Source organism: Eurypyga helias, unplaced genomic scaffold, assembly GCF_000690775.1.
Source record: "Eurypyga helias isolate BGI_N326 unplaced genomic scaffold, ASM69077v1 scaffold8052, whole genome shotgun sequence".
Lineage (NCBI taxonomy): Eukaryota > Metazoa > Chordata > Aves > Eurypygiformes > Eurypygidae > Eurypyga > Eurypyga helias.
In genome coordinates, this window is record NW_010237772.1 from 742 (window position 1) to 72,830 (window position 72,089).

At 36.8% G+C, this 72,089-nt stretch overlaps 1 protein-coding gene across 1 annotated transcript; it reads left to right on the forward strand.

The window, feature by feature from the left end:
- Positions 1-1,704: 1,704 nt before the first annotated feature.
- On the forward strand, positions 1,705-23,980 carry LOC104506586 (neurexin-1-like). Its single transcript, XM_010147575.1, has 5 exons — positions 1,705-2,081; positions 2,599-2,789; positions 17,040-17,213; positions 22,916-23,035; positions 23,952-23,980. Exons 1-5 carry the CDS (start codon positions 1,705-1,707, stop codon positions 23,978-23,980), a joined length of 891 nt encoding a protein of 296 aa, XP_010145877.1.
- The last annotated feature ends 48,109 nt before the right edge of the window (positions 23,981-72,089 follow it).

The following is a 72,089-nucleotide window of genomic DNA, read 5'->3' on the forward strand; positions in this document are numbered from 1 at the left end:
GCAATTTGCGTGTGCGTGGTCTGAATGGTGTTAAAGCTTGCAGGCCTATTTTCACTGTAACTTCACTGATACCTGTATTTGTTATGTCGGTGCTGTGACTTAACCTGTTTGTGAATCCATCTCCCTGGGCAAAGCCCAAATACCTACGTTCATCTTGCCCCTGTCTTTTCCCTGTTCATACATGTGTACACAGACACTTGCTTATAGAACCTGAGAAGGTACAGATGTTCAAGCCTGCTTCAGGGCTTTCTGCACCACTGCCAAACATGTCCAGCCTGGGTCAGGGTTCATCCCCTCCACTAGGCATAGTACATTCAGGGAAGGACAGAGGGAACTTGGACTGTCAACAGCTTTGCACTGCAACTGCAGGAACTTGCATTACTGAGCAGTTTTATGCCAGTACTACTTCCAGCTTGGCTAAGTCTCCTGTTCACCCTCTTTGTACTCCATGAGAGACAGGAAGCAGCTAAGGAACTGGGAAATCTAGGACATGGTTTGCAAAAGGTACAGTAAGTGGTAAAATTGATTACTAATAAAAAGCTGTTTTGTCATCATACCCTCACAATGTGACCATGCCTTGTGATAGTACTGCCCTACTTCTTTAAAATAAGCATGGAAGAAAAGAAATCTAAGCTCTGTTGGAAAAGGGAACTCTTTAGTAGACACAACTTTGATGTGCTGGGTAAGGTATTTAATAATTATCTTAAAAACCTACCTGACCGGTACGCAGTGTACCCTGGCAGTGTTCTAAGCTCTTTTGGAAAAGGGAACTCTTTAGTGGACACAACTTTGTGCTGCATAAGGTATTTAATAATTATCTTAAAAACCTACCTGACCGGTACGCAGTGTACCCTGGCAGTGTTGATCCTTTCCTTCAGATTAGCTATACAGTCAGCAAATTTCAGGCTTTCTGCTGTGCAGGAGTTCTTGCATGACAAAGAAAGATTCAAGGGTACCTGTGAGCCTTGATTTTGGCCGCCTTTCTGATCTAGGCAAGTCCCTTGCTATTTTCAGGATTACAAGACGCTGTCATACACCCTTGCTGCAGGCTTTCTGCTTCATCCTTCTCTTAAGCTCTGAAACCTTCTCCCATGGTTTATCCCCATCATATAAAGATAGACTCTTTAAGGGTGGATAGACCCTTCCTTAACAGCACAGGGTTTTGCAGCAGAACCAGCATTAATGTACCTAAATAATCTTAAATGAGGCTTCTTGCCTTCACTTGCCATATCATACACTTTTAAGCTAAACACAAGGAGTAATATCCCCCAAACTGTTATGCCTCTCTTCCATGGAACTCTAACATTGTAGTTCAGAAAAAAATTAGCTCTGAGATTTGCCTCTGTATTCTTCACGTGCTAATTATTTGCACTTGCTTGTAGTAAAACTACATGTGTCGTTATGCGTAACCAAAGTGAGGGATTTTGTTGGCAGTTTGATATACTGTGGTATTGTGCTTCAGTTTAGAAATCTTACTGTTGGCCTTACACAAACCTACTGAGCTCAGTGGAAAGACTCACAGATGTTTACCAGAAGTTTGGATGAATTTAGAAGAATCCTCTTTGGAGCCAAGAATTGGCCTTGCACATTCTGAAAAGTGTGAAATTGATGCACATTCTGAAAAGTGTGAAATTGTTGCAGCTACGTTTTGACCTCCGATTTCAGATGTTAACATGTGTTTTCTTGTTACCATTTGAAGGTCAAATGGCCGGTGATCACACGCGACTGGAATTCCACAACATAGAAACGGGAATAATAACAGAACGGCGCTACCTGTCTTCTGTGCCTTCTAATTTCATTGGGCATCTACAGAGTCTTACATTTAACGGCATGGCGTACATTGACTTATGTAAAAATGGAGACATCGATTATTGCGAACTAAATGCAAGATTTGGATTCAGGACCATCATAGCAGACCCTGTAACCTTTAAAACAAAAGCAAGTTACGTCGCTTTGGCCACGCTGCAAGCATATACATCTATGCACCTTTTTTTCCAGTTCAAAACAACCTCTCTGGATGGATTGATACTTTATAACAGTGGAGATGGAAATGATTTCATTGTGGTTGAATTAGTAAAAGGGTACGTATGGATTAATGCAATGACAAGATAGTCTATTCAAAATGTATGTACAGGAGAAATGAAAGGGAAAGTTTAGGATACAAATCTTTGGACATACATGATAGAATGTTTCATGTTAAACTTCACGTGCTTTGTTGTGACTTTTTCTTTCAGATGAGGCTAGAAGCCTGAAAAATATGAAAGTAAATAATAGGTATAACTCCTATAGTGTTTACCACGAAGAAGCACTAGTTTATAGCCTTCCTCTTGTTCTCTCTCTACGTATGTATGTGTGTGTTGGTACATGGAGTGCTTGTTACTTTCCAGGAACTTGGGACTGCATCTCGCTCATCTAAAGGAATGGTGATCACTCTGAATTAAGGTTGCTTCCCCATTTGGCATTCATTGTTGTCTTCCAGTTTTACCAGCACTACTGGTAAAGGAGTATAAGGAAATGGGAAATATTAGCCAAATTATTTATTGCCCACTTGCTATGTAAAGAAAAAGGAAACTTTTCCAATTTTTTCTCTTTTCTCAGGTATTTACATTATGTGTTTGACTTGGGAAATGGTGCGAATCTCATCAAAGGAAGTTCTAATAAACCTCTGAATGACAACCAGTGGCATAATGTGATGATATCAAGGGATATCAACAATCTCCACACTGTAAAGATTGACACTAAAATCACAACACAGAGCACAGCAGGAGCCAGAAATTTAGATCTCAAAAGTAAGTAAATTCCTGGATAACCTACAATGAGGGTCTTTACAGAACGATAAGCTGAATAAATCACGTATGTGAAGTACAGTATCATTTTGTAATACTATATGAAATGTTTTATTTGATAATAATTAGTATGATCACAAGAAGTGACATCATGTTTGTTAACCTGACAATTATCAGTTTAGTAGTAGTTCTGCACAGGTAGGTACTACTTTAAATATGTGAAAATACCACAGGAAACAAAATAGCAAATGGTAAGAACACAGTGTGGTCCATATACACCAGAAGATATTTTGGGGAATAAAGGAGTTCTAAAGTGTCTATGAAAAAGGCTTGATTTTTACATGAACATAAGTTATATAAGTGACATGCAGGAACCACAGCCCAATTTTCACAGGATGACTGTACACAAAGCCACTGTGGCAGTCCTCCAATGAATCAGCTATAAACACAAGTTGCCAGAGGTACTGAACCATAAACTATACTCACCTAAATATGTAACATGTTGTATTTTCAGTTGCAGGGTGGGATAGTCTTTGTTTTATAGGTCTAAACATACATTTTATAGGTCTGGCCAGATTCTTAAGATATGTTTTTATCCAACATGCTGATAGATATGTAAATTTTAAAATAAGTAATATTATTAGTTATAAGGATAGGCTTCTGAAAAGCTAATTTGCATCAGAGGATCTTTTTGAAGGAATGTAGAGGTATACCTTTTAAATACTGTCTAGCTAGTCAGACAAAAGAAATTATGTTCTGGTCATGTGGAAAACTATCATGTGTTTTAACATTCTTTATATAAGCTCTTGTTAGGAAAACCAAAATTTCGTAACAGTCAAAGAAAATTTAATATTTCAAAAGTCAGGATGTTCAAAGTAGATATTAATATTCCATCAAGAGCTTATTCCTTGCTGGATTTCCTTTTAACTACCTTTGAGTCACAGATAATGAGCTGACCTTAGTAATTATTCTGGATTTTGTGATATTTTATATCTTTGCTTCACTTGAAAGTGCTATTAAGATTGTAAGAAAGACGAGAAAACTATATCTTGATATGTCATAATCTTCAATAAGAGCCTCTTTATCAGAAATGCTTGGTTTATAAATTAAAGCTTTTTGAATTACTCACGCTCCATTCCCCAAACTGTATTTGAGATTTGCGTGGTGTTCTTTCTCGTTTTTGCATCCTTGTAAATATGGTCAGTGTTTATTGAGGCAATACAATGTTTCAACGTTATTTTTGATGCTGTAGAGAAAGCATCCACCTTATTCTTTCACCTTTTTTTGCAACAATAAGTAATACATATGCATATGTGAATATATGCATAGGTATCTAATCTGAGCCTTTTTCCCCAATATACTAGACACGAGTAGGAAAAACAATCCTGTTAAAAATGCTAACTAAGTTAACACCATCTTATTATTGTACATCCTCTTCAAACTGAATTTAGTGTTTTGGTATGTTGCTTTATTTTAAGGCAAAAAGGTTTCCGCAACATGCTTAATAAAGACACTAGAGGGCACTGTTATCTCACTAAATGCACTCGTTCACAGAGAAAACTCATCAGCGAGGATAACCTATAAAATCCAACATTCCTTTGTTTTCTTCACTTTGAAAATTCTACTTTTGCTTTGCCCTTTTGAAGTAAAACTGTATCCATAGCTGGCTCATTTTCTAACCTTGAATTCCAGTGGAAAAAAACTGAAGAGCATGAAAAAACATACTGAGATTTGAAGCGAGGAAGGTGAATAGTATTAAAAGCTGATTTTCTGTCATTCACTGCACAGGAAATGTGTCTAGTAAAAGAATAACAAGCTTGACATATTCAGTACAGTAATACATAGTAACTGGTATAGTGTATGCAGGTTCTTAAATTGTCTTATCATGTATTCTATTATATTTTGCTCAGTCAACTTCCTTAAATATGCATAATCATGAAAATTTTTGTTGGATTTTTGGGGGAGTTCAAGCTGACACATTTTAGCCATCAGGCTCCAAAGGAGAAAAAAGTGCCTTTCATTATCATCTTTTCTTCCTTTGCATTCAGTTGAAATGCTTTCCTGTACTTCTTAAATTGTCTTATCATGTATTCTATTATATTTTGCTCAGTCAACTTCCTTAAATATGCATAATCATGAAAATTTTTGTTGGATTTTTGGGGGAGTTCAAGCTGACACATTTTAGCCATCAGGCTCCAAAGGAGAAAAAAGTGCCTTTCATTATCATCTTTTCTTCCTTTGCATTCAGTTGAAATGCTTTCCTGTACCTTGTTCTTCTCTGGTTTATGTCAGTGTTTCTTGTGGTGACACATTGCTGTTATGCTATAAATACACCGTACACTTTACTGATACAAGCAGCTATGGTTAATTCATTTTCCTATATTATTTTAGCCGTAGGAACAAAGCAAATTCAAAATTATGCTTCCTGCTAGTGATATCAATAATTCTGTTTAACCTGAATAAGCATTAGGTGAATTATAAATGTGTACAGATAATATGGAATCTGCAGTCTTCCTGAGTATTTGGAGAGTTACCAGATTTCAGATGCTGAAATTCAAGCTAATCCTGGAAAGACAAATCAATACATGCATTTTTTTGCAAATGCACAGTGAATTCAGTATGAAGATATGACACAGATTGTGTTGTAGAGCCTGCACAGGATGCCAGTTGTCTGGGAAAGCAGACAGTTGTCATGAAAGTACGAGAGAGAATTTCCACTAAGTTTCCTTTTGAGTGTAGGATTTGGCTATATAACCTAGAAAGTCCATTGTTACTGGCACTGGTTCGCTGTGTAACCTCTGGTGCAATTTCAGTGGATTGGAATGGGTACCTATGAAAACACTTGTATTAAATTCTCCAGTTTAATTTTTGCTCTAATTAGATGGGTAAATTATAAATTGGAGACAAATAAATGCATGAAAATAGTTCTGTGTTTGGATTCCAAGAACTGTGTTATTTTTCCTAGCAGGGAAAATTAGCAAAGTGTACCCGGGTGCAGTTCTAACAGATAACCCGTGAAGATAAATGAGTCTGAACAGCAAAGGCAGTGCAGCACTAGCCTGCCAACACTCACACAGCAAATTTGCTTTCATGTGTTCCATTGAGCAGATTGCCTGTCCCGCTTTCAGGATAGCTCAGATGGTTAGCATGGCTACAATTCAAGGCCTTCACGGACCGCAAGACTTGGGCGTAAGAGAATTCTTGCTTGCTGTACTTGATGCTGTGCTCTGATGGCTTTGAGGGGTCTGAGTAGCCTCGAAGGGACACAAAAATGCAAACGGAAGTGGAATTTGACTTGTGCTGTAGTTCCTCACCATTGAAAAAGAAAAGATGTCTCCTTGGGTCAGACTGTAGGTGTTTGTTTGTAATGCCTCTTCCCTCTCCACATCTTCCTGAAGTGTGGGAAATTGGAGGTTTTTTACAATGTGTTTTCTTTAATAAATATTTGAAGACACATGACCTGCTTTCAAGGAGGAGGAACATCCTCAAACATGACTTTGTATTCACCTACCTATTAGGGTTTAATTGTCCTTTTTTCTTCTTTCCTACACATATAGGCTGTTTTTTAATCCCCAAAGTTTTCACCTACTTTCTTTAAACAGCAACCATAGAAAAACCTACAAGAATGCACTCAAAATGAGTGTCAGAAAATGAAAACATTTTACCACTTTGTTTATAAATTGAGATGAAAAGTTGAATTAGTACACTCTCACAAAACAAAAAGCTAAGGAATGCTGCTGTTCTTTTAGATTTAGCAATAGATAGTTGCAGACTTCTCTAGGAGTTGGTAGCTTCAGTACTTCAGTATCCCATCCTGTTCTGAACTTTCTAGCTGTGATATTCTCCAGCATGAACTGCAGTCATCCTAATTTTGTTATTGGGCTAACTTTATTTTCTTCTTAAAAGTAAATCACAATCACAAAAAAGTCCTACCCAACTCAACATTTATGATTTGATTTGGGTTTTGTTTTTCTTTTTTTGGCTGTGCAGCATTTCATACATCTTTAAGACTTGGTTTTTTTGAACTGACATCCATACTTTCAACTTGTCTCACTCTGTTATTCTCTTTCCACATGACCTTCCCAAATGTCAATTTTAGAGTCCACTGTAAGTCATATGTTGTTCCTGTGCTGTTATATCACTGCATCTTCAAAACATGCAGTTCATATTTGTGCATACACCAGAATCAACTTCCTTTGATTTAAAAAATCCTGTCTGTATCTCTTGTCTGTTTCCTTTCTGTTGCTCTTCACTGGCCTCTGGCTTCCTCTATCCCTTTGTCAGATATGGGTACTGTTGCGATATACATTTGCCTTTTCATTTGATGTTTTCTCCAATAACGTGAAAACAGCCTAGTCTGGAGCATCTGAAAGAAAACTCATCATTAATTTCTGGTATCACCTCAGCGGTTTTGCAAACGTACTTTAAATGTACTTCTTCCATGTACATAAAGACTCACTTGGCAATTAATTCATCCTTGTAAACTTTTAAGGAAATTAACCAAATTATCAGTAGATCTACTGGCCTGGCATATTCATTGATGATTTGTAATACTCACTTCATCTATTGATATTTCATTGGCCTGTCAAAGTAGGATATTCATGCTATGCAAAACTGAGCTAAATTAGTCTTGATCATAAAGAAGATTTCTTGTTCCAGCAGTGGAAATTGAAATCATTTCAATTTCATATATTGTCCCCTGTTGTTTTATATTGAGCCCATTATTATTGTTGCTGCATTATAAGTTCTTCCCTATATTACATGGTCTCTATCAATGGCAGTAGTCCGTCATCTTTCTATTGCTAAGAAACAAAGCTTTAAGAAGCACAGAAAAATATTTTATATAAACCCATAGATTTCCACAAATTAAAAAGTATTAATTCTTAAATTTCTCAAACAAACATGCACGAGGTAATTGTAATGACCTTGCAGTGGGCTTTGAATTCATACAGAAATAATGTTCTGTTTCAAATGCAGAGTTCCAAATACTATCAACAGTAAATAGGTCTTCCTAATGTCACCTGTTGGAGTAGGCAACGGCAAACACAGCTGTTGGATTCATGACGGTGTTGGAAAAGCAGCTTCTGTATCAGCAGAAAAATAAGGATCTTAAAAATGAGAGTTCTTCCTTGAGATGTTCTGTGTAGCCGAGATGTTTGGGCAGATTAACAAGAGGAGATTAGACAACCTGGTCCAATGCAAATTCCTCTGTACTACTTTCTTTGCAACTTCTCACATAATGTTTTTAAACAGCAATGCTAAACCTTCCGAACTCGTATCCATCTTTCCAAAATTATGAGACGGGGAATAAAATTAAAATCTTCTCCAGTACTTCTGGATTAACTAAAAATTAAAGAAAATAGTGCTTGTGCTGAGCTCTGTGAAGTAAACAATGTTGCAGGTGTCTTTCAGATCAGTCCATGGTGAGAGAAAACTTTTGCTTTCTGCTGCTTCTCCCCTGCACTTTTCAGTCTCTTACACACAAACAAATGTATGGATTTGCCTACATTTTTACAGCCGTTTGGCATGCGGGTTATTAACGTTGCTGATTGTGGGATTTCTTTTAAGCCCTTTTGGAATACTATGCAAATGTTATGCTAAGGATAATATAGGAAATATGTATGCTCTTAAAACTTACCCGAAAAATCTGTATATTTAGCACAAATACATCCCACTTAATACTCGCATTTCTAAACCTGTTTTCAAAATATACTGCCACATGTATGAGGGTGCCCTCTTGGTATTCTGACTGAATAGCTGGGGGTTTTTGTGAAAGAGCTGCTTTGTGCAATATCCTCAGAGTCTAGAGGTGATTGTCTTGATCAATAAGTTGGTAACATTAAACAAAAAGTCTATCTCTGCAAACCTGTATTCAGACTGAAAACGCTAAACCTCTCAGCTTTTTGGTAGCTTTATATGGAGTCTTTTTCCAACCTGCGAAGACGAGCTTGCTAAGAGCATGTGTTGGCTATTGAAGCGGAGAATGAGAAACTTCCTGCAGAAGAGTATCAGTAGAAAGGGAAATCTGAGTATACTAGGCCAGAAGGATGCCTGCTTCATTAGATTTTTTTTCTGTTTTTCAAGTGTATATAATGTACAAAAGTGATCAGAACAGGAAAGAAATGAAGGACATTTGACATGCTTGAATGCCTCACCTCTCCACCACAGCCATCCCCCTCACACTGAGTAATTGGCATAGCATCAATTCTGTGGGAGATGGATTACCACGCACATTTATGTGGCAATTAGATTTTTATTATTTACCATTTAACATGCATCACTAACTTTCCTCACAGTTCATTGGACAAGCAGACTGCTTTGATTTTAAATCTCTTGCATCTTTTTCAATACCAGTGCTTTCCATCTTTGGGGGAGGGGGAAAGGAAGAAAAGAGAAATCACAAAATTATGGTATCATTTAGGTTGGAAAAGATGGCCTCAGCCCATTAATTCAGCCTGTCCAGATCCCTCCAAAGACCCTTCCTGCCCGCAGTGTGGGTTAGGGTTCTTTGCTACAATGGAACTCTATAAAAGAGCAGTATGAGCGAGGGGTGGAAATATTTTCAAACTTAAATTATCTTCACAAATTACTACAATATGTCCTATATGCCTATAAGGATAACTAAAGATAACCCACAGTGCAAGCATTTCAGAGCTGGTGACAGCTTTTTTGAGTATATTTAAAGGGGTATTAAGAGAAGGTATTGAAGGTAGTGTAGAATTGGGCTGAAAAGATCATTGTCTATATTCCTGCCCAAATGAACAACACTTTCCAACCTATAAGCTCCTTTTTTTTTTTTCTTTTTTTTTTTTTTTCCCCCCCTGTAATCCTTTTGCCTTGCTTGGTTACCAGTACAGGGTATCTGGAAGACAGAGACAGAAGGCATCACCTATCACATCATACAATTGCCTTTTGCCCAAAGTATTTGAAAGGATAGATAACTCAGCAGACCCTGGACAAATAAACTGGCTGCCCTTTCTCTTCTTATAGAAGTGTTGGAATTCATCACTCCAACAGGAAAAATATTTGGGGAAAAAAAAATCACATCAAAACCAAAATACTTCAACCACAAATCAATATTGAAGCTACAGAATGGACTCTCTGAAGTGAGCAAGTGGGCATAAAACACTAAGTCTGCACATTCATGTCTTCCCTCAAGTGCCCTTGCAAGTGGTAGACAAAATTCAGTCATGCTTGGCTCTGGCACCAAACAGGCCTGTGAATGTGCAGCAAGTGCATATTCTCTGCTGTAAAGAGAGATTTGAAAAGCCATATGCTGGAACGTATGTGCTGCAGAAGCTGTGTGGATACATCATTTAAGTCTTTGTCAACTGTCCTTCAATTTATTATCGGGTTATGATCACAGCAGGCTTTTTTTTTTATTCAGAAAATAATAATCATTTCATCAACTTCTTTAAAGTATCAAGTAATTTTTTTTTTACATGGAACAAAAACATTTAGTCATGAATAATGAAAGTGGGGAGACTCTCCAGAATCACCACTCAGCTGATGTTCAGGCCCAATTCCTTTTCGAAAGCATGTGTTGAAACTCCACATCTGAAAGAAAAGACATCACTCTGCTGTGCCTATTGCTCAGAGTGAATGGTAGGTAGGTGCTTTTGTATTCTGGAGAGAGGAGAAAGTAATTTAGGATAAGGAAGCTCATATATTTCATTGAATGTCAAAGTTATCTAGATGCCTACCTGAAATTTTCATTTGAGACAATATTCCGTAATCCAGATCAGGATCTTGTCTGTTGTGTTTAAGTCAGTGCATATTCAGCTTGTGTGAGAGTAATTTATTTTCCCATTTCACTTGCCTCAAAAATACCATGAGTTAGGATTTTGTGGGTCTTCTTATGTTGAGTTCCAGCTGCTACTTCATTGTGCAACTATTAAGATACTACAAAGCGATTTCTATCGACCTTGTAACAGCAAATCATCTGGTTTATGTAGGAGTTGAAGAAAGTGAGAACTTTTTTTGTTCAAGATTAGACTTTCCCTATGGTATTTCTCAGTCTTCACAGTCTTCTTTCCTTTTTGCCTGCCTGAGGGAAGAAGCTGTTATATGCTTGATCATTTTGAAATAGCGTATTTGGAGAAAAGTGTGCCTGACACCTCAGCTTCACCACAGACAGATGTTTCCTCTGTATTTTCATGTCTCACACAAAGGAACTCTGGAAATGCCCTTTGTGCTTTCAGAATCCACCATATTAAGCCAGGGGTCTCTACCTCTTTGTTGGTGGTGTAATACCACTCTAGTACACTGCAGAAGGATTCTTGTTCCTAGTTGTAGTAGTGAGTTAGTACAACGTGACATTAGAAAGAAGGCAGATGAACTTCTAAAATGAAAGAGAAATTAAGAGAATAGCTGAAAGTACAGTGGAAACCAGCAACGCAACAAGACATGAGTGGAAAGAATTTCTGATTGTGAGGAGAGTGATGGCTTTGAAGGTGCCTTTGTGCAGCCGTATAAAAACTTTCCAGGGATGTTGTCTTTATGGATTATGAAAAAGACAAGCTCCTATTCCTTCTAATATTTTATTTCCTCTTTGTTTTGTTTCCATTCATACATGGTACCATATTTGAATGGTGTTCATTTTTTGTCAAGAATGGTGTTCAAGAAATGAACACCACATGTGTAAAGCAAAACGTACAGATTTCAGAGAGTAAAGAAGCCTAGCTATATCCTGGTTAAACTACTTGTTCCCTGAGCAGTATTTACGTGTTGCTGTTACCATTACAAACACATGGATAACAATTTCCTCTCTACTAATGCCTGAAGACAACAGTAGTCATTAAATGAAATGCATGTTTTTTACCACCAGCACATATCATGTAAGAATTCTTGGGAGTGGACATGAATCAGGAAAGGAGGAAAGTCTATGGGGCAACCTGCCAGTAATATTAATAGTGCCAAATAATAAGATACTTCTGCTATTTATTCAGAAAAGTCATAAATAGAACAGCATCCTAAATTTCCATTTTACATTTCTCTGGTTTAGCATTTGAAGAAATGCAGAGACTTGGGGGAAAAAAAAAAAAGATGAGTTTTTACAGAAGGATTTGGCAGCATTTGTTTCACCAACAGTTGCCTGTGACTCACTGTTGTGTGGTGTTCTGCGTTTGTTCGTAAGTGTGATTCCAATAATGGATATGTTGAGAACTTGGGTTCCTTTATTAGCTAGCAATTTGTTTCTGTGTTAAATTCACTTGTTCCTCACAGCACAAATCAGCTCTAAGTCAGAAAAGAGATACATAGGTGTAAATAAGAAAGTTCCTGTTGGAACAAATGGAGGTCTTCATTATCTGTAAAGGATATAGATTAAACTCACTAAACTGTTTTCTTTCTCAGTGCTTATGATAGAACTGACCAGTGCTATTATTGCCATGATTTATAGGTACACTCCAAAAGCGCTGCCTTTAAGCTCATTCTTCTGACCTAGAATGAACATGCCAGGGAGAAACACTGTGACATACCGTGCAGGTTTGGGTTGAGACAGAGTTGTCTTTCCTTACAGCGGCCAGTGTGGGGCTGTGCTTTGGATTTGTGCTGAGAAGAATGTTGATACACACTAATATTTTAGTTCTTACTGTTTATATTGAGTGAAAGCCTCTCTTAGTTTCTGATACTGCCCCTGTGTTCCTAGCTTCTGCTCTACAAGCAGCTGGGGAGACACAGCTAGGACAGCTGACCCAAACTGGCCAAAGGGGTATTTCATTCCTTAAAATGTCATCCTCAGTATATAAGTTGGAGGGAGTGGGCCAGGGGTCTGGCTCTCCAAGGGCTCTCAGACTCTGGAATGGGATCTCTCTGTGGTCTGGCTCTCACTGTTCAGGGACTGGCTGGGCATTGGTCAGCAGGTGGTGAGTGGTTCTATCATTCATTTTATTTTCCATTATTTTTCACTACTTAGTAGTGGTAGTATTTTCATTACATAGCAGTAGTAATATTAGTGTTATTAGTATTGTTAGTGTTATTAGTGTCATTATGTTATTTCATTTATTTTCAATTATAAAACTTCTTATCTCAACTGACAAGTTCCCTTGTCTTTTCCTCTGATTCTTTTCCTGATCCCACTGGGAAAGGGGGGAGGTGAGCGAGCAGCTGGGTGGTGCTTAGTTGCTGGCTGCAGTTAAACCATGACATACTTATTTTCTGGCCTCAGAAAACTGGAGAAAGAAGGAATCCTCCCTCTATAAATAAAAGGGGATAACTCTGTGTACTGCCTCCTGATATAAGTAAGAAGAGAGTTGTGAGATTAAGGAGTGCCTGCTCTCAATTCCCTTTATTTGAAGCATCTCCAGAGAACAGAAGGAAATCCTTGGAGCACTCTATTCCCTCAGCCATTTCTTTACTACCTGTTACTTTGTTTATGCCAATTGATATATTTTATATAAATTGGTTATTTTCCTTTATGAATTAAAGAAAGCCAGAATGGTTATGAAAAAACTGGACAATTTTTCAGGAATACATTTAAAAATCAAAATACACTTCAGAAGAAAATACATGGACAAAAGATAGCAGCTAAACGTTAGTTCCAGAAAATACAGTTAGCACTGTAATGCAAATAGATCCCTTCCTATGTGTACTTAAACAAAATGATCATGTGTTGAAAGAAAGAATTGCACCTTCCATCGTTCACAACGCCTGACATGTTTATGGCTTTTCAGTGGTAGCAGTGTTGCAATAGTACTGCACTTTAGGCTGCAGCTAGTTTAGATATTGTCATGCTCTCCTGCTAGTGGTCTGATGAACTGTGATACCATACTTAGTGAAACAACTTACATGTAATTCATAAGGCTAAGTAGACAGATACACAACAAAGAATTAATCAAGTTTTGGAATGTGTAACATTTCTACTAAGTAAAGTTGTACTTATGTAAGAAGTGGAAAAAGAGGTGAAAACTTGAGAATTTGTATCATACTATGTTGATTTCTCTGATCTCTTTTAGTGGATGCAGGGGAAACTTTTATCTTCTCTGAACCTCTGCTAATGCATGTTCAATATACAAGTATTTTCATTAACAAAATTTTCTGCAATTCTGTCTTGTCTGAATTTCAAATGGATTGAGACTTGTAAGAAACCACTCCTTAATTGAGATGAACTTGAAAATTAAGCATGTGATTAATTGAAATAAAAGTAGCTATGCAAAACATTAGTGATGGCAGATGTGAAAAAAATTAAATAGCTTTTTAAAGAAAAAATACCAAAATCTGAGGTTTAATTTTAAATCTTATCCCTGAATAAAATTTTGCCACTAAGAGAAAGTGTGGTTTTTATGCCATCAGCAGCAAGCTCGAACCACACTTAATATTAAATCTGGGAAAGGTTGAGTCCATAGTCATAAAAAATACTTTATAAAAGGTGAAGTCTAATACGCTGTGTGGCTTCTCAATACATACAGTGTGTGTTAGCAGAGTGTATTCACTAGTGCAAAAGCAGAACTCAAGTTATTTTGAACATCAACAAAGTTAAAATATTACCCAGAACATGTCTTTCTTTGGGGAAACTTTATCTTCAATAGTACGTAATGATCAGTTTTAATTATAAATACTCTTTAGGAACTCTAAGTAGTCAGCAGAGTTGCAGTTTTAGACTCAACTTAATGTGCGTATGATACCTATTTGAAAATATTCCAGTGTATATCTTCAGAAGCAAATACTCTGCATTCACATTCATATGCTGGCACACTGACCTGGACTTCCACTCACCAATCGTCACGACTGACAACTGCTATATGACTATATATAGCAGTCTCAATATGCTTGAGGGATGGGTCTTAGGAGTTTTCAGATCAGTTTGAAAGTTTGCAGTTTTAAAAGTTTACCCAGTCACAGAATAAAAATGGTTGTTTGGACAGTTCACGTGTTGGGAGGTTTAAAAAGGTTACATGTGTCATGTCCAATAGACCAAGTTTAGCCTTTTTAGCATAGGTGTGATTTTCTTAGTTTTGTTTTCTGGAATTTCCCTGGTTTAAGTCTGTTGGAATCAATTGAGATGAATCATCACTCTGTTCTGAAATGGTGATGACTAAAAGAACAGAACTTTGGGAAATCTGGAGGGGTTTTACTTTCTAGATGTTGCACCTGAGAAAATGTTGAAGAACCTTTATTGTGAGGCAAGAGTTTTTACTTCGTTTATGTTCCAGCTGGTTAAAAAATACAGTTTATCTGCTGTGAAGGAATTGCATCCCATTTGTGGGAACACATGGATCACCATATTTCATTTATGTCTAATATCATACTTCTGAGATACATACTGTACCACAAAGCTCTAGAGGAAAGTAATATTTATTTTTCAAATTATCTATGTGAAATGGAAAAAGCTTGAGTTTTCTTAGTACATGATGTTATAATGGTTGCTGAGACTTTTGGTTGGATGCTTGTAAGATTAATAATATTCATGTTCCTAAGCTTTTTATCTGCACTTTACTATTTCAAATACAGTTTAGGGCTGCTATGTAGCGACTAAACATTTTTCACAGAATGATAGACATTTGTTTGTTTCAGGCCATTTCCTTGCAGGCAAACTGTAAACCATTGCAAACAGCACTAAATTGCACTCCCTTGTGAACAAGCAAGTATGCCAGGAGAACCAGGAAAAGGTGGGACTCTGGCTTATACTGATAAGGAGAAGATTGAAATTAGCCACATGGGGTACCGATGATAGCTAGTACATTCTGAGTTCTGTTACTGTAATGTCTGCCTACAAATCTTGGTAAACACTTAGGAAATGAACGATTTTGCTTTTGAGGTGATACAGAAACACTCTTTGGTACATCCTGTAGCCTAGGCTCCAAAACCATCCAGCCTGGGGTACATCCTGGAAAGCACAACGTGGATCAGAATGTATATTCAGATAGTCTATTGAAAATTTATGCTGCACGAAACATGTCATCAGTCAGGATTTAATGCCTAAGTCGAGTAAGAATGTTGTCACTGGCTGATGTTTGAGAGTCGAATGGTTCCATAAGCACCTTCCTCGAGACAGATTCGGTGCTTCTCAGGAGCTCAGATGGTACTTGTCCCATGTGCTTAAAGGGGCTTGCCTGTAGGCATGCCCACAGCAGGCCCACCAAGCTCGCAGATGGCTGCTTTTTCTGAGTTAGGGGTAACAGGGCGGGACATATCGGAAACCATGGTTTTATTCCTTTCTGTCTGGGACTGAAAGAATCAAGCAGATCATGCCTGGCAGAAAGACTGTAGCCTTTTAGCTAGGTCTGAGTTCACGCTGAGCATGCTTCTCCTCCTGGCCACGCAAAGCTCACGCTCGTTTCTGCAGAATGTATGGAACGCACCTAGTTAAACCTATAGCCTGACCCTTAGGTCACACTTTAGGGAGGTAGGTTATGTTAGTTGGAAAGATCACTGTGCTGCCTGCCAGAGACACCAAATATACAAAAGAAAAGCACAGCCTGACTTGTAAAACAAAAAAGCATTCCTTCACTCTGTGTTTAAGAGGAAAGTTATAGTTATGTCCTTGCAAAGTAAGTCTTAGAGCTATGAATTATTCAAAGGAAGAAAAGCACTGGCTTTGAGTCCTGAGTGTGTTGCTTGAGGTTCATCAAAGAGAGCTGTTTATAATATGTGTCTGTTGTCAGAATTATTTTTGGCAATAAAGTTCTGTTTGCTCAGTGTGCAGATTGCCGTTTTAAAGGCATCTAACTCCCCCTGTTCCCACATGACTGACACAGGGTATGGATTTTGGTGGAGAGAATCTGTCATTTCACTGCTTAACAATGGCATACCTACATTTCTCCTTAGATGCATCCTAAACCCTTTATTTCTTGGCATGCTTTTATATGGATGATTCTGGATATATGGACTTTAGGTGGATCTTGGTGCTCCACTTACTGCCTTTTATCTGAGTCTGCTGGACCTGTAATTGGGATGATCTGGTTCCCTGAATATGCTAACAGCATGTATCAATGCTAGATGCATTTCTAGATGGAGATTCTGTAAGAAATAGATGCATGTTTCCTATATATATGAGCTGGCACGTAAATAACATGTCCAGGTACTTCCAAGTAATTAGTCATTCAAATGAGAAGTCTGCATATGCATTTGAAGAAAATAGAGTCCTGCAATGTCTTTTCACATTGTATATGCTATCAGTGGTTTATTTTACATTTACTTTTAAGAATGTTTTTTCTGAGATACCTGTCATTCAACACAGAAAGGCAAGAAGATCAAGTAGGTCAAAGATTCTACAGGTTTTCTTCTGTGTCTGAAATTTATTTCTCTTAACAGGTGATTTGTATATTGGAGGAGTGGCCAAAGAAATGTTTAAGTCCTTGCCAAAACTGGTGCATGCAAAAGAGGGATTCCAAGGCTGTCTTGCATCAGTTGACTTGAATGGACGCCTCCCTGATCTAATCTCAGACGCTCTCTTCTGCAATGGGCAAATAGAAAGAGGATGTGAAGGTATTAAATACGCTGATAGTTTTTTATATCATATTGAAAGTATTGTACAAATCCTGCAGTTTTGTTAATATGTGCATTGCATACATGGATACACTATATTTTACCTGTTTCTAATCTATCTTGTTTGTCCCTTTCTTACATAATGACTGCATATTTTTCGGTATTCTGGGGACAAGTGTGTACCTGCCCTACAGCCCAGAGATTGATCTAAGAACATGAGTCATCTTCTTAAATGTTTAGTGTAGGTTCCATCCTTCTCCAGTGGCAAAGCTATTTTGTGTGTATTTTGTTTACTTCTGATGTATTTTAATTATGATAGAAACAATAACAATTAGCTTCAATGAAATCCTTTGTATCTTCATAACACTTAAGCATTAGCTAATGCTGAGGCATTAGCTAATTAATTCCATTTTAAAGCAGACATTTTGAGTTGATTAATTCAAGGCTAATTTATGAAACTGTTTAAGATCAATCTTCCATCTTCTCTATTTTTGCTCACCCCTGAGATTTTTATTGTCATAAGCCTTCCTATCTGAAATCAGTAAAAGCCAAATATGTTTTATCTCACTTTTTTTAATGTCTTTATTGACTCATCTGGAATGTCATGGAATTTAAGTGCGGACAGAATTAGAAGAGGTGTATTTGTAATTCAGGGGTGTCGATCTCTAGCTGTTTTTTCAGCTGTCATTTAATCCCACATTATTTTTACTGTGATTTATGGAATAATTTAAATCAAGTCTCTGTCCCTGCATATATATTTCATTCACAGAATTCTGACTTTTGTGGCTATGTTAAATTTTATCTATTCTCCTCTCAAGTATCATTCCTCTCTGGACAGAAAACTGTAAATGACACTGTAGAATTTCAAGTGGGAATCTTGACGATTTTGATATCAAGTTTCTTAAGTTTGCAAATAGACATTGTAAAAAAATCAAAGCAAAGCAGAGGGATTTCCCCAAGCTTCACGAGAGAAAGCTTTCTGGTGGATAGGTTATGTCTTCCCTTTTGTGGTACCTACAGTATGTTTGTATAGGTGGAAGTATTTTGTTCTTTACCTTGTACATTTTGTTAACAGTATAAATTCTATTGATAGCACGTAGAAATATGTAAAATTTACAACTTTTTTTTCCTGTAGTTTTAGTGTCTATTTCTATCAGGAATGGAAAAATATGTATAATTAGTTTGTCACTGAGTTTAGAAAATTAGATTCTGTTTCCTGAATGACGTTAGCAATTTCCATGCCTGCACCGTCCCTTCAGAGAGTCACAGTATGCCTTAATTCCATTATGCATTTCATAGCTTCTTTTGAAATTATGTAATTTTCTAAATGAATTTTATGTACTTCAAAGAAATATTGCCACAGGCCCAGAGTGCGAGCTCACCTTTTAAACCAGTGGCACAACTCAGCTATCAGGGAGTTTAATAAAGCTACCAACAATTTAATAAAGGCCATACAGATATTGTCCTTTTTGGTGGAGAGTCACCTTTTTCCAACAGCAAAATCATCTGACACAAGCAAAATGGTCAAGCCAGTTGTGCTGCCTGGCTCCCAGAGAACTGCCTCAACAAGTCTTTTGCCAACAAAAGGAAATCTTTCCCAGCATGGAATTAAATATTCCCTTCCAAACTTTCTGCTTAACCCTTGCAAGTTAACTCTTCCATCTTGCTTGTTTACTTCAAGACTTTGTTTGACCTGTCAGTCTCTTTTTTTTGCAGACCATGGATCAGATATACAAAAAAATGGCCTGATACCTAAAATATTGATTAAGTCACTTTCAAATTTAGCTGCCTCCTTGAAGTATCTTGTATGCCTGAAGCTGTCCACAGCTCTGCTGCTATGTACAGACAGGACTGTCTCCATCCTCACAGGTCTGAACAGCTTTGCATCTGTCTCACATTGCAGTGGGATGCGTAAGCGCTGTAAGTCCCCTGAGATGTCGAGTCGAAAGAGCTCAGAACACAGCAGCAGGAGTACTTTCAAAACAATGAGTTTTAGTCATGGCCACTGTCAGTCCAAAAGCTGCCTGTACTGGTGTGTATATGTCCTTTGTTAAGACATCAGCCTGCTGCAAAATCTTTCCTGAAAAGTGAGACACTTTGATTTGATGTTCTTCAGACTCTTATGGGATTGAATTCCCTACTTTTGTCATATAAAACCCCCACCCACCCTGGGATGAAAACTCCTTTCTGCTCTCAAGCTGTGAAGCCATGATGGGCCACTATTAATTTTATCTGTTAGGATTTTGTTCTTAACAGGCTAATATTTCTCAATAACTTTACTGTCCTAAGGGCATGTTAAAAATTTCTTCTTTGGAACTTTTTTTGCAAACCCACAATAGGAACGGTGTGGCAAGGTGTAAAGCTTGCATTTCAAAGTTTCAGCCACAGGCAGATAGATATCTCTGTTCTCTATCACTGAGCACTGAATATACTTTACACTTGGCTGAATCCACCTTGTTGACAAATTTTCAATGGCTAGAACAGCTAGAAACATAAATATGCTAACTAGCTCTTTGAATTGATAACAGCAAACCCCAAGGGCCAGGTTGTAAGTGTCAGCCCTGTTTTTCTCTATTCAAATCCATTGTACTTTCTTTACACACTTTAAATAAAGCAGAATTATAGTAATTACAGACTGATAAAAGAATACTTCTAATATATTTTGGAGGAAAATGCACTATGTGCATACATGTGCATGTATAATATAATTTCTGTAGAAAAAAATTAACGCTATGAACATAAAGTTTCAATGTATTAACATACGTGAATATTCTTGATGGTGATTTGGAATTAGTTTTTGCAATATATAGTTGTGCTAGTTGGGATAGAGTTAATTTTTCCTCACAGTAGATATTATGAGGCTGTGTTTTGGTTGTACTGAGGAGAATACTGAACATTGTACATGCTACTTAATAATGCTTTTTGTGTAATATATAGCATGTAAGCCCTCACATAAGACAAATGTAAATGAGAGACCAAATTCCGTCAATTAAAACCTCTGCAGTGAAGACTGAATAAATTATAATATTTAAGTAGAATGTGAATCAAAAGATGAGTGCTGGAGCAGAGTGTATTACAATATTTATACTAAATAGCTTAGCTCTGCAATATAGGAATGTATGAATCTGTAATAGTATATATTATATTATTTACAATCTTCAAAAAGTTCTACTTTGTCCTTTAAAAAAAAAAAGCCTAGTTTTATTAAAAGAAATTCTTACATGTAAGCTAGTCTTGATGTCAATTTTTTAAATAATAACTACCATATAAACACAAAGTGCTAAGAATCAATTATATAGAAAGCAAAATATTCTGCTATTTAACAAGACCCTATTGGTATTTTTTTCCAGATATGTGGTTTAAAATGCACCTTTTAATGTGTCGTTTAATGTGATCTTTTAAGCAGCCTAAACCACTCCCTTCTTTTGCAACACCTACAGGGTCCTGCAGTTTATGTACTTTCAAATCCTTGTGACTTTTGCTCTACTTTTGCAAAGATGAGGAAATTTACCATTGCATAACTAAAGTGTAAATAAATGCATGAATATATAACATTTAAACACCTACAGATATTTTCACTTCATCTTTGTAAAGTTTCTGAGTAACAGAATCTGGTGAGAAAAAAATGTGTCTTGTCTTGTCAGCTATGGGATTCTGTCATTATAATCCCCAGCTCAAGAAAGGGTGATGTAATGCCCAAACGTGTAAACTTCTGGGCTCAAAACTCCAAGGAAAAGGAAATCACTATCCTGTGTCTGCCTGCTGCAGTCAGTTAGTTGTGGGTGGTATTATATTGATAATGATAAATAAAAATTAAAAATAAAAGAACAGAGAAAATGGAACAAGTTTTGCCCAAACCAGGGATGCAGTGTACTTGCTCTCACTCTTAATCACACCAGTGACTGTTGAGTCCCTGGTTCAGAGGTGTGCCCGAGCAGTGCTTCATTTAAAGCAAGTGGCCTAGATTAAATCATATTGGTATTGATTTTTCCAAAATACGGGCAAATCAAGAGAAAAATCCCACAATGAGATTTTCGAAGGACCTGTAATGTGAAAGAAGGGTTAAGTGGATTTCTCTCTACAGGATGATTTGGTATATTTATATAATCCTTGGACCACTTTTGTCCTGTCATCAATGACTTGCAGTGGGAGTTTCAAATGGTATTGATGTGTCTGCTCCAAAACAACTTAGGAGAATTTTATAGTCCCAGAACCAGATTTTACCTTGTAGTGTCAAGAGTCAGTGTGAAATGTGTATGTGAGCTCACAGCAATCTGTAGTTCACGGTCTGAATTTCAGTCTCTGTTCACATAGAAAGGACTAGAAAAGAGTAAGACCAGAGAGGATGATGGTGCTAATTATTCTTGAATTCAGTGTATCTGAACATGACAAATGGCTAGTCAGGATTCAGCCATGCATTTACTGTGCTAATGCATTCATATCTATCCAAGAAAAAAAAAAATTAATTTTCCTTCATTACATGTCATCAGCTCAATTAACCATTATATTTGTAGTAAAATACTGGCAAATTACTGCTTTCTTATTTTGGTTTGCCTGAAGATTTATGGCTATTAGCATTAATTTGTTTGCATTATATGGCATTTCTTTCTCTCTTTAACAGCAGCATGCACTTTACTCTGAATGGTTTTTTTCTGTGTTTGCTGCCATTTCAATATTGCTTACTAACATTTAATATATTTTGCTTTTTTATTTTGCTGACAAAGTTGCATTGATGAAAGCTGATTTGCAAGGTAGATAGCCCTGTGTGTATTAAACAAGACTGAAACCCCCAATGCACAGTTGTCTTTCTGCAATAAATGCTCTGTATATTTCAGAACTAAAATGTGTTATTTTATTTTAGATTTTGTGATTCACACCTCTAAAACAATTGGTTACATGAACCTTCATTTTTCAGCATAGCTTGCATAAAGGCTTTCAGTCTTGAATATGTTTGTATAGTGATTGCTTTAGTGCTTTGATCATTCCTTTTCAAATTTCTTTATATTTCAGTAGTCTAGTTATGATTCTCTAGAAGTAGAGTAGCTTTGTTTTTCACGCGTATGTCACATTTTGGCATGCCAGTTCATTAGTAGTCTGATTTTCTGCATTTCCCCTTAAAAAAGGAACCTGCATGGGATCCCTGAAGCATGTGAATCAGTACTTGCCATCATTCCTGCCAAAAAATCCCAAACTCCTCTTAATTTCAGACCTAAATAATTTCAAATAATTTGTGGGATTAAAAGCACTGCATAACGTAGCTTCATTTCATTAGTTTTTAAAATTTTGTTTTGTTTTTAATTTTTCATCTCCCAGAGCTTTGCTTTCTGTGGCATCTGGCTTTGCTGTTTGGATTGTATTTACAGGAAAAAATAATACTGAAATTTTAGAAAACATTTAGCCAGTTAATGGTTTGACATGAGATAACAAATAACTTGCAACAAAGTTAACATTCCCACTGTACCTGGAATAACTCGGCTTCAGTCTGTGCATTCTTACGTGTTTGTCATATCAATCTTAAAACTAAAGAAAAACACCCTTTTAATATTACATGCTGCTGCAAAATCGGCAAGTTTATGTGTGTTTTACTTGGTAACTACTTGCTCATTTGATTTGAGACTTTGGCAACTAGCTAATGTGATCCAGTGAGAAATCCCTTGCTTTGGAAGACAAAGTGCAAGTCCTTTTTTGTGTGTTCTCATCAGGCCCAAGCACAACGTGCCAGGAGGATTCGTGCGCAAACCAGGGAGTGTGCTTACAGCAGTGGGATGGATTCAGTTGTGACTGTAGTATGACCTCCTTCAGTGGACCATTATGCAATGACCGTAAGTACTCTAAAAGGTGCTGATCTGAATGCTCGAGAGCCTTAAAGCAGTATTCGAAGCAAGTGTCTGAAGCTTTAGATTATTTTAATGTTAGGTATTTAACTGGCAAACCCTGTGAAAGTCTGTAAGGTTTGTGGGAAGAACATAGCTAAAATATGCACTATAAATTTTGGATGTCATGCAGTATCAAACACTGACAGAATTTGTTTTTATACACTTGATTGCCTGTCTAATATACTGTTGGTTATCTGTTGGAAATAATCCCATTTTTGCATACGTGTTACAAATAGGAGTGTTTTTTCCTGTTTGGAAAAACCTTTTGCATTTTATTATCTTAAGCTATATTGTAATTTTGTAGCATTATATCATGAGGGCTATAATTACTGTGAAACAGTTGACAAGGCTCATTATCTCTCTTTGTAGATTTCTTTAGGTGACACACTAAGTATGCCAATAATAAAAGCATGCCGAGTATTTTAGTTCTTTTAAATTTCGTCTGAATAAAACTACATAACGTACACCAACCATCTGGTCTTTCAGGAAAGGCTTAAATGTGTCAGAAATAAGGGGCCTGATTCACCAATATCATAATTATATTTATTCCAATCTAGCCTTATTGATCTCAATAGAATTATGCAGAAGTGAAAGTGGAATAGTAATGCAAGAGTCATAATGATCCACAGTAACTGATTAAAGCAAGCTACTGAGTTCTCTTTTTAACTCATCACATTTGAAATATCCAAATGTTGCACATTTTTATATCCATGTGAAGAGGCTATTTCTTTAAGGCTAAGCATTTTTGTTTCTATTGGTGTACCTTTATCTGAATGAATGACTGATGGCAGGAAGCGATGGTATAACTGTCTAGCCAAGCAGTTTGAATTTTTATGTCTTGTTACTGTTCTCCGCTCTATAGCACGATGTACCTTCTTGGACAAATCCTAAAATAACAAAATAATAATATTCTGAAAAAAAACTTTGGCTCAAATTGTATCTAGCACAGGACTAGAAAATGAACTCTATGTAAAAACTACTTTATTTACTCTTCTGAAAGTTCTACTTTTCTACTCTTGAACATGCTTGAAAATTATGGAAAGGACTCGCCTCAGTCTGTTTCTCCTCATCTGCTGTCATGGGAAAAATGAAATTCAGTATCAAAAACCTCTTGATAATCTGAGCAAAAGTTTAGCTTTACTTTATGTATATGAGTTTGCCCTACCTAACAATATAAGTGATTAGTCATACTGCTAAACACATATTTTTAACTACTTCAGTCCTCTGTCTTCTATGGGAGAAAATTATTTGTTTCTATTTTACTTTTAAGATGTTAATTCTGCTCTACCATGATCTTTGTGTTCTTCCAAAAGTAACTAAAAACTATGAATAAGAAGTTATATATTCCACAGCTAGCAAAGAAAAAACCCTGTTGTCTTAGTAGAAACTGTCTAGACCTGGAATATTCTATGAATTGTTTCTTCAAGTGACAGCTGTTGCATAAATTTGGTGAACAGATGAATTTACATAAGAAAGGTATTTACCGATTTGTGAATGGTCATTCGTATGGTAACATTGTGAACTATATTGCATACAATCAGATAATTATCCGTATACTATTTTTGATGATGATAAAGGAGTACCTTTAGTATATGTCTGCCAAAAATATTTACTCTTTTCCCTAGATAAATTTTTTTCTTTTTAATGTTCTTCTATCACAAACATGAAATATAAATTTATCACAGATAGGGATGTTTAGTAATAGAATGCAGAGTCTGGTAAATGTAATACATTTGGTTTCTGCTTTATCTTGGCTGCTCAGATTAGTTCTGATACCAAAAACCTGCAAAGCAATTCTAACGAGAGATTTTTTTATAATGGTATATGTGAGGGAAAGGAGGAGCAATGATGTTGTAATCTCAGTGTCATCAAGGTGCTCCTAAACTGTGCTCTTCTGTGTTTGGGAAGAGCATAAGGGAAAGCGGAATGATGAAATGTTACTACAGTTTTTTAGTAACTTGCATAGGCTGCACACCACAGTCTAGACCTTTGCAGCACTGAAGTAAGACAAATTCCCTTCACAGGAGGAAAGATTATCTCAGCAACAGGTCTGGTTGGTGAAAATCACATGCCCTTCAGAAGGATGCAAGCATGTTCCTGAGTGGTTTGTGTGAGCACGTTTGCATTGCAGATGGAGCATGGACCTTCATCAGCTTCTGGTTGACAGAAGCTGAAATCTAAACCAGTATTGCTACAGAGACAGGCCCTTGGCTTACTTTGCATTTGAATGTACTGTTTTATGTAAACTGGAGTACTCAGGACATCAGAACCTCATAGGTAGAGACTTCTGGTTGTCAAACCCAAAAATTGACCACTTAGAAATGTCAGTGTTCATAAGAGAAACAGTTAAAAGTATCAGTTTTATGGAGACTTGCATCCCTCCTGTTTTGGGTGTCCATGTGCAGGTGTTGGCAGTGGGGGGGGCTGCAGGGTGGGCTCCATGAGGAGAGGCAGGGACTGCCCCATGCCAGGCACAGCCAGCTCCAACACACCCACCACAGGGCACAGCTGAGTCGCTCAGCCAAGCTGGTGGCATCCCTACGAAAAGTATGCCGTTCTTACCAAAACGCTGCACTGATGGAGGAGGGAACAAAACGAGTGAGATCAGTGGAGGGAGCTCCAAGGTCAGAGCAGAGGGAGTGGGGGAGCAGCTGGGTAGGATTTTGGCACTCAGCCAGGATTAACTCATGACTCCTTATTTTGTTCCACCACTTTTAGGAAATATATTTGAATAGAAATTTCAGAGTGACAAAAATGGCTGAGGTGAGACAGGACCCTCAGAGACTGTCTAGTCCAACCCCTCTTCTCAGAGCAGGGTCAGCTAGTACAGGTTGACAGGGCTGTGTCCAGTTTTCATTTGAATGTCTCCAAGGTTGGAGACTCCATAGCCTCTCTAGGCAGCCTGCGCCAGTGTTCAGTCACCCCCACAGTACAAACATGTTCCTTATATTTAAAGGGTATTTCATGTATTTCAGTTTGTGCTTGTTGCTTCTTGTCCTGACACTTAGTACCACTGGGAAGAATCTGGCTCTGTCTTCTTTACTCCCACCCATCAGGTGTTTTAAAACATGGACATGATCCCCACCAAGCCTTCTCTTCTCTAGGCTGAACAGTCCCTGCTCCCTCAGCTTCTCTTCATACAAGAGATGCTTCAAACCCTTAATCGCCTTTGTGGTCCTTTGCTGGACTCCACTATGCTCAGGTTGCACTTGCACTGGGGAGTCCAGCACTAGGAGACGGTGCTCCAGATGCATCCCAGTATTGCTGCATAGAGGGGAAGGGTCATGTCTCTCAACCTTTCTGTGGTGGTTTTTCTAATGCAGCCAATTTGGCTGTTGGCCACCTTTACCACTGACTTCTGTGCAACTTGGTGTCTACCAGGACACCCAGATACTTTTCTGCAAAGCTGCTTTCCAGCTGGTGAGCCCCAAGCCTGTCCTCGTGAACAGGGTTAATCCTCCCCAGGGGTGGTTATTCCTCCCCAGGTGCAGGATTTGGCATTTTCCTTTCTTTTACTATTTTCTTGTCAGCCCGCTTCTCCAGCTTGTCAGTATCCCTCTGAATGGCAGCACACTCATCTGGTCTATCAACCACTCCTCCCAGTTTTGTATCATCTGCAATTTGCATTGATGTGCACAAATTACCTTGCCGCATTTGAGTTGATACTTTCAGCGTGATTCCCATAGTAACCTCAGCGCACGAAGATTTGACATGCGTTGTCTAGGCTTTACAGTGTGAATGTTTTCTTGTGTATCATTCTTGTCTTTAAAAAAAAAAAGTGTGTTTGGAGGAAATAATGAAAGAAATAGTTTCTTGAAAAGTGTTATAATACATTCTACTAATACAGTGTGCAAGAAGCTTCTTTAATCTTTTCTATAACAGCAAATTATTACTCCTGTGCTCTTTGGTATATTATTCCAGGTGAAGTGTGCACAGCTTAGAGTGAAGATTTTTTAAGTTATGTCAAAATAAGTACTATGTGGGGCAGATTGGTTCTTTCCCAGTTCAAGAGTGTCCTTTGTACGTCAGCTAGAGAGATGGAGAAGCTGAGGGAGTGTATTCCAGTGGAAAATGACCTGGGTCAGCCAAGGGTAAGGCTGCAGTTTTACATCTGTAGTTAGGAACACCCAGAGTTTAATCCACAAAAGTTTTGCTTAGTTTCAAATCTCAGTATTCTGCTACAGTGAGTATGGAGTGCCATAAGCCTCCATGGTGGCACAGGTAGAAACATTGACAGTCCTGCAGTTTCCTATTTACTGGAAGATAAACAAGGCAGGGGAAGTTTTGGCCCCAAGATACTATACAGATTATCATTTTCTCTTTTGATGTGATATGACACTTGGAGATTCAGCGCAACAATGCTCTTTAAATGTGATAGACAGAAGTGTTACACTGATAAGTGTAAAGCAGACCAGTAGCAGTCGTTCCTACAAAATGGGATTACATAGAAGACTGTACTAAAAGGACAGTTAATGGCTGTTCTTAGAAATGGATGACTGCATGCAACTCCTCTGAGAAAACACATCATGAACATCGTAACTATTTTTAACAGCAGGTTATGTAGTGAAAGCTATCTTACCAGGGAATTCAGCTTTTTTATAAGAGTAGGGTTGAAAATTACTCTGGCACAACAAAACAAAACAAATCTATAAGAGATTATTTGCTTTCTATAAGTTTACGGCCATTTTTACTCGAGGAGTCTTTAAGTATAGCCATATTAGTGAATGTAATGGCATGTTTGTGGAAACAAATACTGCTATTATGGCATAGGAAATAGCAGACATAATAACATTGTCACATTACATTAGTATAGAAATGTTCTGTGCCAAATTACAGGGCAGCTTCAACACTGTCTGTTACCATAAGGGAATAATGTATTGGCGTTGTACTTGTGATGGTAGAGCTAGCACTGTGTCAACACTTCCATTAAAATCCATTTCTGAAGGGTTAGAACTTCACCACACAGTCTCTTCTGACTAGGAATATGACATTGTCAACCACTGTGAGTAACAAAACTTTTTTAAAATTTCTCCTATTTTATTTTGATTCTTTACCAAGAAAAATCAAAATCCCTCACTACGAAATGGCCTCAAGTTGCACCAGCAGAGGTTTAGATTGGATATTAGGAAAAATTCTTCACTTCAAGGGGTGTCAGGCATTGGAACAGGCTGCCCACGGAAGTGGTTGAGTCACCATCCCTGGAGGGATTTAAGAGATGTTTGGACAAGGTGCTGAAGGACATGGTTCAGTGGTGGTATTAGCAGTGGTTAAAAGCTTGTCTGGATGATCTCAGAGGTCTTTTCCAACCTAAAAGATTCTATGTTTCTATGAAATGGAGAACTGTGTCAATATTACAAAATGGGTTCAAGTAAAGCATGTTTGATTATCTTGATATTTGATGGCACTATAGAGAATACTGCTTTTCAGCTAAGACCGTATCTGTAGTGATGGTTAGATTTTATTTTAAATGTGTTTGGATGTTAATATAATAATTGTAATAATTTTTATTATGATTTAATTGGAGATTGGACAAGGAGTCCAAGGAAAGCCTGCTAGGAAAAGGTGGAAACCACCTGCCAAGGTGGGGTAAAAGCATCTTTGCCACAAACTGGCCAACCTGGAGTGGAGCCAGGGCTAGGAATGGTGGGGAATGGAGATGACAACTCACAAGAAAGTGAGGAAATAGCGGACTGAGTGTTATGGGAAGAGGTGGAGGTCTGCCCAGGGACAAGTGATGAGCCAGCTGAGAGCTTATGTATTGGGTTAGAGGGCAGACCAGTGTGTAATAGGATGTGATGGGTGTCTGCTACAAACTGCCTAATAAGGCAGAAGAAATAGATAAGGCCTTCTTTCAAACAAGGTGAAGAAAGCTCATGTGCACAGACCTAGTCTTAATCGGGGACTTGAATTACCCCAATATCTTCTAAATGGGCAACAGAGCAAGGCACAAACAATCTAGGAGCTGTCTGGAGTGCATTTACTTTCTGACCAGGTGATCAAGGAGTCAATGAAAGAGGCCATGCTGCTAGACCTCATAAGGATAAAAAAGAGTATATCAGGGTTCTGATGGTCAGGAAGTTCAGCTTCTTGAGCAGTAGGAGGAGACAAAAAGCTGGAAAAAAATCCTTGGCTTCAGGAGAGCAGACTTTGACCTCTTGAGGGACCAGCTTGGAAGAATCCCATACAGCCCAAGGTAACTGGTAGATTTTCAAGGATCACTTCCTTGTATTTGAGGAACCCTCATACACAACCTCATACAAATTAAATCAAGCAAGAGTGACAGCAGGCAGGAGGATATGTGACAAAAGTCAAACATTAGAAGAGGGTGAGAACACCTCATGGCAAGGGACATGGAAGAGACCAAGGTACTCAGCCTTCTTTCCCTTGGTCTTCACTGGTAAGACGAGCCTTTAGAATTTTCAGCAATCCCAGGTCCCTGAGACCAGTGGGAAAATCTGGAGGAAGACTTATCTTGGTGGAGAAAGATCAGATCAGGGAATACCTAAACAAAGCAGGCATACAGAAGTTCCTGAGACCTGATGGGAGGCATTCACGAGCATCACAGGTCATTGCAATGCTGCTCTTGATTATCTATGAAATGTCATGGCTACTGGGAGTGGTTCCTGAGAACTGGAAAAAAGTAAATATTTCTCCTGTCTTCAAGAAGGAAGATCCAGGAAACTATAGGCTGGTCAGCTTCACCTTGATCCCTAGAAAGGTGATGGAGAAAATCTTCCTGAAAGCCATTTCCAAACATGTTAGGGACAAGAAGTTCATTAGGGATAGCCGGTATGGACTTATGAAGGGAAAATCATGTATTATTAAATGACAATGGATTCAGTACTTAGTTATTTGTCATTTTTTGCTAAGCTGACAATCTGTGTTCTGATTTGCAGCCATCCTGAGCACTCACAATTGGGACTGAAACATGTATGTTTCCAGAAAATCAAATCCTAATTATTTCAGATTGGACACACAGAACATTGGATAATTCTGACTGTTACTGGGGATGGTAGAAAGTAGGCACTGTAAAAATACATTAGTTAATGAGAGATTTGGATATTAAAGTATTTAACATTATAAAAATTCCAAGAGGAACTAAATGATTCTTTCTTCAGTGTAGTGTTTGGAGGGCACATTAAGTAATATTGAGGTTATACTTTGAACCACAAAACCCCTAAATATTGAGTCAGCATTCAACTTCTGTAATAAGTGAGTAGTTTTATAAACATCAGCTTTCTTCACTGCAGAACTCTGATCAAAATAAGTGCATTCTTGTACTGAATGAGACGAGTGCACATGTAATTATCAATTCTTCTGGAATGCAAATCAGAGGGTTAGATTCACATTATCTCTGTTTACATTATCAGTCCAGCATTACACAAATGATAGATTTAAATCATTTACTGTATATATTTCTTTATTAATTTGTCATTATTAATTAACTGTTATGGATACTGCATCTTTTGGACCTTTTGACACCAATCAGTTTTAATGCTACTTTTTGAGAAGTATATATATACAAAATAAAGAAGCTTAATTAAACCAATGACCGAAAGCTAAACTAACCATAAGACCCACTCAGTAGTATTTTCCAAAATAATATTACATATTCCTGGCTAAGACTTTGCAGTTGCTAGCTGCCAAAAACCATATAACCTGCTATTAAGAAAAAGGATAGAAAATTCCTCAGGGTATTTTAAAACACATTTGATTTCCATCTCCAGTAGCTAAGAATTAAAAAATCTGTACCTAATAACATACCAGTCTAAATACTTCATATGATTATTTTACCACAGAGGCTCACAGTACACAGGAGAAATAAAAATAGCTGCACACCAAATTACAATGCAGGGCAAGCTTCTGGAATGAACTAATTGAAGAAATCTCAGTTTGTTCGGTTTATCTTATCCAATATCTCTCTACAATGAATATCTGGAATTTCTGGTGACAAATATCAGTGGCCTAAAAACTTCGAAGGAAGTAGGACTTCACACACAGAGCCTTGAAAATGCAGAAATGAGGAGATGTTTAGGAGAATCAAAAGAACTATAAAAAGAGCAAGGAAAGCAAAAAGTGTTGCCTGTGAGCTATGGCTGTGGACCAAGATTAATTTACTTTAACTTTTTCTTATTGAAATCCTAAACAGGATAGACTGCACCTTGAAATGTCAAGCTCCTGTGATGTTATATGGGAGCACATGTTGCTCTAGCCAGAACTGTGGAGCATGATGCTCAGATGACAATGTTTTTTCAAGGTTTTAGTGGCCCAGCTTTATTAGAGTTTTTTCTCCTCTGTTTCATGTGGATTTTGTAGTATGTAACTCTGGCCTTTCATTAAGATATGTTAGTCTATTTTTTATGTAAGTTAACAGGTATGCTTTTCTTGACAGTCTGAAAACAAGTTTTAGAATTTCTTTCTTTTTTACATACAGATTCCGGATTAGTCAATTAGATGAGCTATCCATGCCTAAATCAATTATTTCCATTTTCTTAAATACATTGCAAATCTCCCTTTAAAGAATGAAAATATTAGAAGGTTGTTTAGCAGTGACTAACAGCCCTTACATGTGAGAATATTTCTAACAAGCAGAAATAAGTAAAGTTTTAAGTGGGATACTTGATACAGAAAGAGCCAAAAAAGGTACCCAGAATACATTGTTATAGTTGTGCTTGTAGCTCAGAAGCAATTATGAAACATTTCTGGCCTACTCAGAGGTATTTTCTATTTCACAATATTAAAAATGGAACATAGTGTCAGAAAATTGCAAGCTTCTCTCTGCCTCTGGAGGAATCAAGGGAGTAATTAAATTGGATTTTGGTATGTCAATAATATCTTTCTCTTATTAATGGCATAATAATTTTGTAAATCAAATCCTAGAAGTGTTTCCAGTGTCATAAAGGTGAAAATGATTAAGGGTTAATTAAATATATTCTCATGGAACTAAAATTGTTCTGTTGGGTATCGTTAGATTCCTTTCTCTAGAACTTCCAATTATTACAATTTAATAGCATACTATGTGTAATTCAGGCCTGAAATTTGTGTAGCCAAAAGCTATTCACAGTGCAAAGCATACTGAACACATGTTATCACTGTTGTTTCTCACAGATTTCTCTGAACATTCTGACAATATCATATATTAAAATAAATTCTAGGTAACTAGTAGTTTTCTGAACAAGATTAATGACTATGAACAGCACAGCTGGAGCAGAAGTTTTAGCTCTGTAATGGTGTCAGTCGTTCCTCTCCAACAACCCCAAAAAAGAGCAATGAGTAACTGCTGGCTTTTTTTAATAGATGACAGCTGCAAGGGTCACAAATGGTAAGAAAGAAGAAGAAAAATTTTTCCCAAGCAGTGCCTTCTATAACCCGTAGCATGACAACAGCTCAAAGTGTATATGGAGATTTTGGTAATACATATCTACTTAATGTGTAAGATGTTTAAGTACAATGGCACAATGGTGGTTTAGAAAGATAAAATCATTGTCTTCCTGAAGTCTGTACAACTGGACTCAGGTTACTAAGGCAACCTGATCTTCCTCAGCATGTATTCTGGCTTGACAAGATAGGTAGGTGACATTCAAAGTAACTACATACATATGAGGAACTCCCATAATCACTGCGAAACAAGATTTTGTTGGTAGCTTGTTACCATTTCTGGAGCCTTCTGTGTGTTCATTTTTGCCAGGTGCTGGGGAAAAATGAGGCAAACAAAATCTTTCTATTAAAAGCAGAGTAAACAAAGTGACCTAAATCTTATATAGGTAAGTCAAGGTGTTCTGGAATCCAAATTCTATGTCTGTGTAATTCCTCAGAAGCTGAGAACGGAAGCATGCACTGGAGCAATGTCAAGACATCGAGAAGTATACATTTTTGCAGCTTTAATGATTTTTGTTGCCATACTACAGGGTGGAAATTGTGCATGGTTTTGACTACTTTTTGCCTGCCAGCTCCACCTAACTAGCAGCTAATCTGAATGAAATTTCCCTTTTTTTCTTAGCACATACATCATCATTTTTCTCTCACTGTCAAGTGTGATGTTTAAGAACCTTTAATATGCCATTTTGACTTGGGCTTATGAACCTTGTATACTGGTGGTGTGTTTCATAGGTGTTTTCTGCTTAGATATTTTAGAAAATTATGAAAGAAGGTAATAATCCATTATAACAGAATGAAAAAATACTGATGGAAACAGTACTCTTAGGGCGGAAGGAATTTTGCAAGGTTTTACTGTCTGGTTGTTTAATGAAGGCAGCTGTAAAACGAAGTCGTAGCCTAGGGAAAACCACTCCATATTTAAAGCAGTTAATATCCTGTTTGGGTACTAGAAAAATTGGAACTGTAGAAAAGAGAGTGAAGAACAGCTAATGCTCATGAAGCTGTTTGGAGCCCACAAACCCAATTTAAAGGCTGTGTTTAAGGATGCTTGTCAATTTGGTGCTAATTCTGGAGAAATGTTCATGCTGCTAAGCTTTATGCTATCACTCTTTGTAATGAAGCCATACTTTGAATTGAAAACAGACATATGAAGAAGCACATCATTTCACTGTAAACATCCATACACTAAAAAACACTTAAAATGTATGATATGCAGTATTCAATGTCAAAGTGCATTAATATTTACAGATACCATTTGCAAATCATTTTAAGCTCTGAGTCTGCTTTACCATATAAGGAAGTACTCCCTATAGCAGGTTTGTTGTTTTAAAATGTTCTCTTTTTAAACAGTCTAAATCTTAAGAAAACCTCTAATCAGATCAATGGGCTGATACTTGGATTATATTAAATATTTCACAGAGAGGTCAGAGTACTTTTAGCTTGGGAACTTAATGCTACTCAGAGGTATCAGCTGTGGAGGGCCACTGCCTCCTATCCAGAGATCCTAAAAATAGGAGCTGAAGGCGCTCAGTCCCTCTAAAATCAGTTTTCTGATCACTTATACGATACAAATGTTGTTGTGTGCTGGGAAACAGAATGTACATAAGCATCCTGAAATACGGCCAGGACAGATGCTTCCTACCAGCAAACTGAAATTCAGTTACCATTCAAGTCTCAAATCACCATTCAAATGAGTAATTTAAATATGTCACCATATATGCTCATAGCGTTTTCCCTCTCCCTCAATTTTTAAAGCCAGTTCTTGAAATTAAACCCAGAGTTTTTGAAATTGCTTGAAAATCTTTCTACTTTCTTTTTTTTCTTCAATAGCCCATCTTCTGGATCACTAAAATGTGTTAGCGTGGGCTCAGGTTGATTACAGTCATTCATTTTCTTCTGGTCCAGTAGTAATTTTGGGTTGGCTTTCCTGTCTGGTCAAAAATTCATCAAAAATTGATTTTAACCACTGATTCTGTTAGTGGCAGATGGTCATATCTTTGCTCATGTTAATTTGTTTTCTTTAAATACTCATGTTATTTGGTGCTTACTGAAAATAGCCTTTTCTTATAGCTTCATGACCTGTAATCATAGTGGCTGTCATGTATTTGCACTAGTTTTATAGCCAGCTTGTGTCTCTGGTTTTGACTGTAGGCCAGAACTCTCTTGAAGAGAATCGGAAGCACCACAACCCTTCAGCACATCAGGAGGGGCCAAAGGGTTTCCTTAGTTTTTCACCGTTACCCATATTTTAGAAATATACTTGTCACTATAGCCCCCCTGCCCTGTTTCTCACTGAAGCAGTTGTACGCTGTGCAGGGTATACACAGCAGTTACCCAGTATTACTGGGAAACGTCAGAACCGCTGCACAAGTACGTTTATGTTTTTCATGAGCAATAAATTGAACACATTCTAAAAAAAGTCAGATTTATTGTACCTGTACCAAACCATCTGTATAACTCTTTCACAAAGGGTTCAATTGCTCAGAATTATTAGGCTTGACGTACACGTAAAGATCTGATATGCATATGAGCAGTTTGAATTTCTAAGGATCCAGCAGTTCAGCCAAGGTGCTGGATATCTGTAAACCTTGGACAAATATGAAAAAAAAAAACCCTCTAATTTTAACCAGAATCTCAAAGTCAAAGAAGAGGATGTGCAAGGGGCTACTTGGATATCTATTTGGTAATATTCTCCTCCGTGCTTGCTCTCTTTGGACAAGCTCTGCTTCAGCGTTGAGCTCCAATCTTTCCTGTTTTATTCAGTCTTTTCTTTTTTCTTTTGTGTCTGCTAAAAGGATGGGGACACTTTTTAATAGGCTTCCTTCTGTAATCCCTGAGGGGAAGTCTTTATAGCAGGAAAATATTCAAAATGATAGTATCTCTGTAATTGAAAGCACTACCAGGAATAAATGAAAAATGTTTCCAAATTTGCTGGACTACTAGTGGCATGTCAGATCAAGTTCAGATACTTCCAGAACTGAGTAGATTTAATTTCTATACAACTGAGGCTTGCAATTTTTTAAAAATCATAATTTTGGGAAGATTTTACCGAACAAACATAACCCTGTTTCCCCGTGAAATTCTGCCCCAAATCTTTTATCTTTCTTGCCTCTGCTTGCTACCAAAGTGTATTACTAGTGATATTTAATTTGAACTACTTAATGCAGCTTTACTGGGATGACAGCCAACTTCAAAGAAAGCGTCTGTAACCCCAACGAATGCACAGGGCTGAGAGATGATATTTTCACTGAAGATTAACCTTTTCCTGTGGATGATACTGTATGCCAGACAACAGGAAAATGCTTGTGGATCCTGGTTCACAAACCTATAACAGTAATGCAGTGTATTGTAGTCTAGAAGAGCTATGTCTCGTAATTTGACTGTTTCTGCATTGTGAGGTTTTTTTGATTTGGTTGGCCACAAGATAAGTCATCTAAGGAATTGCTCCAACGTGTTTCTGAGCTCCATTCACTAGGAAGAATGAAGTCATGTTTAAGGTTGCGTAATAGTTACAATGTTGTAAAAAAATATGGTTGAATTAAGTGCTTTGGAAAACACTAGTTTTGAAAGTCATAGCTGAAGGGTCTTCTCTATGTTTAGAGCAGGAACAGCATCCTAGGTAGCAACCTAAAGTTCCCATAACACCCTGCTACTGTAGCCTGTTGTGGTTTCAGCCCAGCTGGCAGCTAAGCACCACACAGGTGCTCGTTCTCTCCTTCCCCCCATGGGATGTGGAGGAGAAAATGTAAGGAATGGCTCATGGCTTGAGACAAGGACAGGGCGGGATCACTCACCCATTATGCTCACGGGCTAAACAGGCTCAACTTGGGGAAGAAAAATCAATTTAATTAGTTGCCAATCAAATCAGAGTAGGGCAATGACAGGCAAAACAAAACAAATCTTTAAAATGTTCCCCCCACCCCTCCCTTCTTCCCAGGCTCAGCTAACCTGATGAAGAAACTCTCCAAAAATAGGAATCGTTGCTTTTTAAAAATTTCTTTAAATGGCTGATCCCATCTACCTTCTGAAATGGAGGTGTCAGTGAAAGTGGGGATGGCACAGATAATTTTAAGTCACATAGTGTATTTCAGCATCACCAGTGCAACTGCAGTCATTGTAGTGAGGCCAGTTGGGAGTAAAAATTTCAGGTTTTCAAGACTTCTTAGGCCAGGTCTGCATCCTGAGCCAAGATCTTGTGGAACTACATTGTCAGCTTGATGTGCTAGAAATAATTACTGTGGTGATGGGATGCTTGGAACAGATAGTAATCTTGCTCAGTTTGTGCATGTTAAGTGGCTGATGTGTAAATATTGGTGGAGTTCTATATTAAATATTTTTTTAAAACTGAAAAGCATGAGAAAGAAGGAGGAAGAGTTAATGACGAAGGCTGTAGGGATTAATAATCTTGCATATAAGTGTTGGCAGATGTACAGTCGTAGGCCATAAATTCTGGACAATACTGGGTAGTTTGAAGCAGAGACCTAAGCCATTTTAAATACTAAGTGGGTTAGGCCTACCAATTTTTAAGAACAATGGAAAGTACGGGGAAGAAACTCCATAGGATATCTGTATGCAAGCTTGTTCACTTTTAAGTTTATTTAAACTGAAATACGGGCTATTGAGAAACACCCGTATACCAGTAAATACTAGTTCCTCTATGTGAATATGTGAAAATTAAATTTAATAGGTATGTTTATGTAAGTAAAAATGTGAATGGGTACAGAATTATAGAAGTGGTCTCACAAAGACAAAAGTTTCTAGATTAATATACTCTCAACAATAATTTAAATTATTCATTCATATCAGTGTTAAGTGATTCTGAATGAATCCTTTTTTCATCACTCTATTAAAATATATATTTTTTTTTTTCCAGAAGTGGGGATGGGATATTTAATCATGGACCAATAACAGCAGCTTAGAAAATTTTTTCTGTCTTTTCTATACGCCAGTAATCCCCTTTTCACATTAAGATGTCTTCTAAAATTCTCAGCTGAGTTTCTGGTTTTTTTTAACAGTGTGAATAATTTGTCTATTTTTTCCTGCTTCAAGATGAAAAAGCAGGAAACTTATAACTCCAAAGATGAGGTTTAATATCTGTTTGCACATTGCAGACATTCTATTTTCTAAGCAGTTGTGTGAAAATGCAGTCATTTCGCTAGGTGGACTTGTTTAACTGGGAAGAGCTTTCATCTTTGGGGGCAAGTAAAAATGATAAAAGGAGTACAGAAGAAATATGCAACTCAGAGGTCCCTGAAGACCTTTCAGATTTAACCTTCATTTGCTTTTTAATCTTGGAATTCTTTATTATTATGTGGAAGCATGTGGTTTAGTTCTTCAAGTTGGCAGGTGGTAGCAATCCTGTAATTATGATCTGGGTTGTATGCTGCCAGTGCACAAAGGGGAACCATGGTAATCCACGCCAATGCATTTTCAGTAGTCATTGCATATCAGTCGTGCTTTTTAGTATAAAATCCTATGTAAGTCTCACTCTAGTAATAAAATCACTGCAGTTATTAAAAAAAAAATTAACTTTTGCAGAAAGTGACAAAAAATTATTAGCCATCATATACCACTCTGCCAGAGACAGCAAGAAAAATGTTTAATAAGCATGAAGAGCACACATTCCTGTCCAGGATGCCTTTGCCAAGGCTCAGCCATTCCATACACAAATTATTTAGCCTACACTTGCCCTTAAAATATGATCGTTTCATGATTTATATTCAGTTTAAATCAGCTTTTAAAAGGAAAACATTTGCAATGTTATTTGTTTCTATTGCCATCTGTGCTGTAAAACTTCTATATATTAGTATTTTTGTTCCACTTAGATATAATGTGATTTATCTCTTCCTTCAGCTTAGTAAACATTTAGGTAGTAATTCTTCATAGTTATTTATGACTGGACTTGAGGCTGTTCTCAAGTCTTTAAGACCTTTATTTTTTTCCCTCTTGGAGTGGCATAAAAGGGCCCTAAGTCAAAATCCGGTATATCTACAGAGAGCCAGAGTAATTACCTTAAAAAGATAGAATGCAATAGTGCTGTCGGAACAGGAGATCTCCCCTCTGCCCGCAGCCCCCAGGACAGCAAGACAAATGAACGAGAGAGTGGACCCAAAAGGAGAACAAAAGTTTTCTGCTGGCTCTGACTATATTGACCTGGATAATCATTGGGATTCTCAGATACACCCCAGTGGCACTGTGTCCGCTGTTCACTGCCCACAATGGCTTTTCTGCCAGCATAGGTAGGACCTGGTTGGGGCTCATTCCTCTTGGATACAAGTGGACCACAAATAAATAAACTATTCACCTAAGCTATTGAAGGATTATATACAGAAAGTGATTTCTGCTGTCCAGACTTTTGTGTTATCCAGCAGGCTGGAGAGTGTAGCTTTTCAAGGAGAATCCATCAAACATGTAGAGTGTATTTGTCAGCATTAACATAACAATGAACAATTTTGTCCACTCCAAACTAGCAGCAATATTTCATAGCTCTTTGTGAAAAACATCGAGTATACTACAACATTTGGTATCTGAGTTCATGGGTGATAGATACATTAGAAAAAGGTGATAATAACCAAATAATTATTCATCTTCAATGCCTATTTCTATGTGCCCTTTTTCTGAAAGGTTGTATAGCATCCCAAATGACTGTTTCTGTAGCATGCTGCCCATTCATATTAATGTTTGAGACAGATATTCATGAATTTATTCATAAGAACATATGTGTCAGTTCTGCAGACAGTGAAATAAGCATGCAATGATGTTGTGGCTATCATGATTAAGTATCACCTCTGAAAGCTGTTTCCTTTCAGTGCTGATATTTGCCCTGTGTTTATGCTGTAGATAGTCAATTGTAAAGATCAGACTGGAAGCAATTTCTCTGATGTTTTTAAAAGTAGGAAATAATTTTTTACCTATCTGAATGTCAGTTTGCTGTGAGTAAATTAAAATGTTACGGAACGGAGACTGGCGATTATTGCCAATTGTAACTTGAATGGCATGCTTTGGTATTATTATTCCTGGCAGGGCTGTTTTTTCCTGTCTTTGCAACATATAGCTGTTGTTTCATTGTATCTGTTTAAATTGGGAGAGATGAATATGATGATCAATCAGATGTAGTAGAAAATCCTCTTGATATTACATTTTCTTCATTTTTATATTTTTAAAATTACTTCCCAATCTCCTTTCCCTTTTGGCATATTTCAGTCATTTTGTTTGTGGGCTAAATTGTATTGTGATTGAATTTATTGATAAAGCTGTCTTAAATTCATTGGGAGGAAGATGGATAGAGGCAGCTATCTCTGTAGACAGCCACGAGTACTAGCTCTGCCTAATGAGACCAAGGCCATCATTGCTCTGGTATGTTTAATTTCCAGGGTTGAATGTGCAGAGCCTGTGCCTGAATGGGGATCTGCTCTATGGCTGTATAAACCACGGTATGGCATAGGGCCATTATGAAATTTACTGAATGCTTCTGTGGTTCCTGGCAGTGCAGTCTTGTCTACTGAGAAGCCATCGAAATAAGCTCCTCAGGCAAAACACCCATTAGGCTTTTTTTTTCTTTAAACAAAAAATATCTTCTGCTAATTTGCTGCAATTTATGTTTGCTTTGTGATTCTGCAGCCGAGCCTGTCAATGAAACTGTGGTAATCATTAGGAAGTTAGTGCCTGTATGCATTCAGACATCCTACAACTACCACTCCATAACTAAAACAATATTCTAAAAGGGTTTGGTTTTGTTTTTCCTGCATGGTTAGAGTTTTACAGCATATGATTTTGCACTCTTTTCTCTCTCACTTAAAAATCCTTGAGTATTTTGTTTGACGAAATAACTGTTCTTACAGTGTACTTTTTTCTTTTATATAGTGTAGTTTAATGATAGAAAATGGATGTCTCACAGATAAAATTACACACTACATAGTATTGTGTCCTGGCTCAAAGATTTAAGCCCTGTAATCTTTTAAAAATTGATCATTAGTCGCTTATCTTCCATAATGTCACTGTTGGCTAAAAATTTGGAAAACAGTTAAATTAAAAGAAAAAAAGAAGAATAGGAGGCAGTAGGTAGCACTTTGTGGGAAGACCATTAGAAATGAATAGGGAGTGGGTAGGAGAATCTTATAAAATATTTCAAGATGCCAGAAATCCAAGATCAAAAAAGAAATATTCAACTGTTTTAAAATATTAGGTCGATTTTTTTTTCCCCCTTTTGGAGATATACAGCGGTCTGTGGATCCTCTGTGAACCTTGTCATCTCATACAAAAACCTGCAGCTCCATTCAGATTTTTTGAGCAAACAATTTCCATTCTATTGTATTTCTTCACACTTGAAATCTGTGGCTCTGTTGCTCATCTGAGCAGCTTAATGCTACAAAGTTAATACAAAACTATTTTAATTGCTATTTTGGGGAGGGTGAGCATCTCAAGAGGGTGGTACTTTCTATTGATATTTTAGTATTAGTTTGAAAATAGATAAATTCCCACATCATACAACCATGCAAGTGCAGGGATGAGATTGTATTTGTCACATGGAGCAAAGTTTGTTCAGACAGCCAGAATTTTCAGGTGACTTGGTTTGTCAAATTCACATGAATAGCTAGGATTTGGTCTGGTGTTTGTGACTGCAAGAAAGTGCACTATCACATTCAGTGAACAATAACAATTTGTGTAATTAATATCTTGCTCTTTTCCTAATTGTTTCTAAATCCTAGAAGGATGCTGAGAGTAACTTGTGCTATCTGAGGTTAGGAAAACTTATTCTTTACGCAATGCTTTCAGCTAGCCATTTCACCCTCTCTCACAACATGCTCTATTTTGCCTTATCCTGCTCTGAAATTTTTCTCATTTTGATCTCAGTGTCATAATTAGACCAGAGGCTTTACATGTTAGGATAAATCCATAATTCACCTCATCCACTTCTCACTGTTGGCCAAATACCACATGTTTCTGGTGAGATCTTAAAAGCTGAGTGGCTGAGCCTACCTATAGGAAATACTGAAATTTAAAAGCTCTTTTTTCATTTATTCTGGGCAAGCTTTTGTTTCTTAAGCAGTGAGGTATCTAGAGAGGTATGTAGGGAAAAAAAGTTATTCTAATTTCAGATATTGGTGGGGGCCCTGAGGGGAGGAGCACTGCTGTGTTTTGTAGCCTTTATCAGAATAATGACAGGTCTTCACATTGTTTAATCCTCGTTTACAACTTCCAATAATCCTGCTTTTAGTTTTTTTTTAACATATCCAAGGTTGATGCTTTACTTAGCTACAAAAGTTCTGGGTATTTTAATTAAATGCTCTTTCTGTTTTAACATTTAGCAGTATTGACTCTGCTGAAATTTCATTTTGCTTAGAATTCAGTAGCTATGATTATCAGGATACAATTGCAGCCATAGTGCTCTCTGGTAAGGATGGGAAAATTGCTTAGGCTGAAATGATTTGCAAATTTCTGCACATCAAGGGGTCGCCTGCCAAGATTCTGCTTCTCGCAAATGTGGATCTTGCGCAGTGGGAACGCACATGGGCAATTGCTCTCCAAGAGATGCTTTACTCTCAGATTTGCTTTCCCTAGCTTGAGACACTGGCACGTTAGTTCCAGGTGCCTATTGTGGACAGCTACATCTGACCAACTGCAGCATCATTTTAGGTAATTCTGCATCCTTGTGAAACTTGTTAAAAAGCCATTTTAGAGAGACATACCATGTTTTCCAGACAGGAGAGCTTGCTGAGCTGCTTAGGAAGAATATGTTTGTATGTATCTCTCAAAAGATGGGTTGGAAACAAGTGAAAGACCAGAACAGCAGGATGCTGGGATAGGAACAAAGAGATGACTCTGTGTCATCTGATTAGGTGTCCCTTCCTAGAGACAAGTGACTTTTGGGGAGATCAAAGGGTGCCACTGCTCTCAGGCAGTTTTCTGTAAACTGAGGGAAGAATATAAATTGAAAAGTGCAGACATGTGCTCTGATGTGAGGTTACTGAAACCAGCGTCCAACCTTTGTAATTTAAGTCTCATGACCTGTGGAGCAGAGTTTCCCATGGCTGTGTTCACACGAGGGAAAGAATAAGTGATTTTCCTTTCTTTTATCTTTTCCTTTTCTCACTTCGTTTAAAAAGGAGCTACTAGACAACCAACTGAGCAAAACCCCCCACACTCTGTTGTCTTTATTATCAGTCTCTTTTGGACCTAAGTGTTAAAATTCGAGGCAATAATTTTGAGAAAAATCTAGGGGAAAAAAGAGAAAGCACCTGCTTTTAGTAGAGTTTTCCTGACTGCTTGCTTGTTTTTCATAAGAGACATCAACCAAGATATTCACCCCAGAAAGTTATTGCCACAAAAGAGGAGCCAACTTCCCTATCTTAAAAGATGCATTCTACAAAGGGCAATAAACTGGCTTCCAAAGGGGTCCTGATAGGACAAATACTGAACTGTTCTTGTAGTGTCTCATAGCACTCCATAGGGCAGTGCTTTCCACTGTGTCTTCTGACTTCATTACTGCTACATGGGGTTGGAACTCAAGGAAACATGAATTTACCCACCTGACTGTGATCATTTAGTAGAGATCTTAAGGTAGTATTTTTTCAGACCTCTTACATCCACCCTGCAAAAAACATGAAATAGGCAGTAGCTCCCAAGTAGCAGATGAAGAAGTAGTGAATGTATTTTAGGGGTTGGTATAACAAACTAGAGAGAAGACAAGGTGCATAAGTGCTCTGGGTTTTCACAGTTTCACAAATGGTGTTTGTTACACAGTGAAATTTGAGGCAGCCTGACATGTACAAAGAATTTTTTATTTTATTTTTTTTTTATTTTATTCCAGGGATGTGTAGCTGACCACACACATCTACAACCATGTTACCTTAGGAGAAAACAGGCAGAGAGGGAGAGAAAGGAAAACTCTCTAGTGTCCAGCTGGGAAGAGAAGTGGTGGGTGCCCCCAGGTGAGCATCCTCTCCTGGGTGTCCTGCTCTGCACAGCAGGTCATCACAATAAGGTTGACAACCATGACCATTTTTTCCTCAGTCAGATGATAGTTTTCATCAATACTTGCTCAACCTTCTTCTTGCTGGTCTTTGATGACACGCTTGCCATTTTTGGCTCTGATTGGAATTTGCCTGATTAGAGTGTGACTGCTAAGCGTTGTGCACACCTGTTATTTGGTACTATTTATCAGATATTGGAAAGATTGTTATTCACTTACCTTGCTAGTGCTAGTATAGGCTCACTGAACAATCTCGAAGCCCACAGGAGGATGGGGTGTGGTGGGAATCCTAGTGCAGAGCTATAAACAAGCTATAAGGCAACAGGGTGAGGAGACAGAGGAAACAGTATGATTGAGACATTGAAAAGACTCACTATCTAGGGGACTATGACAGCAAAATGGTACAAAATGCACAGCACGAGGATGGGAGACCAGGCAAAGCCACATCTGCAGCGTAGCCTCAGGGTGTGTAAGTGGAAGGTTGAAGTGAAAAGGCAGGCTGAACCTGTGAATGGGAGGCCTTCAGCGATACATGGGTTAAAGCACCGTGCAGCATACTTAAAATCCTGTTTCTGGATGTGTCCAAAAGCACTTCAGTTTGACAGCACAAAGCAGAGCACCACCTATTTCAGGCAACAATGTGGCATAAGTACTCCCAAGCACATGCCATGGTATCATTTAAACAGCTGCGTGGTCTCTTTCCTTCTTCTTGTCCCTACACATCTGAGGAGTGATAGATGCAAGTTTCTCCCTCTAAGGAGACCTTATTAGATACATCCCCAACTATCTGAACTAAAATGTTAAAGAAATCAGGCAATGTTCCTGCACTCTGGAGAAAATGAACACATTCTTCCTTTATTTGTGGCTTTCTTAAAAGCATTTATGTAAAGATCTGAAGTGTAACTCCCATGATCCACAATATTCATAAGGAATATTTTTATGGAAATGAAAAAGGTGCAAAAATGAAACCCTTAATCTACTTTCTGTTTTCTTTAGTAGAGAGATAAGAGATAAGACAAATGGGAAAGCAACCCTGTATAGGGAATGTGAGAAGACTATTGAGATCACTCAAATTACTCAGAATCACTCGTCACTCAAAGTAGGAATTTGCTGTTCAGAGAGAGCATCAATCTGAATAAGAAATTACTGTAATTAAAGGTGAACAGTGCTGTGAGGTATTTCTCAGTGAAAAAAACAATGAAGTTTGTACTGAAACAACTTTGCCGTGGAAAAACAATACCAAAAATTAAATCAACCCTGCAAACAGGGTTGTATTCAGAAACTCTATCGGCATTCTTTTTTGCTGTGTGGTACATTTTTTTCTGTGTTTCCATCCAAGTTGTTAATTAGCTCCTGATTGGGCTGAGAAATTATCACCTGAGATTACACACACACACACACAAACTGGAGTTAAGGAAAGAATTAACCTGTAACTATGAAGCCCAGAGCCAGGCAACTTGGAGAAATTTTAGGGCTTAGATCTATGTGATTCACGAATATGCTCGTGGTAGATGTGCAGCCTCTAACAGCAGCAACTTACGTCACACTACAATAGTTCTGTGGCAAGTACCTTTCATGGCACAGTTTATATGTGGGTGAGCAAATCCTGCATAAAAATAAATAGTGGATTCCACAGGTTCGATGAGTTTCTGATCCAATTAACAATTTCACTTGAGGTTGTGCTTAGCTTACTGAAATGTGCTTGTGGATGTAACTAAAGCACAAATGTGCAAGTCCCAACCTCAGTGGTGTAAATGTTTCCTTTTGAGCAGTTAGTTTTCAAGTAACCTTAAGTGCTCTTGGGTTATAGTCATCTGCCAAATTGGAACTGCTTCTTGGAAAACGTGTCTATTGCTTTTTGGGGTTTGTCAAGTTTAATTAATTCATTCATCAATTGCAGAGAGGTTCAGCCAACCTGTATCTTAAACAATCTTACATCATTATCTTCCTTTCTTTGTTTATTATTTTAATAAAATAACTTGCATCTTGAATGACCCTGCTAAATTGACAGCTGTAAATACCTATGAAAATAGAAATTTCTTTATTAAAAAATAGGGTCACAATTAGATTTTGTTCTGAAATATTTTTCTAAACCTTATTATTTTTTAAATTAAAATTTGATTATACTTGAGGCTCTATCTAGGTTCAAAATAGATTTCTTTCTCTGGGTTAAGCCTAAATCCTACATTTTTTTCAATGCATTGTGTATCTGACTGTAAGCAATTAAAGTTGTAATTTTTTTGTCAAGGTTCTCCTAGACGGTGAAAATTTACTTCTGAGGAGCCCTTATTTTCACCAATAAGAAACAGCATTAAGATTCTGTGGGTTAGCTTTCTTCCATCTAGAGAGAATTTGGAACTTGACAAGGATCTGAGCCACCAGAGTGCCCAGACCATACAGAAACCTGTAGTTTCACATACCTCAAAGATGCTTCTATGTTTAATTCATTTTCTTCTAATCATTTTTACATTTTCTTCTTTATGTGTAGCCTAAAACCAAAAAAAAAAAACCAACCACAAAACCCCAAAAAAAATCCCCACAATGGTGGTGCCTTTTTTATTAGTATTTCACTTATTCTGAGTCTGAGGATTTTGCATATGTCATGACTGCATTACCTCTATCTCCTATCTGATTTCCCCTACATAAATGGGCCTGTTTGTACTGATAGTTAACATAGATGAGACTGCCAAAGTTATATTTAATGCTGACTAGATCCTGATTCCAGTCGCTTCTAGTGCTACCTTTTGACATTTCATATACCTTACATTTCTGCACTGATACTCAACTACATATTTACTCTTCCTTTCATATGCTTTTGACCCAGATTATGCCTGATTAGTCGAATTGGATCAGAAAGTTCTTCCTTTATTTTCTGTATTTATTACCTATTTAACTGTGAAAGCACAGTAACAAAGGCCTGGTTAAACTTCAATGTTGCCTTTGTAGGGATCCTTTGGTATATTTTGAAGGTCAGAACCTCTCAGCTTCTGTTTCTGCATAATATAATCTATGCCAAAGGATTGTTAGGGTAATTTCAATTCTTTAACATCTGTAAAACCTTGAATCACAAGGCACCTTAGCATATGTTCAGAACATCTGGCTGAAAATGAGGACTTATAAATCCTACAGAGAAAGTTTCCATAGAACAGATTAGACAACAAGCTCTATGGAGAATGAAAAGCAGGGATGGGCAAGGTGAAAATAAAGGGAGAGAAAAGGAACAGCAAGTAAAGAAGATTAAAGAAAAGGCAGATAATAAAAGGATAGTTGTTGATAAGGAACAGGACGCTAAACACTATTTTTCAGTAAATGAAAATTCTGAAACAAAGAACACAAGGCTAAGACAAAAAATGAGGCAACAGATTAGCCATTTGTTATAATTAAATATTGCTTTATGTTAGTAAAAGGAATTAAAATAGTTAAAATTGTATCTTTCAATAGATTATCCTTCACTTTGATTGACAAATATTTATTGCTTGTAGAGGTGCATTAGTTATCTTTTGAAAAGTTTGAGGAAACAAACATAGCTATGGCTTCACTTGGTTGTAGGTAGGAAATAACTGTATTTTTGCTTATCCAAATATGGACTTTCCAAGCTCTTGAAGTACACACTAAAAACATTATCACCAAAGTTTAAAACAAACAAAAGAACATGAATTGTGTGTGTAAAGTTTCATGTTATAACAAAGTGTTTCTAGAATTCTGAATATATTCCCCCAGGAAAACATGTGTGAAATGTTTTAATTTCTGCCCCTCACCCTCTGAATAGCGTAGTAACTGTAAGGACAAAAGATGTGAAATGCCTCAATTTCTTCTATAAAACCCATTATAGAAGACTCAGGCTGAGTAGCCTTTCTGGTTTTCATCCAGCAGTTTTCTTATGATAGCTATGCCGTAGAGCATTTACTCTCTTTAAAATCAAAGCAAAGAGAAAGGAGAGCTACATGTGGGGTTTGGTTTTTTGTTGGGTTTGTTTTTTTTTTTTGGTCAAGGCAAGACAAATCTATTATTAATTTTCAATTCCTCTGTTACATTTTAAGATACAGTAGATTTAAAGCTATGTCACGTGTTCCATGCTGCTATCATTTAGTAGCAAAAAAAAAGAAAAAAAGCATTTGATGTGCTCTAATAATTTGAAATTTATCTATAATGCTAATTCTTTTCAATGACTAAATAAATATAAATGAAATAGTCATTAAATATCTATCAGAACGTCTGGCCTTGTACTTCAGTACTATGTATAGCCTGCTGCACATGAAACATGTCATGCTGTTAACGTGTTCCTGGGTGAATATAGATGTGGCTTTATTCCTAGCACAGGTCAGGAACCACATTTGGAAATGTCTGGTGAAGAGTGAATAATGCTAGACTGCCAGTAGGATGGGGAGAAGAGTGGTTTTGCACAATTAACTGTTGAAGATCCAGAAAGTGACACTCAACCTGTCTATTGAATGCGAAGGAGAAAGTGACTGTTAGCTGTCTTAGCATCCACTCAGTGTGGAAGTTTATCTGAAGCCTTTAGTTAGTACAGAAAAAAAAAAACCAAAACTTGATTCAACAAATAGTTGACTTGTTTGTAGCTTTCTGCCCACCCCCTGCCACAGTCTTGTTTTAATATCTGTGTCCTTCTGTTATTCTTTGCAAATACTTTGAGTGGAAAGTATGTAATAAGTTAATAGAACAAGAATCTATTTTCAGCTGGCACCAAAAAATAGCAGCTTCGGATATACTATTATTTTCTTAACGTTTGTAGATAGTATTTAGGAGAGCAAAATGGCAAAGCCTTGGAGGTGTGACCATAACTCATTCAGGTGGACCAGCGGTGCTAAGGGATGACCAGGTCATATCCACTGACAGTGCATTAGGAAAGAGGTTCCGAGTAATGCTACGAGAACTATGACTGTCTTTCAGAATGTCGTTTCTGATGACAATGGCTCTTCATTCCTTAAAAATTAAAGTTGGTCATGTAATTCAGTAAAAAACAGCCTGAAGTTGTCTGTACTTTGAGATCAGAGGATTTGTAGATGTTCAAACACTTCACCCCAGTTTTCTCATGGTGAACATCAACATTTACCTGGAGTAAAAAGTTTGCCTTTTTAGCTGGGAAGATTCACACAGCAGTTAGCACCATACATATGATACTTTCTGAATTCCATATTTTAATATTTCAAGGAATCTCCATCCATTCTACAAATATAAATAAAAAATCCTTATCACTGCAGTACCTGAAGTTATATAGGTAAGTTTCTCTTTTTGGAATAGTAGGATATGCAGCCTATGGCAGGGGGGTTGGAACTACATGATCATTAAGGTCCCTTCCAACCCAAGCCATTCTATGATTCTATAATATTTTCTTCTGGAGGATTATATTTCTAATTTGCCTGTGGGATGTCTAGGCACCTTTGTTCAGGTCTATAGGAAAATTGTTTAAACACTATAATGAATTTTCTGAAAATAAAAGGGTTTATAAAGGTAAGGTAAATAAAGGTAAATTTTTTGAAATTATAGTACTTTTTTATTCTTGTAGAGGCTTTAGAAGGTATTTGGAGCAGTAAAATATATCTTTTTTTATTTTGTTACGCTGATAAAACTGCTTGTATTTGTTGCTTAGGTCAGAGTCAGTATAATTCAAATAGACCAAATCTTTTTCTGAAGAATAATATGAAATGAGCAAGAATGAAGTTATTAAAAAGTCTAGGCCTGTGACTGCTGTATTTATGAAAGCAGACTCTTTGGGATCTTCAAAGGTGTAGTAAGTTAGGAGATTGAGAGTTTTCATTATAGGGCAGATTCTGCCAGCTGCTGCAGGAAAGCAAATGTCTGTTGCTAGCTAGCAACTCTATCATGACTGCACGTTGGTTTAAGAATCAGCCTGTGCAAAGCCACAGTTACTGAATTGCAAATGTGCAAGGAAATCTTGTTTCCATACGTGCTTTATATCAGAACCAGTTCTTGACTACATGTCCTAAGATTTTGGACATTAACTTTTATAATATTTAGGAGTTCACTGGTGAGTTTTTGAATTGCACTTTGCTGAATGCAATGCTCTTGGACAACCATTCTTCTGTCAGAGGACCAAGAGTCAAGTAGTGGTGCATATATTATGGGTTTCTCCCTCAATCCAAAAAGTGTCAGTGGCAAATGAATCACCTATGCCATAAGTATATTTTGCTGTATCAGTGGGAGATTCCAACATATGCTATAACTATTGTGTCTAGGGATGCTGTGGGATGTGAAGCATTATGTAAATGTAGGTTGTTATTGTTAAGTTACATTATCTGAATCCCTTGCTCCACGATTGCTTGCTTTAGACCCTGAGCTACCATCTGAGTGGGGGAAAAGAAAGAAAATCTAAATAAAGCACAAGGGCATCCAATCTACCCTAACAAGAAAAAGAATTGTTAAGGAAATCATAGTGCTGAGGTCTAAATATTTCACAATTAGGCATTCATTTGGAAAGAGCAGCTGCTCTATATCTTCCACATACTATTTTGCTTATGTTGTTTACTGATTACAAAACACAGAATATACTTTTATTGACTCTGTTTTCCCCTACAGTCTTCCAGGAGTGTAATAATGAATATTCACATTAAGAAACAGCTTCAAGGTTCTAGCACAAGCAGCAGCTGTGCTTCTTACAATGTCTGCAGTCACTTGGGTTGACTAGATGTAAATAATTTACATGTGCTGTATATAGCAGCCCTTTCAGATCTCCATATATTTATGCTAATACATAAGTTAGATTTTGCTGGCAACCACTCTGTTGATCAAATTGAAACAAAAAGTAGGTTGTAGCTGTTCAGGGACTAGTCTCCCAGTTGCCCTGAACAACTGCCATGTGCAGTACAGAAGCCATCATAGTTAAGTGTTGAATCTCAAGATCTCTGAGGAATATTTTCAAGCTAATTATCACTATCAAGAAAGTCCTTGAGGTCAGAAGGCACTGAAGTTCTCTACAGAGTTTGTCTAGTTACCTATTACTTCAGAATTTATTAATATTCAAACACATCAAGGAGCAGACAGTAAGTTCTTTTGATATACAATAGCAAGATTGTTCCCTCACATTCTTTCATTAATGATATAAAGCTGTAGCAAGTACAGGAAATATTGCATTTTCCTTCAGTATCTACCATGGAAGTTTTGTATCTCATGACAGATCCTTAAGTTTGCAGTTACAGTACATAGATCTGCATGCAATGCTGTGGTCGATCAGTGCGATTTCACAAAACTGAGGCTCTATTTGTCTGGACTGTGAACTCACACCCCCCTGCCTCTGAACATATCTCTTGTGTAGATGAAAAGCAGTATGCACAGGTGAAAAAACATATTCCCCTAGCTGCCTGTCAAAGCACATAGGTGATCTATTTGCATATACAGGCAGGGAATGTTCCTTAGGAAAACATTACTGCACTGCCTTTGAAGTTTGGTCAAAAGAGTTAATTGTTAGATGCATATGTCTTACCTAGTTGTCAGTTTGCTTTTCTGCTTTATATTAAAGGACGTCCTCTAGGTACTTCTGTTGGCAGTTCCTTGGGATTACGGTTTCACCTGAAAGTGCCAAACAGGATTGAATTGGATACTACTATATGAGGACATAAGCAATCAAGAAACTTCCAGTGTAGAAAATTATGTTGCAAAGTGATAACCAATGAAGAATGCATTATTTATTGATTTTTAGAAATACAGAAAATATGCACAGAATTGCTAGTTTGCTGTATATTCTGCAGCTTTCTAGCAGGAAATTGTCCATGGTTTTTTGCTTAATTTTAAGTTTCTATGAGCCAACAAATACACATTTCACTATTCAGTTTGATTAGGCACTGTAATTAGCTTTTCCTGTACATAGACCTTTTTTGGTAAGCTGAAAGGAAAAACATAATTCTCACTGCTGTTGCCCAGAAAAGTGGTGAGGACATTCAGATGTCAGTGTGTTATGCTATAACACCTAGGCAAACAGCAAGCAATTGCTTTTGCTGGAGGAATATTACTGTCCGGCTAATGGCTGCCCAAAGTTAGATGTTTTCATGATACAAATACATATGCCCGCTTCATTAGAAATTAAAATAGCAGAAGCAAACTCTCCAGATGATAAATCTTCACCTCATTTCAGTCCATCTTTTTCTAAACCAACAAATATCTTTGCTATGGGCACATATCATCCCTTATATGCATATCAGAAACATGGACAGCTGCAGAGAATTGACGTTTTACATAGAGAACAGAAACTAATGGACTAGTTAGTGGCATTTCAATAGCTTATAGTGAATAACAGAATGCCAGTATTGTAACAAGTGAGCTCATGATACAGCCTGTGTCACAAGGGAATGTGGGTTAAAAAAGGAGGATTCAGTGGCTATCTATTTGTGTTAAACAAAAACAGTTGACTTTTACACAGGACAAAGAGGCAACATCAAAAGGTGTTAAAAAAAAAAAAGTAAAAAACAAAATGGTGTTTAGCAGCATTTTAGAAATGCTCATATGTAGTCCTGAAGATGTATATTGAAGTATTTGACTGTACAGAACAGGGGTTAAAATACTGAGCTGGGAATTAAATTTGAAACATTTACTATCTGGTGCAGTTTGATCTTTCCAAAGGAAAATCTTTGCTCTTTAAGAATATTTTTACAAGTCCTTGGAACAGTCTTCTCAGAGCTTAGGAAGTAATAAGCATTACCTACACAGGTGAATCATTCCAAACACACAGAAATCACTTCAGGCCTTCTTTTGTTTTAGAATAGAGAGAGGAGTAGATATATTTATGGACTTAAACATGCTTATAGATACCTAGTGAGATTTTCAAAATAACTTAATCCCTGTTGGTTTAAATAACATATTTAAATATTTGTGAAAATCCTACTTATGTTTCTTAATTTATCCTTAGACTTACGTTTGACTATCAAAATTGGCTTGTAGAATTAAATTCTTCAGGTTTTGTGTGACTCAGGTGCTTGCACCCTGTTATATTTTGCTTTAGAGTTTAAATGTCTTGAGACTGAGGTGATAATAAATGGATTTATGAGTCTGAATCAAAGGTGTGACTGCGATTTGTATAAATAGATCCATCTAGCATTAAACAACTTGGTGAGGTTATCGTTAAGCCCTGTAGGTGTTAAGGTTCTTAGCACAGATGTTATTAATGTTATCTAATGTTATGAGTCAAACTCATATTCACGTGTGGACCCATGAAAGCTGTATCATCCAGTCTGAAGGGTACTTTGACACACGCATATTGATACTGCAAGACAGATTCACTCAAGTGTGTCTGTCTTGCTGTAATTGCAATTTTAGAAGGCAGTGTAGGCATAGCATAAGTTTTGACTGCTACACACGATTTTAAGTCTTCAGTTCCTAAAAAAAAAAGTGAATAATTGAATGGTAATTCCTGGACAATTGCCATAATGTTATTAGCACAGATCATATACATACTATCAGCACATTCCACAGTATTTTCCCAATTAAAGCTTTCCAGCTGGTAAGTACTACTGTTTTCATCTTTCCACTTCAGCAAGGTCCTACCGTCAGGCTTGTCTCAAGTCTCATCTATCTCTGGTTTTGCAATGATTTGCTTTCTCCTATGCAGAAAACCTCCTACATTTTCTTATCTTGTGGGGACTTTTTACACTTTTTTTTTATTTTTGTTTTGCAAATTAATATTGTAGTTTACATGTAGAAGTTTAAGAAACCAAAATAATAATCTTCTAAACCTTTGAAACAGAGAACTTTAAATCATATTTGCATATTTAAATACTTAGATTTTCCAACTAGATTTCACTAAACAATATGTTTTTATAAATAATGAATTCAGCTTTCCAACTGCCATTGTAAAATTTGATGTTTCTTGCTATAAATCACTTGAAAACAAACATTTCTGCTGAAATTAATCTCTGTGGGAAAATGGATCATAGGTAATTTTTAGATATGAAGGGTCCAGCGGCAGTTTGTGAATTAAGATATTATTAAAGATATACTTGAAACATAAAATTCTGGAACAAGTCCATGCTACAGGATTGCTTCCTTATCCTTGATTGTCTGCTCTGAATTAGTCTGTTGGTTTCATAGAAAATTTCCATTAGGAAATTTCCTGAAAAATGTTTAGAACAAGAGAAGAGTCTAACCTAAAGTGTTAGCAATTTCATGGTGAGTTATGTGTCTTGAATATAATAGTTCAGCTCCACTTGGTTGACATGGTTCATTAGTTATCATCAAACCCCCAGATCATTTTTGTGGAGAGCCCAAAAGGCTCTAAATATGCACATGCAGTGCAATCATGAGGTAATCAAAATAAAATTTAACAATTCTGAAGTTAAATTGAAAATAGATAGTCCTTTCAAAGCCCTAGATTAATGGGAGACAACCATATGTGAATCAGATGCAGCACTGCTGAATTATCTTGTTCAATGTCTGTGCTTTCTAAATAATAGACAAGGTAACTGTACAGAATGATTCCTTTGAAGGATCTGACAAGCATGATTTATGGCATAGCCCAAAACACATTCTTTGCTAAAATATTCAGTCGAAAGAGCTTCATTTTCCCCAGTTTTAATATTGTGGAATTATATCTAAATTGTGTCTTAACTTGGAAAGTCACAGGAGGGAGAATATAAATTATACTCTTACAGAAATATACAAGAGATTTAAATTGGAAAATTGCTATTTTGGAATGCAAGACAGCAAACTACAATTAATCACTGTTCTTCTTATCAGACTTCACAGTGAAGCTTTAAGACACATAATGCAGTATTTTAAAAGGCTCATTAAAAAACCTTTCTCAAATACCATAAACATCTGGGGGAAAAAATCCTTGTTTAGAATAAATCATTCAATGAGTTAATATTGGAGAACCTAAAACTAATTCAGTTTACATAAACCGTACAAATTTTTAAAAAGCTCAACTCATGGAATTATTTTTAGATTCAGGCAGTTCCCTGTAATCTCCATATGGAAGGAAAAAGTGGTAAATTGGAATATTAACCCCAAGAAAACAGGTGCTGCACATTTTCTGTAGTTTTTAAAGGATGGTTTATATTGTTCCTAAAGCACCTAATATCAAAGTGTCATCCTAATCACCATTACGTATATATGCTTTTTAAAACGCTTGATTCTGCTTCATGTCACTGAGGTTGCCCATAGAGGCTTCCTACCTAAACTAAGTCAGATGCATGTCCTCCATTGAGAGCCCTCATCTCAGTGTGCTGCAGACTCTTATGACTCAGCTTTTAAACCTCATGAAGCAGAATTGCCCACGTAATTGTTTGCATAAGCAAATGTTCTCTTTGAGCAACGTGTAGCTCAGAAGCATTTTTCTAACTCTATGTTCTGCAGGAAAAAACTCTCAAACTTTTTGCGCGGGCGTGTTTGCCTTGCTGACTAGGGCTAACTCTCCTTTTCATGTACACCACAGGTTTTGTTCTTCCATAACCTTGTCTGGCTTTCCAACACTATAAAGAAAAAGCAATGCTCAACAGAAAAGAGATTCTACTTTACTTAACGAAAATAAAACTATCCACACAAGTTTATTTGCTGTTCATATGGGCTTTTTGTTTTATTGTTTGTTTGTGGGTTTTGTTTTTGGGTGGTTTGTGGTGTGTTTTTTTGGTCATAATTGCTTGGTTTGATAGATTTCTAAGGATACCACGTGAAGGTAGATAAAATACTGCACTGCTGAGTCCTGTAAGGCTGTAGATCACAGATACCAGAAGGGACCAGAGCCTGTTTAGCATATTCCATTGCAACATTCTGGGTGTTCAGGATTTCAATCATTTCTGAAGGCTGATGGTGAAAAACTGTTATCAGGTCATCTGTCAACCTTTAAGGATAATAAACTTGACCTGAGATCATTTGCAGAAACATTCTTTGGAAGGAATTTATTCTAATTGCTTATGTCACGGCTATATTTAGGGAAGGAATTTTATTGCTTAATAAGTAGAACAAGGGAATCCCATCTAGATGTTTATGCTGTGTAATGACATTTTGCAACTACACTAACCCAGTGACTTAAGAGCAAATCGAGAAGGGGCAAGTCAGCTGTTTTCACTTGTAAGGCCCATAAAATTGTCTAGCATAAAGTCCAACTTTCCTGTTGTTACTAGAGCATGTGACAGCTATTTGAGAGGGGATTCAGTTGTTTCTATTTAACCATTGCAAGTGATTTTAGATATCTGCATAACCTATTGGACAACTGTGTCCTTCGGAAGTGACAGCTGGGATCTAGGTGTCTAAAATGCCTCTACACATCCATGATTAGGTGCTTGAATTGCTTCCTTAATGTCTTAACTGCTCAGATGCTGTAGGCTCATGGAAGGATATAATGTATTACATAATAGATAGTTTTTCAGAACAAAGATTAAATTTTATTATTGTTTTATTTATTTATTGGGGAGAGTTTTTGGGGCAGCAGTAACAGAACCCAGATGCAAGGCTTTGGAACATTTTCCAGTAGCAGCAGCTGGCTCTTTGGCAGTCTCCTCAGGCAGTTGTGTTGACGCTTTGGAGTTGCCTCTGGCTCTGTCATGTAACTAGGCAGCTGATGAGCTTCCTTATATGTTTGGATTCCATTTCTGTTAGATACCATTGAAACACCTTTAATTTTAGGAAAGATGTGCGATTTTTTTTTGTCTCCATGCAAGATATGTATAGATGTATTATGTATATGCATCATATATATTAATGATGTATGAAATATGATGTGTAATATACGTATGTGTAGAACTTCAAAATTCCATCTATTCAACAGGAATTTTCTACTTTATAAAATGCTTTGCAGTGAATTACTGAGTTCTTATGGAAAAAGCCTTGCAAGACAACCTCTGAAGTCCTTCAAAGTAGGTGGAACTAAAAGACTCAAGATTGGTGCTGCCTGAAGCCTTTGCTCACTGATGGAACTCACCACATAATACCGTTTTCTTTTATTCTAACATCCAATGTGAATAGTTAGTGTAGCTATCTACCTTCATCATCCCTATGGAGATTAGCTGTACTTGTCCATGTTAACGAGTTTTTGGTAGCTGCTGTGCTTTCCATACCTACTTATAAAAGTTCACATATATTCAGAAATTACTTATATGGCTCCCAAATGAAAAATAAATAGCCACCAAAAATCAAGGGGAGAGGGGAGGAAGTGAACACATGTTCACATTATACTGTGCCATATGTTGTAGTAAACTGAGTGTATGAATTCCCATATGTGGATTTTCTTATCTCTGCCCCTTACATAACTTTGACATGAATGTCCAAATTGCCAGAGGAAAATGCAGTGGAATACATTTTTAGTTCATCTTTCACAAGGCTTTATTTGGATGCCTGCAGTTTTTCCAGTGCAGCTAGCTACAAAAGGATGGCATTAACAGATATTTTGTGGTGCATTTAAGATTACTTGGGAAGTCTAGTGTTTATGAGTGGAACTAGGCATTTTGAGACCCATATCATATTGACTGAGCCTGCGCTTCATTGCAGGTGTAAATTTTGCCCATAGTTGTTTCTTTCACTTATGGGCAGGAAAACCTAAGGCCAAATGAAAAAAAAGTAGTAATCTAACTTCAGCATCAGGATGATTTGTCCCCAAAGGTTAGAAAACATCCCACGCTTTCTTAAACACACCTAAAATCTTGATAATGAAAAAAATCTATCAGATTTTTAATCTTTTTGGTTTTGCTTAAGAAAGATCCGATATAATTTGCAACGACCCAACCTTTCTTCCATGCCTTATGTACCCCATTTGAGGAGACAGATACTCCTGCTTTGCTTTCCTGTCTTTAGGGAGTTATTGCTCAGGTATCAGTTGCTGTTCCTAGCTGTTTCAAACCTACATTCAGCTGTGCTTACTCCAGCTGATGTAGTGCTTTTTGTGAGGCCTTGCAGGGCCTGAAGTTTTAAAATAGGAATCTGGAATGGCAATGACATTTAGGCTGCAGGGCTTTTCATTAAATTAAGGCACTGGGGAGGACTCTAATAATAGGGATGAAGCCGAGAATGGACAAAGAAGAATTTGATCAGATAGTGCTCTTGTAATTTGATTATGCTTATGTAAGAGAGAGCTGGGACTGGAAGGAGGAGAAGAATCAACAAAGAGTAAGATGACATTAGGAAAGGTTTTTATTTCTACTGAATAGCTAGTAAGACTTGAGTAATGTAATTTTTATTCCTATATGAACTGACCTAAACTTTAGGGATGATCTGGACTCACTATGCTACAAGGCTAACGTGATTTCAGTTCTTTCGGTTCTCTTCATGCTTATACTTTGGTAAATCTAAAACCAAATGGAATGTATATCTTGAGTATGCAGGAGTGAATATAAAGAATGTATGTTCTGCACATGCAAAGGGTCTAATAGAACACGTTTTTAGCTACCTCAGTGATCTGACTTACTCAAAAGCAACAGTGGTACTAAAGAAGAGGATGCCTGTGAAGTTCAGTGAAGGTTTGGATACCTTCAGAAGCTTCTGAGCACAACTTCAGATGCTGATATTTAGACTATGTGCATGTTTCCCATTCATAGGGAAAAAAAGATTTTTGACATTATACATGTCAATGATGTATCCTTTGGATGAATCATTTGCTTTCTCTAGTGGAAGCTAAAGGCATATGCCTATTGAGAAAATCTTTCCGTTTTTACTGAGAATGAATGTAAGATAGTACACAGATGGAAAAAAAAAATTGTTAATGATAGTGCTGGACTCTGAAATAAAACCCAGCAGGTAGGTAGATGTTACATACATTTCAAAGGATACTGCAATTCCTCTGACTGAGGGCAGACATGGAGCTGAGTCTAGGTCGTGGCTCTTTTCCATTTGTAGTGTTTTGTAAAATGAAACACAGGGACAGAAACTTTCAGAACATCCATGTTATGTTTCCTTTGATTAATGGCCTAATGTATATTGTTTTGATTACAAGGCTCTTTACTGAGTTTTATTCTACTTCTTACAAATGAAATCCCCACATCCAATATTTAACTGGGTATGTAACAGTACCACAGTTCCACCTGGGGATGCTGCTGTCTGAGTTGAGATGACACACCAAAACATGTTTTTACCAGGGAGCTGTTACTACTTTATATTGTCATAGAGCACAGCACGAATTTGACAGTCTATGCAAGTATATCCAAATTTTAGAACTACTTTAAGATAGTTACAACAACTCAGGTCAGCCAGTCTCCCACTCATTTTTACTTTTATTGGCAGTTTGAAATGTGAAAGACTGAAGTAACGTACACCCAAGTTTGCATAGGGACTGTAGGGGATAGCTTCGTTGTTATGCCTTGTGTCTTGTATGATCTACTATGGTGTAAAATGATGGAAAAATGCACACATGCATTCTGCAAGGAAGAAGTTTTAGATAATCATTTTTGAGTTTACCTATATCAGGAAGAACCAACTTGATACTCAAATATTGAATTCTACTGTACAACACTTATCCTCAAATTTTGCTGCAATATTAGTGACTGATTTTGAAACTAGACCCTACTGTGTGAAATTACACCTCCTCACTATGTTAGACTCACTGTGCGACAAATGCTATATGGACTAATGAATTCATTATGCTTTTTAGTTATGCCATTCAATGAATGAAGTCGTGATACATTTATATAGTAAGTTTTATTAACTGTGTCATTAATCATTTTTAATTTGCTGTGGAAGAAAATCAAACAAGAAAGAGATGTTAAGATTTTGTCGTATTGAGTCTCAGTCTGCTTCTACAATACCGCTTGCTCAGTGGAACAAAATTGATCTACTGATCATTTCTCACCATGTTTTGCAAAGTATTTTTAGCAGCAGTTTTTGGTGCTTTGTTTGCAACACTGAATATTGTCTTGGTACAGCCACAAAGCCAAAAAACTTCAGTCATTTACATTTATTGTGATCTCCCAGAAAGCAATGCTGATAGTCTTCATCAGCTGTGGTTAGGTATAAAGGAATTTTAAAAATCCTGTAAAATATCCCATATTTCTGTCAACCACTACTGAAACCTTGTTCTCAGTTGAATTATGTTAGAAAGGAATGTAAACCTTACTTCTCGAAGTGGTGATCCACTGCCTGGGATAATGTTTGTGACTGTAGACATCTACTATCTTGCAGCCTGCACTGCTGTTTGATCCTTCACGTTGTGCCACTCGGCTGTGCAGCTCTCCGTGTGATGTAATGAACAGTGCCAATGTAGTACTAGTGCAAAAATGTTTGAGACCTGCTTCCAAGGTTTATTATTTTCCCTGTTGACTGAGCTTAGCAGGGAGGCTTTTAGACTTCTAAGGGAAAATTCTGTCTTTGTGAGTTTGACTTCTGCTGCCCCTTATAAATTTAGTTGTCAGTTAATGCTATTACATATACAAGTTAGGATTTAAGGGAGTGTGTTCCTATGTGCAACTGTAATTCCTGTGAGCGTTATCTACTAAGGATAGGGTAGACCCTATTATACCAGTAGCTTACAAATCACTCAGAAATGCTTATCACACATCTGAACGATTCCTTAGTGAATATGTTGAGCTAGACAGGATTTTATTACACCATGAAAACTGTAGTTACTAAAACTGGTTTATGGTTTTTGGCTGAAGCATGCTTTGCTATCAAATTCTAGGTAATATGATTTTCAGACAAAAAAGATATCCCTTGGTGACTTTTTACTAGAAAATTTCTAAACTAAATCAGTACAGTTTGAATGCATATGTAAATTCTTCTTTGGCTTTCAGGAGCCAACAAATTTCAAAGGTGGCAAATGGATTAAAAGCATAAAATGAAACCGAGAAAAAAGCTAGGGGCTGCTTCTCATTATATTTAATTTTGTTTCAAGAAAGCAAATGGAGAGAGAAAGAAAATATTAATTACAAGAAGTAACAGGTTTGGGAATCTTTTGCATAATAATTGTTTTGATAAAAGATAACCACACTAAAAATCTGCCATATAATGTTAATAACCGTGGTCCAAATAAAGAGAAACTGCTTATTCTATGGTTTAAACCCTGGAATTATCCTGGCATGTTTCTTAAACAAAATCTTTCTGTGTATTAAATGTATAGGTTTTTTGGTCCTCCTTGTGAGCACAGGTACTGAGGGATGGACAGGTTGAGATTAATCCTTTTGTATTAATCCTAATTATATTAATCTTAATTGTATTGTATCAGATAAATTATTGGTGTTTCTGGTTATTATACATCTAATCAAAATTTCGAATGACATTTTAGGTCCTCCAGTGGTCAGTGTAGCAGATTCATCCGAGTCTTCTGTAATAAATGTAGATGCATAAAACTCAGTGCAATTGCAGAATAGATTTTAGAAACCCTCTTCACTATTATTTAAAGATAGACCAGTTAAATACCTACTGCCTTGTCAAGTTTTTCCTCGAAGCAATGGTGTAAAAATTTATTGAAGTTTTAATGTAGGGGAGTATTTTGCTTCTACAAGAGAATGAAATTAGAGGTAAAGGTTTAACCTTCTCGGTTACTGTATTCATTGTATACTGAATTCAGGTAAATTGTCCTAACAAAGAAAAATTTCTAGAAGCTTCTTATTGTCTTCTTTGGCTCAACGCAGAAAAGATGAACAGCATGTCAGGAATGTGCTACTGAAATAACACTTCTCTTATAATAAAAGCTTCAAATAGCTTTTTAATGTAGTAAATAATCCAATTTCTATTTTTCCTCAGTGATGTATTCTGTGTTTTATAAATAAATTAAATTATATCATTAACAATAATTATTACCAGTTTACCATAACATTAGCTTCACTGTGTCATAATTTCTTTGGCCTTTCAAATTTCCTGTTGTCAGAGAAATAGTCAGTAAAATTTTGGAGGATACATGCTGGTAAAATACATGGGAGCTACACGTTTAAAAACTAGTCATTCTAATTTATTAAGAAAAAAACCAACCAAACCCACATGTATTTCTTACAATATATAACCTTCTATGTGTTTTAGAAAAACTATAAGCAAGACATCTAACAGTATCTACAGATAGATTTAGATTTTTGGAGAAAGCTTTGCAGAAACAAGAATATACAACATGACTAAGCAAAACAGACAACTATTTTTTGCCAATATAATCCATTTTCAGTGCTAACTAAATGGGTAAAGAGAACAGTCATAAATCACTCAGGCAGCTTTACTTAGTATTTATCTTACTAATGAACATATAGGAATTATTAAATTTTAGCTTAGTAAATCGGGATTTTACAACTTGAATGTGAAGGACTAGTCAATTTTTTTTCCCAAAAGTTAATTTATGGATATGATAGGCCAACATAAATGTCAATATTTTGTATTTAATCAGTTCTTAGAAACAAATGCATCACTTTCTAATTACATGGTAGCTTAAAGCTGTTCTCGTTGGACTGCTATGAGCTGTAATGTATATAGGTACATAGAATACGTCATCTATCAAACAGATTGCACTTGCTGTTAGTCAGAGCTCTTTACTATATTTAGGTTTTTTTATATAAAACTTTGAAAGTGAAATCTTGGTTACACTGAACTCAATTGACTTTAATTAGCCAGAATTTCACTCGTTGTTGAAGGATTTGCAAGATAAAAATAGTGATTATAAAGCAGGATTTTTAAATCAAAGATAACAGTCCCAGCCATATCATATACATAGACTCAGAAATATTAAAGAATTATTTTTTTAAAATGTATTTATATCGCAGTAGGACCCATCTGTTGCATCAAAGTCTCCCATCATTTTATCAGGCTAATTGGAATAAGGATCTTCACTAGCAATATGTAGAGAGCCATGTCCATGCAACCAGTCCAGAGATGTACTTAAAAAGATACCCTGGATGTCAGAAAAATGTTCAATGTGCAAAGTGAACTGTGTAGAAGCTTTATTGCATTACCTTAATTCTGCATCTTAAAGAAAAAACAAGTAGGGTAATAAATTCTTTGTCAAGTTGCTTTTATTCAGTTATGTGGCTTGAACGATTGTACTAAAAAATGAAAGCACTACTCATTTTAAATGTATGCAAAAATTAGTCATTATTGAATATCAATTTTATGTTCAGAGCCTTTTTTTTTCCCCCACAGTTTAGAAATTTAGCACCTAAAATATAAGTTTACAGTGTAAATGCTGATACAACATAATAGCACTAGCGGGTGATTTTATGGTAATGAACCAAACCTATTTGCTGAGGGCTTTTTCAGTACTTTAAATGGATGAAGCCTGTTCATAGCAAGGGGATTATGATGGGAAGCCTGCAAAGGGTTACCTCATTACTTGGAATATAACACAGCTCGATGCAGACAGCAATCAGTATTTTAATGTATTTATCTCAGGCAGAAGCCTGTTTTCTCCCTGCATTTTGATAAAGACATTGAAAACGGGCAATAAAAATTAAATTTGGTTACAATTCTTTCCTAAGATCTGTCTGGAGATAATAGTGTACCCAAATCAGAGCTAGCATTTGGGTAACTGTATATGAATTTATATATTCATATCTCTAAGGGCAGCATATTTACTATTCTTACGAGTTCTCTGTTTTAGTTCCTCTTTCAGACATCAATGTGCACGTAGATAGATTTTCCAGAGTTGTGTTTCTGCCTAATATTCCCTAAAACTTTGGACCTAAAACTAAGTTCCTGTTATTTTTTTATTAAAAGTACATGTGGAAGTTAGTAGGGAGTTGACTTTATCAGCAAAGGTAGGTTTGTAGAGATTGATAGTAGTGTTCAGTAGGGTATGGGAGGAAAAAATCCAATGACTTGCCTGGCATAAACTTGGAATACCTTGAACATTTTATTTCAGAGGGAGTTTTGTCTTAGTGCAAATTAATGCCCAGTATTTCCCACAGCGGTAAGGATGAGTTTAACAGAGTAGGTCTTAATCAGAAGTCACTAATGAGAACATAACTGGAAACTCAGTCTAAATCTTGCTGCATTGCCCTGTCTTGATTAATACAGGTATTTAATTTCAGCATCTGTAAGACTGATCATAATGTTTAGGTGAAATTGGCAACTCTGAAGACCTGTATCTGACTCTATTTTATTATCTTATCTGTCATTCCCATAATCTCAATTTAAGTTTGCACAGTAATATTACACTTATGCTGTACTGCTATGCTATGTAATACTTTTTCTTCCTTAATACTGGATAATAGGAAGTATATTTTTATCATCTAATATCCCTGACTTTCTAGCAGTGGCACATCCCTGACTGACTACATTTAAAGCTATAATTAATCAAAAAGGAATATTAAAGGCCACCAGATTTCCAGCTTTTCGTACCACCATTTTGTTTTAATACTTTGTAGAAGGATTTAAAAATTCACTACTAAGTTTAGTGTTGGGTGATTTTTTTCCTGAATTTTGGAAAAAAAACCACTTCTCATTAAGAAAAATGTTTATAGCATTTAGTTTTGTACAACATAAAGGACAAAATATTAGACACATTGAATCATATATGTACACACATATATAAATATATATTTATTACTTACTACCAATATAGAAGTTGGGTATAACTTTCAGTAATGTAAACGCCATAGTGAATACATTACAAAGCAGTGATAGTTTCTGGTATTGTGCTAGATTATTGACTTTCCATCACTGTTAGGATGATTCTGAAACTTTGTCACTTTTGTGACTGTTCTCAGCAGTCTTCATCCTTTTCTGTTCCTTCCCTTTTTTTTTTTTTAAATACTGACCTCATATCTTCCAGGGTCATAATGCTGCTAGAAGGCCAAGTCATATTGGACTGTATACTGTGTAATAATCTCTATGGCCAGAGAGACATTCTTTTCTTAATTTTTTTCTTTACTTGCACAGAACAAAAGGTTGTGATGAAAAGGGCAGAAGAGCGGAAAATAAAAATTAAAAAGTGGAATGGTAAACTATTTTTAAAACTTTCTTAAACTTAAGGCTGTATAAACTAGATAAACTATGTCAGCTAGATGAAGATAATGTGCTAGAAAAACATGGTATTATTACGTCTAAAATGTATGATATTCTGTTAATTTTTTTTGTGTGTATTTGCTAATAAGCTTTTGAAGAACGTGAGAATTTCAGGAGGTAACAATAGTGAACATCAGTGCTGTTTGTTTCTTATTCAGGAATAAATCTTAGTTGCATACAATTTAGCTAGTTATAACTAGAAGAAGATTTATTGTCTGAAATTATAAGAGGTTAAATAGTTTTGGAGACGAATGATTTCAAATACTGCAGTGGTTTCTGGTTTAAATTAAATTATGGTAAAAGTGGGAAAACAGTAGTTTAACTAAAGCTTCACATAATATGAGGGACTGTCCACATATCTGAATTTTTTGCTTTGATATTTTCTTTTTTAAATGGGGGAGGAAGAAAAGGCAAACTATACAAGCTCTTTCCCACAAGCTAAAATCTGACTGTACTTCAGGGCTTCATGATGCTGTAGCTCCTGCGGAGAACTGCTGCTCTCTGATACCTTCCATGCAGCTCAGTCTTTAGTGTCTCAGCCTTGCTGTCGGTTGCTCCGTTGTTCAATAACGTACTCTCCATCTTGAGAGACAATTAGAAATTGGTTGAAAATATGGGGGAAAAGCCCCACGAAATTTGCAGAATTCAAGCCAAAAGGTCCAGCTTTGGGCCTAAGTGCAGGTAAACGTCAATGAATGCGCAGGCAGTGAAGTTGTATGCAGTAAAGGGTTCACAAACGTGCGCAGTATTTACTGCCTCGAGCTTAGTTTTGCAGTTGGTACTGCAGGGTGAGCCAGGAGCCACACTGGCAGAGGGCACTGTTGGACAGGGCATCCCGTAATACTCTCTTCATGCCAGTTCTCAGATTTCTTCCTCTGACTACACTCATGTTTTTCTGCTTTACTATTTCCCATAGAAAATTTCTGCATTTAAACACAGTAGAAACTTGCATGCATTTAACTTTTTTTTTATTATTATAATAAAAGTAAAACCCATAGGGTGAAAAGTAATTTTTCCTTTGAAAAAAAGGGCTTAACAGCTGGGAATTTGGAAAAGTGAGTGAAAAAAAAAGAGTTTAGCTCAATTAGCTACTGTCATTCAGTAGTTTCCTCCTGGGATATCTTCATTTCTTTATTCTATTGTGTAGATCTAATTCCATTGTCATGAAAGAGAACAGATGAAAGAAGTTAAAGAAGTCTTAACTACAGCAAATCTAGTATATTAATTTTGCAAATTGTACCAAAAGAAAAGAGTGCTGTTTCTGTCCTTCAGTTTTTGCTTAGAAAGCAGTTAAGACCTCAAACCTGTGAGCACCCATCACACTCCTCACCTTGGATGGGGGTGAGTTCCACGAGACCCACATGAGCCTCTACAAATGTTGAAGGTTTATAGTTTTCCTTTGTAAAATAAAAACATACTTTTGAATGTACTTTCATAACATGTATGCAGTAACTAAAATATATCTTTTAGAATTTCTAGGTTTCATCATTTAACTGATGCAGTCATTAATCTGAGTAGCCAAAGGAAAAGCCGTGAAACGGTTTCACTGTAAGCCTACAGCTGTACTACTGCATGGAGTATGTGGTCTTTAAGTTAGAGGTCTTGTTTCTCTAAGGAAACATAGCCACACACCTGGATCTTGCAGAGGGATCCACAGAGTCAAAACCTGATGATTATTCTTGGTATCTGCACTCTTAAATTGTGTGAGCCTTCACAAGTTCAGGACAAAAGACTGTACTTGACTGTCTTGTTTTGCCCGTCTTTTGATATACTCTTCAGGTAAGCTTTCCATCTGTTCCTCTAGGTTCTGCTTTCCCCATACCATATGTGAAAAGTGTCTGTTGGTTTTGGCAGTGAGCTTGTGTCTGTTGAAACAGTGATTGCTGTATAACTTCTTCCTTCACTGCTGAGCTTTTAAGATGCACAGCTTATGCCCTGGCCAAATTCCCAAACTGAGTATTCCCGGCTTCTCTCACTTGCAGGGCCTCATCAAAGGTATCTGGGAATTAAAAGTTTGTGGGAGAAAGCAGGTATGCCTCTCTGTATTGTATCCATTAGACCAAGTTTAAATAATATTTCAGTATTATTTGAAGCAGGACTTAACTGTGGTCTGTCACATACCAGGAGGGTGTTTCAGTGGCTACTGGATAGTCTTGGCAAAACTCTCTGTTGAAATTATTCCATGTTGTCCAAGTAATTTCATATTCATTGTGTGAGGGAAGAAGAAATAAAAGAGGAATTACTATAGTTTGATAATTAAAGCATTCATTCATGTAGGACATCCAAATTCAAGTCCTTTGTCCCTTCTCCCATGGATATTGAATGACTCGTATGTGGTGAAAAAGCGTCAGCAGTTCCACAACAGAACACTGTACAGTGGGCACTCCTTTGGGATGCGAAAAAAAAATGGTTCAGGATCTCACAGCAGATCAGCTACAACAGGGATCTGAAACAGGTCTCTCACCTAATCACAGCTTTTGGGTACAGTCGAGTGAACAATCTCTAGACAACCTTTCTTCTCTTAATTGAAGCATCCTCTAAATAAAATGTGTGCACTGACAACAGGAAAGAGTACAATATTTTTTTCTGCTCTCTCTGAAAGATAGAATACTTGAGTAGCTTCATGTTAAAACCTGCACACGCTCTGTAGTTAACTGCCATTACCAGACATGCATTCACAGTAGAAAACAATAAGAATGTCATGCTTGCTCAGTGCTGAGATAATAATATCCCAAGCACAGTGGCCAGTGAGCTTTAGTGTAGGCAGGAATTAAAAAATCTCATGCTGTCTAAATCAATGATAAAGGCTGCATTAAATGCAGGCTCCAAGTAGTGTAAGATCAGTAAACAGTTTTATGTTATTTGGAAGTAAGGAAGTAAACCTTAGCCAATGCAAGAGTCCCATTTTGATGAAACATAGCAAAAAAATCTGGATCTAAAGAATATTAGAAACACTCTGTATACAGTAACAGTGGTGGACTGGATATTAACTGTATCTATGCCTAGAAAAATAAAAACTTTAAGTGTTGGTTATATAGAGTCTTTTGCATACCTTAGTACATTTAGGATGGTTGCCAATTGTTATCAACGTTATTTTAGTCAGTTTGTTTTCCTTCTTAGTTCGCTTACAATGAAGGGATAAAATACTAGTTGTGAATAGGAAATACAATGTGTAAATCAGACACTTAATGTGTAAATCAGATACTTAATCCTATACAAATATAATTGTGTACAGTACAATTTTGAGATTAAATTTCAGTCTGAAGCTCTTAAGTGTAAATGCACCTCAAACTTTTCAACCATCTTTTTGGGGAAATTGGAAAATTTAGTTCTCTACTGCTTTACAGTGATACAGATAATGTACATTGAAGAGAAAATAGGGAAATAATAGCTACACTTACATCAGTTCTTGCTTTTGAAATATATACATTTATAGGGCACATGTGACTTTTTTTATGTTCTTAAAGTGGGACTTTATTACTCAAATGTTTAAATATAAAATATTGAAAATGTTTTCCTTCTCTTAGTTTTCACAGCTGTTCTTTATTTTTAAAGTAAATATCAAAGATAGTTTGAGCCAAATTCTCATCTCAGTTATATCCAGCCAAGCCTGCCAGTTTGAGTGTGCTTGCTTAAGCATGTCTGATCATGGGTTTCTACCCCTCTCAGATTTTCCCACCTATTCTCACTGTCATATGCTTCAGTAAAGCCTAAGTTCCACATCTAATGTTGGATTCTCTTAGCACAATCCCATGTGGCTCGTACTGCCAAGTTGCTTTTTTCTTTTTTTTACAATATCAAAAGACTTTGATCTTTATTTACAATTGTGAAAAAAACTACAGATTAAAGAAAAAAAAAATTGCTGCGAAAAGATTTTCTCAGAATACCTACAATGCAAAGGAGAAGGCTTTTTTAAAATTTTTTCCTACCTTGGGCTGATAATGTGCGTGGAAACTGCAGCTTTCATGTCCACAGTCGACCTTTACCATATGTTAGTTTGCCATATGTTACCATGTGTTTTGTCAAATGAATGGTATTCTTTCTGTGGAAGCAGCTTTACATTGTATCTTCATTATTAAAAATTATATGTATTTTACAAGGAGACTTCTAGCTGAATATACCTTAATGGGAATAAGCTATTGCCTTTTAGAAGGCAAGGCAAGAGATAGTTCTACCTTTTTCTTCACCAATTTTCACAAGGAAGCTATGCTCTCGTATTAGCTATTTATCTGTAAATAACACCTTTTTGTGGCGGACAAGATATGTTCTTCATATAATATGCTAGATTAAAATCTGCCCTCAATGCTTGAGTAAAGTGCAATTAGCTCAGGGTTTAAAAGGTCTCAAGCTGTGGCAGTGTTATGTCACATTAAATGATTTAAGCAGCAATTTTTTTAAAAAGTATTTTTGACCCTGTTCGAGGCAAGGTACCATTTCCCTTAGTGGAGAAAGCATTATGGTGGCATTGAAAGCTTTCAGAATTAGCATTACACCTAAATTAAGTTATACATTAACCAGTTTGGTTTATTCACTGTGAGGGTGACAGCACTGGAACAGGCTGCCCAGAGAGGGGGTGGAGTTTCCTTCTCTGGAGACTTTCAAAAGCTGCCTGGACTTGTTCCTGTGTGATCTACTCTAGGGGATCCTGCTCTGGCAGGGGAGTTGGACTAGATGATCTCTAAAGGTGCCTTCCAACCCCTACCGCCCTGTGAATCTGGGATTCAGAGAAGTAAGCTATAACAGTAGCCTAGCTCTTTTTGTAGGAGGTCAAATAGAGTAGGACCCCGATCAATACCTTTTTCCATAGTCACTTTAGATCTGACCAAATTTACTAAAATCAGTTGTCTTTAGATGTCTCCCTACTAAATGCTTCTACTAGAAAATAAGTGCTTCCTACTACCTGGGAGCAACCCAGGAGGTTTTCCTTTTCTGTAAGTGTTATTCAGGCTGGGCAGTGCAGCCCGTACTGTTGCTTACTTAACAGAGGAACAACATCCCTTGCCTAGGAACTGTGTGCCTAGCAAGCTCCAAATTCATGCATGTCGGTCTCTATACATCAAGCAGTGCAAACCCATCTGCATATATATATTGCACACTGATGAGTATTAAATTAAGCTGTGTGGGCTTTTCAAGCTTTGTGTTGCACTGAGTTTCTCACAGTTCAATGCCTTGGCCCTGTAATAGCAGCCCATCAGCAGTGAAAATGCAGGGTGGGGGAGAAAACCAAATATGCCATAAAGAGTGGTGAATTAGAGAGATGTGGACAAACAGCTACCTAGAAATAATTTTGTTAGACGGACTTGCCTGTATTAAGGGGACTCTGTGAGGATGAAATGCTGGTCAAAATAATGCCAATTCCACAACACTCTGGCTAGTTTACGGTAAGAAAACAGGCATATGTAGCATCTGGAAGATGGCTGCTCAGAGAGCTGGATGTGGAAGCCACTTGGAAAGGAAAAACTTATGGCAGAAATGGGGAAATTAAACAAAGGAGGAGCATCTTGGTCAAAAGAGTAGTGAGTTTGCTGTTCTAATCTTTAAGACTCTCCTTACTCATTTTATGCATACTTCCTTTTCTCTGGTTGAATCTCTTCTGCACACCAGCTGTTTATACTTTCCTTAAATGCTGGGATCAACCCTGCCTAAATATGGTTACTTTTCAGTGATTGGATTTTTGTAGAAAACCTTTTTCAATAATCACAGTTCGTATTCTGTCTCCCTCATTCAGCTTTATACCCAAGTTCTTTTTGATCCTTCTCCATAGATCATTTTCATCCTCATAGAGATAGACCTTCTACCAGCAAATACTACTAAGGCTGTTTACAAATCTCCATTGCTCTCAGTGTCCATAAAAAAAACTTCTTTGGTGATCTAGTTGGGTTTGTGGGGTGTTTTTTTAGGCTTTAGTGCCTCAATGCCAGTTTGTCTATTCCTTTATAGAAAGGTTGTGTCTGTAAAGTGACATGTATGATTAGTACTGTTATTTTGAAATGTATATAGTTTAGCCCTAATCTTTAACACTGTAAAAAAGTCTGATTTTTTTTTTATTACCAGTCATTATGCATTTCTCCTGATCATTTGACTTCTGAAATCTGTAATTTGTTTATCAATGACATACAGATTATAACTCGAAAAAGAAACACCTCTAAGATTATCAGAGGTGACAACTGTTTGATAAATTGATAAGAAAGCTTAATAACCTGCTTCATTAAGTAGAAGCAGAAATTAATCTGCAGAGACATTTACATGTAAAAAGAGCAAGTCGATTTCTCAGTGATTTTTTTTTTTAATTATAATAGCAAATCTATTACCAAATGAAACAGTTTCTTTGGCTGTCCATCTCTCAATTGCACAGATGGGCAGTGCTTAGTACAATGGGATCAATTAAAGAGTAGAGAAAATGTACCATTTTACAAATTACTACCAATTACTCTAGCTTCTTTCTGAGTTGTGGGGTCTGCCAAATTGCTTTGAACCTCCTTTTGGAAGCTTCACTGTCAAAATCGAGATCCAGCAATTTATAATTCAACTAACCATTATTTCTTAAGTTCATGCAAAGTGACAAACCCTAAAAGAAAACATTGCCTTTTTTTTAACTTAACAGACTTATCTTTCCCATTTGTCAGGCTCTGGTTGCCAAACTGTCAAAGTTCCAAGGGTAACCCAGGTTTTTTCTTATGAGCATTCAGATCAGAAGCAACTTAAATAAGCTCTGGAAATCACACAGAAAATACTGTATCATTAATTGTGACAACACAGTTCTGAAATCTATTTTTGATGTTTTTTGCATGGACCTTTTAAAATATTCTGATGGTGTGCAGAAAAAATTACCTTTATTTAATATTCTTGAGTTTGTCTTCTAATCTTAGTTATCCAGATCACAAATAATTTGTTTTAATATTTTTTGCTATTACTGAGAGATCCATCAGGGTCTGAGGTTCTCACAATCCACCTTGCTTTCCATATGGATATGCCATATAAATCCCAATCTTGAATCTATTTTTAAGAATGCTAAATTTTCAACTTGTCCATGCAATTTTTTTTTTTTTATGCTTCTGCACAGCAGACAGCTCCCTGAATAAAAAACGTAGAACATGCATTAGGCAATATTAAGGCTAGCCAATTAAGTGCTGCTTCTGCTGAGTAGAATCTCTCCTTTATCATTATACACCATCAGCTTTCTAATCCCTTCAAGCAGTGAGTCTGACGATTATTTCACATTGCTACTATACCTATAAAAATGTACTATTCTTCCTGAGCCTTGCTACCTGCTTTATGTTTATATTGCATTCTTGACTGTCACTTGCTGTATACTGTCAGAGGGAAGAATGTCGCCAACATTGAGAGGGTTATAAGAGCAGCTCCCAGTTTCTCTAATAACTCTTAGAAAATGTACATGCCAGGGTTAGGAAAACGGCTTGTGAATTACTGATCAGAGTATTTTTTTAGAGGGGGGGAAAAAGGTCTTCATATTTTTAAGTTTGAATCGGTAGATAAGGAGAAAGCAGTTTCCAACAGACATCAAAACAAAGGATGAAGAGAATTGTTATGGTGTGAGATTGCCTCTAGTCTGGAAAAGTGGTAATAGGTTGATCAGGATTGCTAAGGAAATGGGTGATAAGTAGCTGTTGGCAATGGGGTTTTCTTTTTTTTTTTTCTTTTTTCCTTTTTCCTTTTCTTTTTTTTAAGCGTAAGTTTGGGTTCTGGGACAGAGTTTCACACTTCTGTTTAGTAGATACTTCTGCTCAGAGCCTGAGTCCTGCTTTTTTATAAACAGCATTA

Bases quoted from the DNA above. Each gene is read 5' to 3' on its own strand.
- LOC104506586 (XM_010147575.1), top strand. From the start codon at position 1,705: ATGGCCGGTGATCACACGCGACTGGAATTCCACAACATAGAAACGGGA. The intron at 2,082-2,598 runs GTACGTATGGAT...CTCTTTTCTCAG, and splicing joins GTGGTTGAATTAGTAAAAGG to GTATTTACATTATGTGTTTG. The intron at 2,790-17,039 runs GTAAGTAAATTC...TTCTCTTAACAG, and splicing joins CAGAAATTTAGATCTCAAAA to GTGATTTGTATATTGGAGGA.